This window comes from Alosa sapidissima, chromosome 7, assembly GCF_018492685.1.
Source record: "Alosa sapidissima isolate fAloSap1 chromosome 7, fAloSap1.pri, whole genome shotgun sequence".
Taxonomy (NCBI): Eukaryota; Metazoa; Chordata; class Actinopteri; order Clupeiformes; family Clupeidae; genus Alosa; species Alosa sapidissima.
Window position 1 is genome coordinate 1,065,084 of NC_055963.1, and position 60,948 is coordinate 1,126,031.

The 60,948-nt window shown below is 44.8% G+C and overlaps 2 protein-coding genes and 1 pseudogene across 2 annotated transcripts in view; all 3 read right to left on the reverse strand.

Moving 5' to 3' along the window:
* Window positions 1-8,225, reverse strand: part of LOC121714226 (acidic mammalian chitinase-like) — a 9,633-nt gene extending 1,408 nt beyond the window's left edge. Inside the window, exons 1-9 of the mRNA XM_042099497.1 lie at window positions 8,126-8,225; window positions 7,980-8,006; window positions 6,757-6,961; window positions 6,498-6,554; window positions 1,604-1,769; window positions 1,214-1,338; window positions 970-1,093; window positions 611-793; window positions 22-138 (exon numbers count right to left, since the gene is read on the reverse strand). Of these exons, the coding sequence (XP_041955431.1) occupies window positions 22-138; window positions 611-793; window positions 970-1,093; window positions 1,214-1,338; window positions 1,604-1,769; window positions 6,498-6,554; window positions 6,757-6,961; window positions 7,980-8,006; window positions 8,126-8,150 (1,029 nt within the window). The 5' untranslated portion in view covers window positions 8,151-8,225. The remainder of the gene's footprint in view (window positions 1-21; window positions 139-610; window positions 794-969; window positions 1,094-1,213; window positions 1,339-1,603; window positions 1,770-6,497; window positions 6,555-6,756; window positions 6,962-7,979; window positions 8,007-8,125) is intronic.
* A 6,421-nt stretch (window positions 8,226-14,646) lies between these two features.
* LOC121714231 lies at window positions 14,647-50,220 on the reverse strand (annotated as a pseudogene).
* Window positions 50,221-55,827: 5,607 nt separating this feature from the next.
* Window positions 55,828-60,335, reverse strand: LOC121714242 (neurofascin-like). The gene is made up of 4 exons (XM_042099528.1): window positions 60,165-60,335; window positions 59,764-59,833; window positions 58,777-58,812; window positions 55,828-57,400 (listed from the first exon to the last, which is right to left on the reverse strand). Exons 1-4 carry the CDS (start codon window positions 60,241-60,243, stop codon window positions 57,169-57,171), a joined length of 417 nt encoding a protein of 138 aa, XP_041955462.1. The 5' UTR covers window positions 60,244-60,335; the 3' UTR covers window positions 55,828-57,168.
* Between the last annotated feature and the right edge of the window lie 613 nt (window positions 60,336-60,948).

Consider the following 60,948-nt stretch of genomic DNA (forward strand, 5'->3'; position numbering starts at 1 on the left):
GTGCAGCAGTACACATGGCACCTTGGTCTCAAAGCTCTCTCGGTTGTCAAAGCCCACCCACTCGCTCCCTTTAACAGCGTAGGGAACTCTCTGATCTGCAATCCACTGGATGCTGGTGCCTTGGAGGAAAGTGCAAATCTGAAAGAGACATGTAGGAATGAGAAATGTTTACTTAGTCACAATGTTTATTTAGTCATCACTTACGGCATGGACATGTTTACTTAGTCATCACTTACGGTATGTGCAAACTGTACTATTTAGTCATCACTTACGGTATGTGCAACCTGTACTATTTAGTCATCACTTACGGTATGTGCAACCTGTACTATTTAGTCATCACTTACGGTATGTGCAACCTGTACGGCATGGACATGTTTATTTAGTCATCACTTACGGTATGTACAAACTGTACGGCATGGACATGTTTATTTAGTCATCACTTACGGTATGTACAAACTGTACGGCATGGACATGTTTATTTAGTCATCACTTACGGTATGTGCAACCTGTACGGCATGGACATGTTTATTTAGTCATCACTTACGGTATGTGCAACCTGTACGGCATGGCAAGTTGCATCTAACGTTTTCTTTACTGTTTACGCACACACCTCATAGTAGGACCAGAAGCCAGCTTCTCGGGTGTAGGTTCCAGAAGAAGCGGCTCCGCTGGCTGGCGCTCCGACCCCCGTGTCTGCGGATGAGAGGCGGAACGTTCGGCCGTAGGTGGGGAACCCCATCCTGAGCTTCTCCGCAGGTACACCCTGGTCCTTCCAGTACGTCATGCTGAAGTGCTAGACAACACAACAGAGGGGAACAATGTCGGACTTCCATTTTTTTTTAAGACCTGTCGACTCACAAAGACTTTACTAGTGTATGCTAGCAGACTAGGCTCTAGGCTCTGGATTCCTTTCCAGACTACAACTACATGTATGTCTTTTCTGGTCATATAATAGAAACGTTATTTTACCGTGTTGAAGTAGATGAGATTTCCAGTGTCCTTTGACCCCCTGAACAACGGGCTGTTATGTCCAGTGAAACTCTCCCATGTTCCATGGAAGTCATACGTCATCACACTAATGAAGTCCAGGTGCCTGTGACCCACACAACCATCAGTCATTTGTAATTAATAACAAATCTGTACATAATGGCTATAACTAAAACCAATAGATCTCACACATCTTCCAAGATTGACATTGACAAAAAATGCGTACTTAGAAATTTCAGCGATCTCATAGCCTGCATCGATCGTTTCCTTTCCAGCGGCCACTGCTGCGGTCAGCATCAGTCGTGGACGTCCAGTGTTTCTTCCCTCCGCTTCATAGGCTTCCAGGAGTTCCTAGCAACACACACACACACATACATACACACACACACACACACACACACACACACACACACACCGTGAGAAGCCCAGAAGAGTTCCTTTAACTAGGGCTTATTATTTGCCTTTAAAGCTCTTTGAGGATGCCACGTGCTGTTGCAAGTCATAAACCCAACGCCCCTACTTTACACAGCTGGGTAAACCCAACGTCCTTACATTACACAGCTGGGTAAACCCAATGTCCCTACTTTACACAGCTGGGTAAACCCAATGCCCCTACTTTACACAGCTGGGTGAATCTCTGCTTGTCCTCAGGTGGGCTGCCCCTGGACCCCGGGTACTCCCAGTCCAAATCCAGCCCATCAAAGACATGCCTCCGCAGGAAGGTGATGGAGGACTGGATGAATTTCTGCCTGTTGGCCGGTGTTGAGACCATACTGGAGAACCTGGGGAAAGATAAACGGCTTACATATGTCAATTATATTACAAGGGTCATTTTCCTTATTTTGAGGAAGCTTACTGATCCCAAGGGCCATTGTCCTTAAGGACACAATGGTGCAAGCCAGGAATTAGGAACTTTTCTGGCTACTGCATGCTAACCCAGCTCCTGAACCACTACGCTACTACTGCACGCTAGCCCAGCTCCTTAGCCACTACACTACTACTGCACGCTAGCCCAGCTCCTTAGCCACTACACCACTACTGCATGCTAGCCCAGCTCCCTAGCCACTACTGCATGCTAGCCCAGCTCCTTAGCCACTACAGTACTACTGCATGCTAGCCCAGCTCCTTAGCCACTACGCTACCACTGCATGCTAGCCCAGCTCCTTAAAGTTGCACAGTTTTGAAAATGAACGTTAAGGGTTGTTTTAAAGGTCTCATTCACCGAGAAACCGTTTAATACTTGTTCCTTTCGAAATACTATAGCTCACTCCAAGTTGCATATGCATGCTGCACGTGAAAATGATCTTCTACCCCCATTGCCCGCATTAGCCAATGAAAGAAAATACACGGAAAAACAAGCGAATCAGAAAAAGCCCTTCCCTGTGACGCCGCAGGGAAAACAATTATTCATGGCCTCGCCCACCTTGGCTTGTGACCGCCCACAGGAAGACAGGAAGATTTTGGCCAGGTGATTGTCTCTCTGCAGCTAGTAGGAGCTAACAGCAAGTTGCTAACATGGCGGAGCAAATTCGTGCCTGTGTTATTTGTGGCAATAACACATCAATGTTGCATGTCTTGCCTTAGAAAGAAGAGTTGAGGAAGAAATGGTTGGAATTTATCGTTGGAACACCACTACCGAAGTTTAGTGCAACATTAGTTCTGTGTTCCAATCATTTCGACCACTCTCACTGTGCCTGCCTACAGTTAGAAAGTGGTTTTGGATCTATGTTCTGAAAACCTGGACCTGTACGTCACGACGATCGACCACTAGCTCACAGGCTGTAAGTACAAACAAACTTTTCCACCTAACGACTGTTACAAAATAGCATGTTCATATTCTTCACTTTAGCATGCATGAAAAGGGCACAAGCTAGGCTTAGGCTAGCCTATATTACAGGAAGCTACACCAGGCACGTAACTGAAGTGTTCTGTTCGCGACGTGTAAAATCAGAATGTCTAATAGGAAGGGCTCTGGTAAAAATCCATTAGAGGAATGGTCTATTATTTTGAATGTAGCCTACAGGCCACACGCCAGGTGTAGCTACTTCCATTGATTAGGCCTATTGGAAGCTAATTGTTGCAGTACATACCGTGAACGGAATGCTTCAGTTACGTGCCTGGTGTAGCTACACTCATAAGAAACTGACCACACTACCCAGAGATTTAGCTTGTTGAACCTATAATCTTCTAACCTAAGCGTTAAACCACAAATAATAATATTGGCAACAATATCTTATGCTCAACTGGACTGGTATTGTTCTAGTCTAAACAGGAAAAATCAAAAACACAATACCCGTGCACTATTAGGCTAAGTTGCTATCACTAGAGCCCAGGTATTTACACTTCAGTCTAATTTATGTCTTCTTGCCATTATTACATTGGCCTTTGTAGGCCTACAATGATGTTTTGTTTGATTACTTGCTGTTTACTTAGTGTTTTGTATGTCTTCCAGAGCACATCCTCATATTGGGCTACACAGCTTTCTAGCCTACATTAGGTCATCACGTTAGAAGCAAAGGTTTGTGATCTAACTTTTATTGTTGTGCTAGTTAGTTTCTAGAAGTCTTTTTCTAGTAGGCTAATACAGGTTTTTATGTGCTCGTCAATGTTTGGGAAAGTCAATTCATGGGTTTCATCAGGTCACTTTTAACAGGTGTATAAAATCAAGCACCTCGATTATGAATGCAGACTGCATGGTGCTTGATTAATACACCTGCAAATGGACCTGATGAAACCCATGAATTGCATAACAGATAGAATTGATATCACTGAATGTCTTCTTGTGGGTGTGCCATAGAATTGATATCACTGAATGTCTTTTTGTGGTTGTGCTACTTAGTACATCATACACCTTACCACAGTCACTGAAATATTTTTTGTTTCCATTGTGCCAGTAGAGTTTTGTGTGAGATAGTGAATGCCCTGTGTACTATTAGTGTCTTGTAACTTGACAGTAATACACATTTATTTACTTTAGGTACCCAAACAGAATACTTCATGAAAAGTATGAGTATTGATACAAGCACTTCGGATACACCATGGACATGGGGGCCTGCTACCTCTACTCCCATCAAGCCTGTTCATCCAAGGCCAGCTAGAAGACCTCGGGTTGATCAAGAGGATACAAGGATACAAGGAAGTTTAGGAGGAGGAGGAGGATGAAAGTGACATCTCCTCAATAACACCTGATAGCTCCACCTATGGCCCAGCGCAATCAATGAGCAATGTAATAGAATCATCACAGCCAACGAATGTGTTTTGTGTTGTCCCTTCGGATACCCAGGACAACACAAGCCGAAACAACAACTCAGACCTTTTTAATCCCAGCACCATCTTACAAAGGATCTGTAGGCCAGATGTCTGCATCGTCTGGCAAAAAGAGGACATTGTTAATTCTGTGCATAGTTTGGATGTTCTTGTTTTGTCTTTGCATTATTTTAATATACTGCAATATTACTGTTTGTCAGTGTTTCTCAAACTTTTTCAGACCAAGGACCACTTAAACAATAATAATTTAAACAAAAAAAAAGATCACTGACCACCTAGCAAAAAAAAACAAAACAGTAGACCTACTTCAACAGTATATTACACAATAGGCCTTCTCACTAAACCATCTTGCTTATTGTCTTTGCACCATGCTTATGCTGTCAGAGGATTCATATGATTTAAACTGGCATACTGTAGGTTACATGAGTGTTGCAGAACTGTTTGGATTTACTGTACATACAAGTTGACTCAATATTGCAAACAACTCATCTATTATATTTTACCACATCTACTTGTGGAACACTTGAGAGAGCTTGCGGACCACACTTTGAGTACCACTGATGTATGTAAATATAATAAAGCTATTTATTGAAAATTGACCTGTTTTGTATATTAGTTTTAGGAGTTGCATCAGTTTTTGTCCCTTTTAGGCTAGAGGTTTACCTTACCTTTCATATCTTCTGTCTCACAGGGGGTCATAGTCGTCATAGTCGAATGTTTAGTGCATTTTGAAGGGAGTACATTATGTTAAGGCAGACTGGTTCTAATCCTGGGTACAGGGTCATACAGACAACAGAGGTACTGGTGTTGCCCATTTTTCTAACATGAGCAATCCCCTGATGAAAAAGTAGTATAGGAATCGTGTAGAATTTTGGGACAAAATATTATAGTAATCTTATAGGAATACATGTTTTGGGACATACTGTAGAAGTACTACTAATAACTATAATATCCTATAACTGCTATAGTTTTTCTATAGTAGTCTTTCACTATAAGATTCCTATAGTAGTTTTTCCTAAGGGTCATACGTGACTGAAAACAACTTGAGTAGGCTAACCTCTGCCAATGTAGGCTATCAAAGCCATAGTTTATAGTCATTACTGGAGAAGTCTTGCAGCACACGTTCTCTGCTTCTGTAGGCATTCTGGTGCAATTCCAGCGAAATATAGCTAGAAGTAGGTAAGTGTGTTTGCATTTAGATCTATATATATATATATATTGAGCTATAACCAAGTGGTCTTTCAATGATAGTATCATGGAATTCAAACCATAACTATCTATTCCGATAGCATACAATTAGCAGGCTAGGTCAGTGGCTGAACTGCATTTAGGGTGCTTATAACCTGTGTTGTGAAGTAAAATATCTAGGAAGATTGCAAAGACTTTTGACTGTGTAAAGAAATAGGTCTTTATTTTAAAACGTTTCCAACTGTTTATTACTTGAATGCAAGATGACGATTGCCACAAACGTTTACCTCTTTTAGGATAAATTTTAAGCTGACATGCAGTTGTTACCATTCTATTAAACCAACGTTCACCGACAAACGATCAGGAAGCGGTTCTTCTTCCTACTCGGATACTAGGATCAAACACATGAAGTTGTATCTCCGAAGACATTTTGTGAAACAGTTTTGACTCGAGTTTTAGCCAGGTTTTAACACTGTAAAGTTGAACATAGAGCATAGCACAGGCAGAATCGGATGAGGACGCACTGGAGGGAGAGTCACAGTACTGTTAGCCAATGAGAGGCGAGGTCATTAACATGTCATGAATATTCATGAGCAAGAGGCAAATCCTGTCGTTCCTCCCCTCCCACCTTCCCCACCAAACTAGAACAGCATGAAATAGACGCAGCAGAGCATTTTTTTTCACCAAAACCGGCTCACAGGGCATTCATTAATACTAGAGACCATGGCAAAATTAATGAAAAAACGATGAGATGAGACCTTTAAGGACATGTTTGTGCATGCCTGTAGGCAGCCACTCTGAAGCAGTAAAGGCGATTCAAAACAAGTCATAAAAGTCAAGATTTCGGTGTCCACCACTCTAGTTCATCCAAAACAAATCAGAAAAGGGAATCAAAGTGCTAAATTCCGGAATTTTCCTTTAACCACTACACTATCACCGCATATTCTCCATCTTGGGTTCCAATGATTTGTATGATACATTATTTTGAGGAAGATTATTGATCGCATTTCATTTGTGTAATCTACAAAAATCAGAAAAGAGGGACAAAAACTCACTTTGCTGTGCCAAAGTTCCATCCACCAACAGCTAGAAGTGTTTTCAAATTGGGATTCCTGTTTTTAGAAAAAAAATAAGTTTTATCGTTGTGGTTTCAGAGAATTTTTACCCTTTACAAAATATCATTATTTATTTTTTCCATTTAATTTTACTGTATGGTAGAATTCAAAAGTACAACAGATGCAGAGCATGGTGGCATTAGTGAGAGGATGGACACAGGCATATAAATGACTCCTTTTTGTGTGCAAGAAAACACACCTTGTTTTAAGTCCATTGAAAGACTGATAGAGGGTCTCATCATTCCACTCATAGGTGGCCAGCTCATTGGCATCATTGATGACAGAGAAGGCGTAGATCAAATGGGTGCAGAGGTTGGGGTCAACATCTGCTGGGAGGTACTTTCCTGGTGCTGGTCGGTACTGGGACCAGTTGGTGAAATAACACACCAGGTCAGTTGCACATCCTAATGGACAATAGTTTCACATCCGTCACACTGCAGTAAACATTAAGGCTAATAATGAATGATTACAGAAGAGTATTCTAGGTGAACCCAGACAAGCCGATTAGCACATTTGAATTTGCTCTGCAGGTCTGTCTGGAGACCTTCCCATTAAAACCCAATCATAGTCTTGCATTGGGGCTTCACATGATTACAGACAGAGTACAGTTAGCTGCTAGCCTGGCTAGCGCCACCACTTCTCAATGAGTTAGCTGCACAGTTCAACACAATCTATGGACTTGTAGTTTATTTGGAATTGAGCAAAACAACTGCATTTCAAACCTTTGTTTACAAGAAAGATGTAAAATCAGTAAATCGTAAATCAGGTTTATAGGCCAAGTATACTTGCGTATACAAGGAATTTGGTCTCTGCATTTATCCCATCCGTGATTAGTGAACACACAGAGCACACAGTGAACACAGTGAGGTGAAGCACACACTAGTCCGGAGCAGTGAGCTACAGTGGCGCTCGGGGACTCTTCAGCTGTGGATGTGGGCATGGGAGAGCAGTGCTCAAGCACTTCCCCTGCCCACATTTTTCCTACTGGTCGGGGATCAAACCGGCAACGCTTATTTGAACAAATCCCAACACAATATCTTGCAATAGGTAAATATAAAACAGCCATGCTGAAGTGCTTCATCAACAGAAAAGTAACAAGACAAGTTGAGCTGTGGGAGTGTTGTCATCAGAATTCAGATCAAGTGACTGTCAAGCATGACTTACTCTACCTCAGAGCTCACTGCACACCATTTCAAATTGGAACAGCAATCTTTCAAAGTTCAACTGAGAAATCCATCCATGCTGCTCAAAATCCAGCCACGGCTGCCCACAAACATCCCCTGTTTACTTGAACACTCATCCCCTGTTTACTTGTGTAACCAGTACAGTAGGTTTGCTGTACTTGCGTAAAAATGGGAAGTAAATTAAAGGTCCCCGTAGCCATAGAAACCCATTCTCAATCTCAGCTGAGGACAAACTTACCCAGATGACACAGCAGGAGCCCCAGCCCTGTAAAGAACAAACATTATTGATGTTAGCGCTGAGCTAACAGTGTGCAGCTAGACAGTGGAGCACTGGAGTTCAGAAAAACGTTTGTTTATTGGATCTGAGTTTAAAAAGTTATTTACCTGTCCAGATAGTGAGCTTGTCCATTGTGCTGTCACTTCTTCTGCAGACTGGATTCAGTTCCCTTGAGTCCTGCCTAAAAATGTTTACTGGTTTGAAAAAGGGAACTGTGATCTAGCCAATGACAGAGCAGGTACTGTACCATGACAATGATTAACACCCCCACACACATACACACCCTCCCACACATCTGACTGGATATAGAGATTTCTAAAATAGATATTTCTTCACCACTGTGTTGTAATGCTTAGGCCTACATACATACACACTTTCATATGATAATCACTCCTTTGTTCATGTGCTCTCTGCACTCACACTGTGATCTTGACTAATTCACGTCACACAGGCCCATAAAAGCACATGCGACCGAAGGAGACAAAAGAGCACAATCTACAGATGATCCCAAATAAATATGAGGCACAACTGCAGTGACTGCTTAGACACAAACTGCATTTCGTTGTCTCTGTACTTGTACATAATCCTGTGTTTAGTTATAGTAGGTAACCTACTGAAGGCAACTTAATAGAGTCCTAATCCTGAGTTTAGTTCTAGAAGTAGGTTAACCTAGGCAACTTAATAGAGTCATAATCCTGTGTTTAGTAGGTAACCTACTGAAGGCAGTGAGAACAGACCAACATCAGCGGGATCGAGGAACAGCCAGGGAGATAAGCAAGCGATGTAACCGTTTTAGTTTATGACATAATTCCATTAAAAGCAATATCAAGGGAGCCAGGTCGGGGAAGATGAAATGGGAGAGAACAGGCTGGAGAAAACCAGGGCAGAGGAGAGCAAAGAGACACTTTAAAGCTTTATGCCACAATAGCTTGGTCAAAAGATTACATCACAGTGGCAGCATTAGAATCTAGAGATGAGAATATGCCTGCAGTCAATATAGTGGACGTGAGTAAAGAAGACAGTGTAATAAGTTTTGTATTATGGATCTCATCAGTGGGAGTAAGCATTTAAAGGGTCTGTGCTCATGTCACATAACAGCATTTAAAGGGTCTGTGCTCATGTCACATAACAGCATTTAAAGGGTCTGTGCTCATGTCACATAACAGCATTTAAAGGGTGTCCCGTAAGAGGAAGAGGAGAAGGACTGGTTGGCCTTAAAGGGTTTGTGCTTGTGTTCCGTAAGAGGAGAAAGAGCTGGACTGGTTGGCCTTAAAGGGTTTGTGCTCGTGTTCCGTAAGAGGAGAAAGACTGGTGTGGCTGGAAGGACTGGTGTGGCTGGTCAGCTTGCCCACAGACTCACTTCAGGAAGCAACTAAAGAACAATCAGCTGACTGATGGGTTGGAACTTAAATGAGGCCTGTCAGGATGACACAGTGTCCAGATTCGAATGACAATATGTCTTTAGAAAATGCTCTGCATGTGTGGGTGGACAGATTCGAATGACAATAGGTCTTTAGAAAATGCTCTGCATGTGTGGGTGGACAGTAGAAAATGCTCTGCATGTGTGGGTGGGTGGACAGTTTTGACACAAAGAATGTGACCGTACAGAGGCAGGGGAACGATAAGGCACAGAGACCACAGCGATAGAGAGAGAGAGACCACAGCGATAGAGAGAGAGAGACCACAGCGATAGACACAAAGAGACCACAGCGATAGAGAGAGAGACCACAGCGATAGAGAGAGACCAGTTTTGACACAAAAGATTTGACAGTACAGAGGCAGGGGGAAGTTTGTGAGATAAGAGAGAGACAACAGAGATAAGCAGAAGATAAGGCACAGAGAGAGGATAACCAGAACCCTTACTGTAGAGTACGAGATCAGTCTTAAATGTCTATGGAGTGTTGAATTCACTAGCTTTTCCCTTACACTTGTGAGTTTGAAAAGGACTTTTTCCTACTAAAGTGTTCTAAACTAGAACATGGAGACCCAGCACATATCCTACTAAAGTGTTCTAAACTAGAACATGGAGACCCAGCACATATCGTACTAAAGTGTTCTAAACTAGAACATGGAGCCCCACTAAAGTGTTCTAAACTAGAACATGGAGACCCACCACATATCCTACTAAAGTGTTCTAAACTAGAACATGGAGACCCAAACCCAGGTACACACCTGGAGCTGCCTTGCATGGGCCTGTTGTTGTTGTTGTTGGACAGCTAGTCTCTTCTTGTTTAGAACATGGAACATGGAGACCCAGCACATATCGTACTAAAGTGTTCTAAACTAGAACATGGAGCCCCACTAAAGTGTTCTAAACTAGAACATGGAGACCCAGCACATATCCTACTAAAGTGTTCTAGACTAGAACATGGAGACCCAGCACATGTCCTACTAAAGTGTTCTAAACTAGAACATGGAGACCCAAACCCAGGCACACACCTGGAGCTGCCTTGCATGGGCCTGTTGTTGTTGTTGGACAGCTAGTCTCTCCTTGTTTCCATGATCAGATAAACAAATAAACAATGGACAATGTGGGAAACTGGTGTTGTTGCGGTGTCTCTGATGATGTTTGAAAATTGTTGAGAAAAGCTGTGGGTTTGTGAAATATTTCATCACAAATGGAAATACAAGGAAGTTACTGGCACAGCCTCAAGTTTAGCAATCAGTGACTTGGATGAAAAGTTGGGTTGAGAGTGGAGTGGTGGAGGAAGTGCTGAGCCAGTATGCTGGTAGTTAATTGTATATGTTTCATCGCCGCATGCACCGAGGGCTGTCTGTGTTGTAGGATATACCCTGCCTGTCTTGTGCTGCGTGTCTGTGTTGTAGGGTACACCCTGCCTGTCTAAAGTTGAAGCCAATTACTACACACACACACACACACACACACTCGTTTGTGGGTTCCTCCCAACTGCTGCTGGATGAGCAAACACTGTCTGTAATGTCTAACGTGGTCTTGCAACACTCAACACCATGGCAACACTCAACACCATGGCAACACTCAACACAATGGCAACACTTAACACAATGGCAACACAACAATGGTCTCTAAACACGATGGCTGAGGGGTCGCAACACGATGGCTGGGAGGTGTCTGTTCTCAGCCTGGGATTACCAGACGCACCACCTTTCCTTTCCCCAGTCAAGTTCCTTTCCCCAGTTCCCACCAGACAAGACCAACCATACGTGGGCCTTAAAGAACTATCAATGTTCATTAAACTACTGTATGTGTTAGCCTGGGTTTCCCCATGCTGCCTTACGTGTGCGATTTTATTCACGCGGCTAGGCAGCCTGGATTCCATGGACTTCGTTTTCACCTCAACGAAGGAACCAATCACAGAACGGAGGGAGGACAGCAAGACGATGACGACACACCGAAGCCGTTATGAGCTATGTACAGACGCATTTGATAGACATTCGTAGCGCCCAATCAACGGCTCTGGGCATTCGTAAACCACGTTTCAAATACGAGAAAATGAATGTCTAGTTCCCAGACCCCATCTCAATGAGATGAGGTCTGACGTTAGCCAGGCTATGTATGTGTATCAACATCCAGTAAAAATATTTAAACTATCAGTATATCTTATACTGTTTATGCACCACTTGCGTATATCACATTGCACATTGCTGCTTTTTTGCACTTCTGGTTAGATGCAAATTGCATTTCATTGTCTTTGTTCTTGTAATCTGCACAATGACAATAAAATTGGTCTCTTTGTCATATTTGTCAATATCTCATAGCTTACCTAGTGAGAGGGCCCTGGTGAGCTTTTTCTAGCAGCGTCACAGCAGCTTTGACGCAGGATAGCTAAATAGTGCACATGTTCCCACGGTGATCACATGATTGCATGAACACTCATGGGTAGCCTATGTGTTATTTTATAAATTAATAGAAAGCATCTTTTCTACGTTCTGTTTATGTACGTCTGTTGGATATTTTTAATTTTTGGAAGAGGAAAGAAAATGCTTTAGATTCCCGACCCCCTGCAGTACGCCCACATTGCCCCCGTTGAAGATCACTGTATCTATCTATCTATCTATATATCAAACAGCCTTGCAGGAGGTCGGCCCTGTATGGGCATATAAAGCTCTTGTAGAGATGGGCTCTTATTTTGGTTTCTGATAATGACTTGATGTACGGTAGCATCTGTGACACAGAGTTACCTGATGTGTTCTCTCCCTCCAATCTCTATTCATCTCTATTGTGCTTACCTACCAAGGACCCAGGATGCAGAGAAGAATAAGGCTGTGACTATGCGGTATGACTGGACTCCGATAAGGTCTTTTATCTGTGTTTTAGGTCCTCACTAAGGGGCCGGCCCTTACACAAAGGGAGGTGTTTTGACCCAGCCTTCAGCCTCTCAAACACCTCTCCTAACACTCCTTGCTTAGCATCTCCATCACCTCTCCTAACACTCCTGGCTTCAACTAAACATGATGCATCCTCCATTGAATCACTCTGAAGTAGTGATAATTGCAGGCCTTTTAATGTTGTATAGCCTGTTGTGGTTCCTGTTGTGCCTGCAGTAAATCAGATTAGTATTTTCCATTTAGTTTCATTTCCCTAGACACCCCTTGTAGAGATACTGTGATAATTGCACAGTACATGGAGAGCTACGCATGCCTCTCACCTGTCTTCTTTGTTGCTAGCACACGTTCACACACACTTGTTAGCAGACATTGGAAACTGACATCTTTTATATTTTTATATTCCATTTTCCCAAGACCAAAATACAAAATGGAAAAGTAGACTTGAAAACAAGAGCATCTTTACTGACAAACTAGGAGATACAAAAGAACAAGAATACATACACCAAAGCACAGAGTCAACATGAGGGTTTCAATACAGTGGGCCGATACACCAAAGCACAGAGTCAACATGAGGGTTTCAATACAGTGGGCCGATACACCAAAGCACAGAGTCAACATGAGGCTTTCAATACAGTGGGCCGATACACCAAAGCACAGAGTCAACATGAGGGTTTCAATACAGTGGGCCGATACACCAAAGCACAGAGTCAACATGAGGGTTTCAATACAGTGGGCCGATACACCAAAGCACAGAGTCAACATGAGGGTTTCAATACAGTGGGCCGATACACCAAAGCACAGAGTCAACATGAGGGTTTCAATACAGTGGGCCGATACACCAAAGCACAGAGTCAACATGAGGCTTTCAATACAGTGGGCCGATACACCAAAGCACAGAGTCAACATGAGGCTTTCAATACAGTGGGCCGATACACCAAAGCACAGAGTCAACATGAGGCTTTCAATACAGTGGGACAAACTAGGAAACAGGAAACGGGTGAAAACAATAAACAGGGACCAGAACTACCCTGCTGACAAAACCCCGCTAGAAACTGGCTTATGCTGGTAGCTGTTTTTAGCTGGTCTTTGCTGGTTTTCTTCCAGCTCTTGCTGGCCTTTGCTGGTGTAGCTGGTTGGGCCACTGGCTGGATATGCTGGTGTGACCATCTGAGGAAGCTGGTCATGCTGGTGTGACCAGCCTGTCATGTGGGATACAGCTGGTGTAAGATGGTCATGCTGGTGACCAGCCTGTCAAGCTTGACATTGTTGGTGTAAGATGGTCATGCTGGTTTGCCAGAATGACCAACATAAGCTGGCATGGCCAGCAGAGAACGCTTTGATTTTGGAGATAGAACTTATCAGCCTACGGTGGGAGGGCAACCATGCACATATCAAATCTAATTATTAGTCATTCATTATCATTGTTTATGCTACTATTTGTGTGTGACTGTTTATGCTTACCTCATGCTATCATCTGAATTTGCAAACATCCATTCACAATAGCTGCATCCTCCACCGAGATAAGTAATTAAATAATCAGCTAGATATTTATACCGGGTTAGACCCACTAGTTTGACATTTACTGTTCTTCACAATAAACTAGCCTAACTAAACCATACTTATATACACAAGACTGGACCATAGCGAGGTCACCTGCACTCTGGTAACTCCAGGTTATGGTTAAGGTTGGGTTGGGGTTAGGGTTAACTCCAGGTTATGGTTAAGGTTGGGTTAGGCTTGGGGTTAGGGGTGGTGTTACCATAAAATCTTGCATTATGTATTTCATAAGATTATCTTTATATCCAGTACACAGTGCATTCTTATTTCAACTCTTTGTAGGTAAACATGAAACATGAGAAATGAGCTCATAGAGGCCAATGTTAATGGGCTCATAGATGGCAATGTTAATAGTAATGGGTTCATAGAGGGCAATGGTAATGTTAATGGGCTCATAGAGGGCAATGTTAATGGGATCATTGAGGGCATCGTTAATGGGATCATTGAGGGCAGTGTTAATGGGCTCATAGAGGGCAATGTTAATGGGCAGAGGATGACTTTGTTGCCGTTGTACTTGTACTCTGCACAATGACAATAAAGTTGAATCTAATCTAATGATGGCAGATTCATGCCTCATGCCCAGTCACAGCATGTGCATCTGTCATTGTAAACAAGACCCGCCGGACATCCCAGGACAAATGAATGACCCATGAAGCACTGGTAGAACAGATTGGGATTTCCACTGTTGGGGTACAAGCCATCCGCCTTCCCAGAGCAGAAGCCACTTCCTGGGGCATGGGTGGTGGTGGTGGTGGTGGTGGGGCGGGTGGTTGTAGCAGCAGGGCTGGCTGTGGGTTTTGTAGGCTCCTCAGGGAAGGTGGTTGGAGGGAGAGGAGGCAAGTCTGAGGGGAACAAAAAGATTTCATATTTGTTTAGTCTCAGGAAGTAAGGAGTGCCACTGCAACTTGATATTTGTTTTGTCTCAGGAAGTAAGGAGTGCCACTGCAACTTGATATTTCAGTATGTCAGGTTTTTTCCTTCAGTCATCTCAAATGTGACAGAACTACATTTGTGATCAACTAATAAGGACATTTATGATCAATCAACAAAATGGATCTTTAATAAAGACCAAATGGATCCTTGATGAAGACATTTGTTGTTATTGCAGCTTGTTGGGTCACCTGAGAGGAGCTGTGAGCGCAGGTGGTTAATGAGAGGGTAGTCGCCCTGTCTGCAGAACTGCCCCTGAGAGGAGCTGTGAGCGCAGGTGGTTAATGAGAGGGTAGTCGCAAAGTCATCCAGGTCCAGCGCCCAGGCGAACGCTCCTCCGTATCCGTTGGCCTTGAGGTATTCAACCTGCAGATGCAAAAAGCAAGATAGGCTTGTTGTGTAATCCTGAAATATATAGAAATATTGAAGTGAATCAAACCAACACATTTTCAGCTATGTGAGTGGACACAAACACACACATAGATCATACACACACACATTCACACACACACACACACACACACACACACACACATAGATCACACACAATGATCACAGTACCCTCTGCTCCCCTCTGGGACACACACACACTGTACACTCTTAAAACGAATGTGTTGAAAGTAACACAACTTGCATTGTTTTTTAACACATCTCTGTGTCCAGATAGGGGAACCACTCGTTTTAAGAGTGTACCCTCTGCTTCCCTCTGGGAAAGCCAGCCAATCGGGAGTACCTTAGTTATGATGCTCTCCTGGTTGTCAAAACCCACCCACTCGTTTCCTTTGACAGCGTAGGGCACCTTCTGATCATCAATCCACTGGGTGCTAGTCTCCTTGAGGAAGGTGCAGAGGAAGGTGCAGAGGAAATAAATAGAAAGTAAGCCTGAGGAAAGTCCATGGATACGATGTGGAATGTGCGGCCATAAGTGGCTATTCCCAACAGCAGCTTCTCCGCCAGAGCTCCGGCGTCCCTCCAGTACCTCATGGCAAAGTCCTGCAGAGCACAGAGCGGGTGGTGTCTATACAGCAGAGTGTGTGGTGTCTATAGAGTGTGTGGTGTCTATAGAGCGTGTGGTGTCTATAGAGCAGAGTGTGTGGTGTCTATAGAGTGTGTGGTGTCTATAGAGCAGAGCGGATGGTGTCTATAGAGCGTGTGGTGTCTATAGAGTGTGTGGTGTCTATAGAGCAGAGCGGGTGGTGTCTATAGAGTGTGTGGTGTCTATAGAGCAGAGCGGGTGGTGTCTATAGAGCGTGTGGTGTCTATAGAGTGTGTGGTGTCTATAGAGCGTGTGGTGTCTATAGAGTGTGTTGTGTCTATAGAGCGTGTGGTGTCTATAGAGTGTGTGGTGTCTATAGAGCAGAGTGTGTGGTGTCTATAGAGCACAGAGTGTGTGGTGTCTATAGAGCGTGTGGTGTCTATAGTGTGTGGTGTCTATAGAGTAGAGTGTGTGATATCTATAGAGTGAGTGGTGTCTATAGAGTGTGTGGTGTCTATAGAGCAGAGCGTGTGGTGTCTATAGAGCGTGTGGTGTCTATAGAGCAGAGTGTGTGGTGTCTATAGAGCAGAGAGTGTGTGGTGTCTATAGAGTGTGTGGTGTCTATAGAGCACAGAGTGTGTGGTGTCTATAGAGCGTGTGGTGTCTATAGAGTGTGTGGTGTCTATAGAGTGTGTGGTGTCTATAGAGCAGAGTGTGTGGTGTCTATAGAGCGTGTGGTGTCTATAGAGTGTGTGGTGTCTATAGAGCAGAGCGTGTGGTGTCTATAGAGTGTGTGGTGTCTATAGAGTGTGTGGTGTCTATAGAGCAGAGCGTGTGGTGTCTATAGAGCGTGTGGTGTCTATAGAGTGTGTGGTGTCTATAGAGTGTGTGGTGTCTATAGAGCAGAGTGTGTGGTGTCTATAGAATGTGTGGTGTCTATAGAGTGTGTCGTGTCTATAGAGCAGAGCGTGTGGTGTCTATAGAGTGTGTGGTGTCTATAGAGTGTGTGGTGTCTATAGAGCAGAGCGGGTGGTGTCTATAGAGCAGAGCGTGTGGTGTCTATAGAGTGTGTGGTGTCTATAGAGTGTGTGGTGTCTATAGAGCAGAGTGTGTGGTGTCTATAGAGCGTGTGGTGTCTATAGAGTGTGTGGTGTCTATAGAGCAGAGCGTGTGGTGTCTATAGAGTGTGTGGTGTCTATAGAGCAGAGCGTGTGGTGTCTATAGAGTGTGTGGTGTCTATAGAGCAGAGTGTGTGGTGTCTATAGAGTGTGTGGTGTCTATAGAGCAGAGCGTGTGGTGTCTATAGAGCGTGTGGTGTCTATAGAGTGTGTGGTGTCTATAGAGTGTGTGGTGTCTATAGAGCAGAGTGTGTGGTGTCTATAGAGTGTGTGGTGTCTATAGAGCAGAGTGTGTGGTGTCTATAGAATGTGTGGTGTCTATAGAGTGTGTCGTGTCTATAGAGCAGAGCGTGTGGTGTCTATAGAGTGTGTGGTGTCTATAGAGTGTGTGGTGTCTATAGAGCAGAGCGGGTGGTGTCTATAGAGCAGAGCGTGTGGTGTCTATAGAGTGTGTGGTGTCTATAGGGTGTGTGGTGTCTATAGAGCAGAGTGTGTGGTGTCTATAGAGCGTGTGGTGTCTATAGAGTGTGTGGTGTCTATAGAGCAGAGCGTGTGGTGTCTATAGAGTGTGTGGTGTCTATAGAGCAGAGCGTGTGGTGTCTATAGAGTGTGTGGTGTCTATAGAGCAGAGTGTGTGGTGTCTATAGAGTGTGTGGTGTCTATAGAGTGTGTGGTGTCTATAGAGCAGAGCGTGTGGTGTCTATAGAGTGTGTGGTGTCTATAGAGTGTGTGGTGTCTATAGAGCAGAGTGTGTGGTGTCTATAGAGTGTGTGGTGTCTATAGAGTGTGTGGTGTCTATAGAGTGTGTGGTGTCTATAGAGCAGAGCGGGTGGTGTCTATAGAGCAGAGCGTGTGGTGTCTATAGAGTGTGTGGTGTCTATAGAGCAGAGTGTGTGGTGTCTATAGAGTGTGTGGTGTCTATAGAGCAGAGCGGATGGTGTCTATAGAGTGTGTGGTGTCTATAGAGTGTGTGGTGTCTATAGAGCAGAGTGTGTGGTGTCTATAGAGCGGGTGGTGTCTATAGAGCAGAGCGGGTGGTGTCTATAGAGCAGAGCGAGTGGTGTCTATAGAGTGTGTGGTGTCTATAGAGCAGAGCGAGTGGTGTCTATAGAGCAGAGAGTGTGTGGTGTCTATAGAGTGTGTGGTGTCTATAGAGCAGAGAGTGTGTGGTGTCTATAGAGTGTGTGGTGTCTATAGAGCAGAGCGTGTGGTGTCTATAGAGCGTGTGGTGTCTATAGAGCAGAGTGTGTGGTGTCTATAGAGCAGAGCGAGTGGTGTCTATAGAGCACAGAGTGTGTGGTGTCTATAGAGTGTGTGGTAGAGCAGGTTAAATCCTGGTTGCTGTGTGCCCATTTTTCTTTGGTTTTTGTTGTGTCATCCGTTTCGCCCCACGTCCATTTTTCTTGGACACTATTGGACGTCGGGTGCACTTTTTATAATAAACATCCTGCACTTAAGTGCTGCTGTGGCGGAGCCAATTCATTTCTCTCTAAAGAACCCAACCTGAGCTGTGCTACTTCGTGACAGAGTGTGTGGTGTCTATAAAGTGTGTGGTTTCTATAGAGCAGAGTGTGTGTTGTCTATAGAGTGTGTGGTGTCTATAGAGCAGAGTGTGTGGTGTCTATAGAGCACAGAGTGTGTGGTGTCTATAGAGTGTGTGGTGTCTATAGAGTGTGTGGTGTCTATAGAGTAGAGTGTGTGATATCTATAGAGTGAGTGGTGTCTATAGAGTGTGTGGTGTCTATAGAGCAGAGCGTGTGGTGTCTATAGAGCGTGTGGTGTCTATAGAGCAGAGTGTGTGGTGTCTATAGAGCAGAGAGTGTGTGGTGTCTATAGAGTGTGTGGTGTCTATAGAGCACAGAGTGTGTGGTGTCTATAGAGCGTGTGGTGTCTATAGAGTGTGTGGTGTCTATAGAGTGTGTGGTGTCTATAGAGCAGAGTGTGTGGTGTCTATAGAGCGTGTGGTGTCTATAGAGTGCGTGGTGTCTATAGAGCAGAGCGTGTGGTGTCTATAGAGTGTGTGGTGTCTATAGAGTGTGTGGTGTCTATAGAGCAGAGCGTGTGGTGTCTATAGAGCGTGTGGTGTCTATAGAGTGTGTGGTGTCTATAGAGTGTGTGGTGTCTATAGAGCAGAGTGTGTGGTGTCTATAGAGTGTGTGGTGTCTATAGAGTGTGTGGTGTCTATAGAGCAGAGCGTGTGATATCTATAGAGTGAGTGGTGTCTATAGAGTGTGTGGTGTCTATAGAGCAGAGCGTGTGGTGTCTATAGAGCGTGTGGTGTCTATAGAGCAGAGTGTGTGGTGTCTATAGAGCAGAGAGTGTGTGGTGTCTATAGAGTGTGTGGTGTCTATAGAGCACAGAGTGTGTGGTGTCTATAGAGCGTGTGGTGTCTATAGAGTGTGTGGTGTCTATAGACTGTGTGGTGTCTATAGAGCAGAGTGTGTGGTGTCTATAGAGCGTGTGGTGTCTATAGAGTGTGTGGTGTCTATAGAGCAGAGCGTGTGGTGTCTATAGAGTGTGTGGTGTCTATAGAGTGTGTGGTGTCTATAGAGCAGAGCGTGTGGTGTCTATAGAGCGTGTGGTGTCTATAGAGTGTGTGGTGTCTATAGAGTGTGTGGTGTCTATAGAGCAGAGTGTGTGGTGTCTATAGAGTGTGTGGTGTCTATAGAGTGTGTGGTGTCTATAGAGCAGAGCGTGTGGTGTCTATAGAGTGTGTGGTGTCTATAGAGTGTGTGGTGTCTATAGAGCAGAGCGGGTGGTGTCTATAGAGCAGAGCGTGTGGTGTCTATAGAGTGTGTGGTGTCTATAGAGTGTGTGGTGTCTATAGAGCAGAGTGTGTGGTGTCTATAGAGCGTGTGGTGTCTATAGAGTGTGTGGTGTCTATAGAGCAGAGCGTGTGGTGTCTATAGAGTGTGTGGTGTCTATAGAGCAGAGCGTGTGGTGTCTATAGAGTGTGTGGTGTCTATAGAGCAGAGTGTGTGGTGTCTATAGAGTGTGTGGTGTCTATAGAGCAGAGCGTGTGGTGTCTATAGAGCGTGTGGTGTCTATAGAGTGTGTGGTGTCTATAGAGTGTGTGGTGTCTATAGAGCAGAGTGTGTGGTGTCTATAGAGTGTGTGGTGTCTATAGAGCAGAGCGTGTGGTGTCTATAGAGTGTGTGGTGTCTATAGAGTGTGTGGTGTCTATAGAGCAGAGCGGGTGGTGTCTATAGAGCAGAGCGTGTGGTGTCTATAGAGTGTGTGGTGTCTATAGAGTGTGTGGTGTCTATAGAGCAGAGTGTGTGGTGTCTATAGAGCGTGTGGTGTCTATAGAGTGTGTGGTGTCTATAGAGCAGAGCGTGTGGTGTCTATAGAGTGTGTGGTGTCTATAGAGCAGAGCGTGTGGTGTCTATAGAGTGTGTGGTGTCTATAGAGCAGAGTGTGTGGTGTCTATAGAGTGTGTGGTGTCTATAGAGCAGAGCGTGTGGTGTCTATAGATCGTGTGGTGTCTATAGAGTGTGTGGTGTCTATAGAGTGTGTGGTGTCTATAGAGCAGAGTGTGTGGTGTCTATAGAGTGTGTGGTGTCTATAGAGCAGAGCGGGTGGTGTCTATAGAGCAGAGCGTGTGGTGTCTATAGAGTGTGTGGTGTCTATAGAGCAGAGTGTGTGGTGTCTATAGAGTGTGTGGTGTCTATAGAGCAGAGCGGATGGTGTCTATAGAGTGTGTGGTGTCTATAGAGTGTGTGGTGTCTATAGAGCAGAGTGTGTGGTGTCTATAGAGCGGGTGGTGTCTATAGAGCAGAGCGGGTGGTGTCTATAGAGCAGAGCGAGTGGTGTCTATAGAGTGTGTGGTGTCTATAGAGCAGAGCGAGTGGTGTCTATAGAGCAGAGAGTGTGTGGTGTCTATAGAGTGTGTGGTGTCTATAGAGCAGAGAGTGTGTGGTGTCTATAGAGTGTGTGGTGTCTATAGAGCAGAGCGAGTGGTGTCTATAGAGTGTGTGGTGTCTATAGAGCAGAGCGAGTGGTGTCTATAGAATGTGTGATGTCTATAGAGCAGAGCGAGTGGTGTCTATACAGCACAGAGTGTGTGGTGTCTATAGAGCAGGGTGTGTGGTGTCTATAGAGTGTGTGGTGTCTATAGAGCAGAGTGTGTGGTGTCTATAGAGCAGAGCGTGTGGTGTCTATAGAGTGTGTGGTGTCTATAGAGCAGAGCGAGTGGTGTCTACAGAGCACAGAGTGTGTGGTGTCTACAGAGTGTGTGGTGTCTATAGAGCAGAGTGTGTGGTGTCTATAGAGCAAAGTGTGTGGTGTCTATAGAGCAGAGCGTGTGGTGTCTATAGAGCACAGAGTGTGTGGTGTCTACAGAGTGTGTGGTGTCTATAGAGCAGAGTGTGTGGTGTCTATAGAGCAGAGAGTGTGGTGTCTACAGAGTGTGTGGTGTCTATAGAGCAGAGTGTGTGGTGTCTATAGAGCAGAGAGTGTGGTGTCTATAGAGCAGAGTGTGTGGTGTCTATAGAGTGTGTGGTGTCTATAGAGTGTGTGGTAGAGCAGGTTAAATCCTGGTTGCTGTGTGCCCATTTTTCTTTGGTTTTTGTTGTGTCATCCGTTTCGCCCCACGTTTTAAGTCCATTTTTCTTGGACACTATTGGACGTCGGGTGCACTTTTTACAATAAACATCCTGCACTTAAGTGCTGCTGTGGCGGAGCCAATTCATTTCTCTCTAAAGAACCCAACCCAACCTGAGCTGTGCTACTTCGTGACAGAGTGTGTGGTGTCTATAAAGTGTGTGGTGTCTATAGAGCAGTGTGTGTTGTCTATAGAGTGTGTGGTGTCTATAGAGCAGAGCGTTTGGTGTCTATAGAGTGTGTGGTGTCTATAGAGCAGAGTGTGTGGTGTCTATAGAGCGTGTGGTGTCTATAGAGTGTGTGGTGTCTATAGAGCAGAGCGGATGGTGTCTATAGAGCGTGTGGTGTCTATAGAGTGTGTGGTGTCTATAGAGCGTGTGGTGTCTATAGAGCGTGTGGTGTTTATAGAGCAGAGTGTGTGGTGTCTATAGAGTGTGTGGTGTCTATAGAGCGTGTGGTGTCTATAGAGTGTATGGTATCTATAGAGTAAGTGGTGTCTATAGAGCATGTGGTGTCTATAGAGCAGAGCGGATGGTGTCTATAGAGCGTGTGGTGTTTATAGAGCAGAGTGTGTGGTGTCTATAGAGTGTGTGGTGTATATAGAGTGTGTGGTATCTATAGAGTGGGTGGTGTCTATAGAGCATGTGGTGTCTATAGAGCAGAGCGGATGGTGTCTATAGAGCGTGTGGTGTTTATAGAGCAGAGTGTGTGGTGTCTATAGAGTGGGTGGTGTCTATAGAGTGTGTGGTGTCTATAGAGTAGAGTGTGTGATATCTATAGAGTGAGTGGTGTCTATAGAGTGTGTGGTGTCTATAGAGCAGAGCGTGTGGTGTCTATAGAGCGTGTGGTGTCTATAGAGCAGAGTGTGTGGTGTCTATAGAGCAGAGCGAGTGGTGTCTATAGAGCACAGAGTGTGTGGTGTCTATAGAGTGTGTGGTAGAGCAGGTTAAATCCTGGTTGCTGTGTGCCCATTTTTCTTTGGTTTTTGTTGTGTCATCCGTTTCGCCCCACGTCCATTTTTCTTGGACACTATTGGACGTCGGGTGCACTTTTTATAATAAACATCCTGCACTTAAGTGCTGCTGTGGCGGAGCCAATTCATTTCTCTCTAAAGAACCCAACCTGAGCTGTGCTACTTCGTGACAGAGTGTGTGGTGTCTATAAAGTGTGTGGTGTCTATAGAGCAGAGTGTGTGTTGTCTATAGAGTGTGTGGTGTCTATAGAGCAGAGTGTGTGGTGTCTATACAGCACAGAGTGTGTGGTGTCTATAGAGTGTGTGGTGTCTATAGAGTGTGTGGTGTCTATAGAGTGTGTGGTGTCTATAGAGCACAGAGTGTGTGGTGTCTATAGAGCGTGTGGTGTCTATAGAGCGTGTGGTGTCTATAGAGTGTGTGGTGTCTATAGAGTAGAGTGTGTGATATCTATAGAGTGAGTGGTGTCTATAGAGTGTGTGGTGTCTATAGAGCAGAGCGTGTGGTGTCTATAGAGCGTGTGGTGTCTATAGAGCAGAGTGTGTGGTGTCTATAGAGCAGAGAGTGTGTGGTGTCTATAGAGTGTGTGGTGTCTATAGAGCACAGAGTGTGTGGTGTCTATAGAGCGTGTGGTGTCTATAGAGTGTGTGGTGTCTATAGAGTGTGTGGTGTCTATAGAGCAGAGTGTGTGGTGTCTATAGAGCGTGTGGTGTCTATAGAGTGCGTGGTGTCTATAGAGCAGAGCGTGTGGTGTCTATAGAGTGTGTGGTGTCTATAGAGTGTGTGGTGTCTATAGAGCAGAGCGTGTGGTGTCTATAGAGCGTGTGGTGTCTATAGAGTGTGTGGTGTCTATAGAGTGTGTGGTGTCTATAGAGCAGAGTGTGTGGTGTCTATAGAGTGTGTGGTGTCTATAGAGTGTGTGGTGTCTATAGAGCAGAGCGTGTGATATCTATAGAGTGAGTGGTGTCTATAGAGTGTGTGGTGTCTATAGAGCAGAGCGTGTGGTGTCTATAGAGCGTGTGGTGTCTATAGAGCAGAGTGTGTGGTGTCTATAGAGCAGAGAGTGTGTGGTGTCTATAGAGTGTGTGGTGTCTATAGAGCACAGAGTGTGTGGTGTCTATAGAGCGTGTGGTGTCTATAGAGTGTGTGGTGTCTATAGAGTGTGTGGTGTCTATTGAGCAGAGTGTGTGGTGTCTATAGAGCGTGTGGTGTCTATAGAGTGTGTGGTGTCTATAGAGCAGAGCGTGTGGTGTCTATAGAGTGTGTGGTGTCTATAGAGTGTGTGGTGTCTATAGAGCAGAGCGTGTGGTGTCTATAGAGCGTGTGGTGTCTATAGAGTGTGTTGTGTCTATAGAGTGTGTGGTGTCTATAGAGCAGAGTGTGTGGTGTCTATAGAGTGTGTGGTGTCTATAGAGTGTGTGGTGTCTATAGAGCAGAGCGTGTGGTGTCTATAGAGTGTGTGGTGTCTATAGAGTGTGTGGTGTCTATAGAGCAGAGCGGGTGGTGTCTATAGAGCAGAGCGTGTGGTGTCTATAGAGTGTGTGGTGTCTATAGAGTGTGTGGTGTCTATAGAGCAGAGTGTGTGGTGTCTATAGAGCGTGTGGTGTCTATAGAGTGTGTGGTGTCTATAGAGCAGAGCGTGTGGTGTCTATAGAGTGTGTGGTGTCTATAGAGCAGAGCGTGTGGTGTCTATAGAGTGTGTGGTGTCTATAGAGCAGAGTGTGTGGTGTCTATAGAGTGTGTGGTGTCTATAGAGCAGAGCGTGTGGTGTCTATAGAGCGTGTGGTGTCTATAGAGTGTGTGGTGTCTATAGAGTGTGTGGTGTCTATAGAGCAGAGTGTGTGGTGTCTATAGAGTGTGTGGTGTCTATAGAGCAGAGCGTGTGGTGTCTATAGAGTGTGTGGTGTCTATAGAGTGTGTGGTGTCTATAGAGCAGAGCGGGTGGTGTCTATAGAGCAGAGCGTGTGGTGTCTATAGAGTGTGTGGTGTCTATAGAGCAGAGCGTGTGGTGTCTATAGAGTGTGTGGTGTCTATAGAGCAGAGTGTGTGGTGTCTATAGAGTGTGTGGTGTCTATAGAGTGTGTGGTGTCTATAGAGCAGAGCGTGTGGTGTCTATAGAGCGTGTGGTGTCTATAGAGTGTGTGGTGTCTATAGAGTGTGTGGTGTCTATAGAGCAGAGTGTGTGGTGTCTATAGAGTGTGTGGTGTCTATAGAGTGTGTGGTGTCTATAGAGCAGAGCGGGTGGTGTCTATAGAGCAGAGCGTGTGGTGTCTATAGAGTGTGTGGTGTCTATAGAGCAGAGTGTGTGGTGTCTATAGAGTGTGTGGTGTCTATAGAGCAGAGCGGATGGTGTCTATAGAGTGTGTGGTGTCTATAGAGTGTGTGGTGTCTATAGAGCAGAGTGTGTGGTGTCTATAGAGCGGGTGGTGTCTATAGAGAGAGCGGGTGGTGTCTATAGAGCAGAGCGAGTGGTGTCTATAGAGTGTGTGGTGTCTATAGAGCAGAGCGAGTGGTGTCTATAGAGCAGAGAGTGTGTGGTGTCTATAGAGTGTGTGGTGTCTATAGAGCAGAGAGTGTGTGGTGTCTATAGAGTGTGTGGTGTCTATAGAGCAGAGCGAGTGGTGTCTATAGAGTGTGTGGTGTCTATAGAGCAGAGCGAGTGGTGTCTATAGAATGTGTGGTGTCTATAGAGCAGAGCGAGTGGTGTCTATACAGCACAGAGTGTGTGGTGTCTATAGAGCAGGGTGTGTGGTGTCTATAGAGTGTGTGGTGTCTATAGAGCAGAGTGTGTGGTGTCTATAGAGCAGAGCGTGTGGTGTCTATAGAGTGTGTGGTGTCTATAGAGCAGAGCGAGTGGTGTCTATAGAGCACAGAGTGTGTGGTGTCTACAGAGTGTGTGGTGTCTATAGAGCAGAGTGTGTGGTGTCTATAGAGCAGAGCGTGTGGTGTCTATAGAGCAGAGTGTGTGGTGTCTATAGAGCAGAGTGTGTGGTGTCTATAGAGCAGAGCAAGTGGTGTCTATAGAGCAGAGTGTGTGGTGTCTATAGAGCAAAGTGTGTGGTGTCTATAGAGCAGAGCGTGTGGTGTCTATAGAGCACAGAGTGTGTGGTGTCTACAGAGTGTGTGGTGTCTATAGAGCAGAGTGTGTGGTGTCTATAGAGCAGAGAGTGTGGTGTCTACAGAGTGTGTGGTGTCTATAGAGCAGAGTGTGTGGTGTCTATAGAGCAGAGAGTGTGGTGTCTATAGAGCAGAGTGTGTGGTGTCTATAGAGTGTGTGGTGTCTATAGAGTGTGTGGTAGAGCAGGTTAAATCCTGGTTGCTGTGTGCCCATTTTTCTTTGGTTTTTGTTGTGTCATCCGTTTCGCCCCACGTTTTAAGTCCATTTTTCTTGGACACTATTGGACGTCGGGTGCACTTTTTACAATAAACATCCTGCACTTAAGTGCTGCTGTGGCGGAGCCAATTCATTTCTCTCTAAAGAACCCAACCCAACCTGAGCTGTGCTACTTCGTGACAGAGTGTGTGGTGTCTATAAAGTGTGTGGTGTCTATAGAGCAGTGTGTGTTGTCTATAGAGTGTGTGGTGTCTATAGAGCAGAGCGTGTGGTGTCTATAGAGTGTGTGGTGTCTATAGAGCAGAGTGTGTGGTGTCTATAGAGCGTGTGGTGTCTATAGAGTGTGTGGTGTCTATAGAGCAGAGCGGATGGTGTCTATAGAGCGTGTGGTGTCTATAGAGTGTGTGGTGTCTATAGAGCGTGTGGTGTCTATAGAGCGTGTGGTGTTTATAGAGCAGAGTGTGTGGTGTCTATAGAGCAGAGTGTGTGGTGTCTATAGAGTGTGTGGTGTCTATAGAGCGTGTGGTGTCTATAGAGTGTATGGTATCTATAGAGTAAGTGGTGTCTATAGAGCATGTGGTGTCTATAGAGCAGAGCGGATGGTGTCTATAGAGCGTGTGGTGTTTATAGAGCAGAGTGTGTGGTGTCTATAGAGTGTGTGGTGTATATAGAGTGTGTGGTATCTATAGAGTGGGTGGTGTCTATAGAGCATGTGGTGTCTATAGAGCAGAGCGGATGGTGTCTATAGAGCGTGTGGTGTTTATAGAGCAGAGTGTGTGGTGTCTATAGAGTGGGTGGTGTCTATAGAGTGTGTGGTGTCTATAGAGTAGAGTGTGTGATATCTATAGAGTGAGTGGTGTCTATAGAGTGTGTGGTGTCTATAGAGTGTGTGGTGTCTATAGAGCAGAGCGTGTGGTGTCTATAGAGCGTGTGGTGTCTATAGAGCAGAGTGTGTGGTGTCTATAGAGCAGAGCGAGTGGTGTCTATAGAGCACAGAGTGTGTGGTGTCTATAGAGTGTGTGGTAGAGCAGGTTAAATCCTGGTTGCTGTGTGCCCATTTTTCTTTGGTTTTTGTTGTGTCATCCGTTTCGCCCCACGTCCATTTTTCTTGGACACTATTGGACGTCGGGTGCACTTTTTATAATAAACATCCTGCACTTAAGTGCTGCTGTGGCGGAGCCAATTCATTTCTCTCTAAAGAACCCAACCCAACCTGAGCTGTGCTACTTCGTGACAGAGTGTGTGGTGTCTATAAAGTGTGTGGTGTCTATAGAGCAGTGTGTGTTGTCTATAGAGTGTGTGGTGTCTATAGAGCAGAGCGTGTGGTGTCTATAGAGTGTGTGGTGTCTATAGAGCAGAGTGTGTGGTGTCTATAGAGCGTGTGGTGTCTATAGAGTGTGTGGTGTCTATAGAGCAGAGCGGATGGTGTCTATAGAGCGTGTGGTGTCTATAGAGTGTGTGGTGTCTATAGAGCGTGTGGTGTCTATAGAGCGTGTGGTTTTTATAGAGCAGAGTGTGTGGTGTCTATAGAGCAGAGTGTGTGGTGTCTATAGAGTGTGTGGTGTCTATAGAGCGTGTGGTGTCTATAGAGTGTATGGTATCTATAGAGTAAGTGGTGTCTATAGAGCATGTGGTGTCTATAGAGCAGAGCGGATGGTGTCTATAGAGCGTGTGGTGTTTATAGAGTGTGTGGTGTATATAGAGTGTGTGGTATCTATAGAGTGGGTGGTGTCTATAGAGCATGTGGTGTCTATAGAGCGTGTGGTGTTTATAGAGCAGAGTGTGTGGTGTCTATAGAGTGGGTGGTGTCTATAGAGTGTGTGGTGTCTATAGAGTAGAGTGTGTGATATCTATAGAGTGAGTGGTGTCTATAGAGTGTGTGGTGTCTATAGAGTGTGTGGTGTCTATAGAGCAGAGCGTGTGGTGTCTATAGAGCGTGTGGTGTCTATAGAGCAGAGTGTGTGGTGTCTATAGAGCAGAGCGAGTGGTGTCTATAGAGCACAGAGTGTGTGGTGTCTATAGAGTGTGTGGTAGAGCAGGTTAAATCCTGGTTGCTGTGTGCCCATTTTTCTTTGGTTTTTGTTGTGTCATCCGTTTCGCCCCACGTTTTAAGTCCATTTTTCTTGGACACTATTGGACGTCGGGTGCACTTTTTACAATAAACATCCTGCACTTAAGTGCTGCTGTGGCGGAGCCAATTCATTTCTCTCTAAAGAACCCAACCTGAGCTGTGCTACTTCGTGACAGAGTGTGTGGTGTCTATAAAGTGTGTGGTGTCTATAGAGCAGAGTGTGTGTTGTCTATAGAGCAGAGAGTGTGGTTTCTATAGAGCAGAGTGTGTGGTGTCTATAGAGTGTGTGGTGTCTATAGAGTGTGTGGTAGAGCAGGTTAAATCCTGGTTGCTGTGTGCCCATTTTTCTTTGGTTTTTGTTGTGTCATCCGTTTCGCCCCACGTTTTAAGTCCATTTTTCTTGGACACTATTGGACGTCGGGTGCACTTTTTACAATAAACATCCTGCACTTAAGTGCTGCTGTGGCGGAGCCAATTCATTTCTCTCTAAAGAACCCAACCCAACCTGAGCTGTGCTACTTCGTGACAGAGTGTGTGGTGTCTATAAAGTGTGTGGTGTCTATAGAGCAGTGTGTGTTGTCTATAGAGTGTGTGGTGTCTATAGAGCAGAGCGTGTGGTGTCTATAGAGTGTGTGGTGTCTATAGAGCGTGTGGTGTCTATAGAGTGTGTGGTGTCTATAGAGCAGAGCGGATGGTGTCTATAGAGCGTGTGGTGTCTATAGAGTGTGTGGTGTCTATAGAGCGTGTGGTGTCTATAGAGCGTGTGGTGTTTATAGAGCAGAGTGTGTGGTGTCTATAGAGCAGAGTGTGTGGTGTCTATAGAGTGTGTGGTGTCTATAGAGCGTGTGGTGTCTATAGAGTGTATGGTATCTATAGAGTAAGTGGTGTCTATAGAGCATGTGGTGTCTATAGAGCAGAGCGGATGGTGTCTATAGAGCGTGTGGTGTTTATAGAGCAGAGTGTGTGGTGTCTATAAAGTGTGTGGTGTCTATAGAGCAGTGTGTGTTGTCTATAGAGTGTGTGGTGTCTATAGAGCAGAGCGTGTGGTGTCTATAGAGTGTGTGGTGTCTATAGAGCAGAGTGTGTGGTGTCTATAGAGCGTGTGGTGTCTATAGAGTGTGTGGTGTCTATAGAGCAGAGCGGATGGTGTCTATAGAGCGTGTGGTGTCTATAGAGTGTGTGGTGTCTATAGAGCGTGTGGTGTCTATAGAGCGTGTGGTGTTTATAGAGCAGAGTGTGTGGTGTCTATAGAGCAGAGTGTGTGGTGTCTATAGAGTGTGTGGTGTCTATAGAGCGTGTGGTGTCTATAGAGTGTATGGTATCTATAGAGTAAGTGGTGTCTATAGAGCATGTGGTGTCTATAGAGCAGAGCGGATGGTGTCTATAGAGCGTGTGGTGTTTATAGAGCAGAGTGTGTGGTGTCTATAGAGTGTGTGGTGTATATAGAGTGTGTGGTATCTATAGAGTGGGTGGTGTCTATAGAGCATGTGGTGTCTATAGAGCAGAGCGGATGGTGTCTATAGAGCGTGTGGTGTTTATAGAGCAGAGTGTGTGGTGTCTATAGAGTGGGTGGTGTCTATAGAGTGTGTGGTGTCTATAGAGTAGAGTGTGTGATATCTATAGAGTGAGTGGTGTCTATAGAGTGTGTGGTGTCTATAGAGTGTGTGGTGTCTATAGAGCAGAGTGTGTGGTGTCTATAGAGTGTGTGGTGTCTATAGAGCAGAGCGTGTGGTGTCTATAGAGTGTGTGGTGTCTATAGAGCAGAGTGTGTGGTGTCTATAGAGTGTGTGGTGTCTATAGAGCAGAGCGTGTGGTGTCTATAGAGCGTGTGGTGTCTATAGAGTGTGTGGTGTCTATAGAGTGTGTGGTGTCTATAGAGCAGAGTGTGTGGTGTCTATAGAGTGTGTGGTGTCTATAGAGCAGAGCGTGTGGTGTCTATAGAGTGTGTGGTGTCTATAGAGCAGAGCGGGTGGTGTCTATAGAGCAGAGCGTGTGGTGTCTATAGAGTGTGTGGTGTCTATAGAGCAGAGCGTGTGGTGTCTATAGAGTGTGTGGTGTCTATAGAGCAGAGTGTGTGGTGTCTATAGAGTGTGTGGTGTCTATAGAGTGTGTGGTGTCTATAGAGCAGAGCGTGTGGTGTCTATAGAGCGTGTGGTGTCTATAGAGTGTGTGGTGTCTATAGAGTGTGTGGTGTCTATAGAGCAGAGTGTGTGGTGTCTATAGAGTGTGTGGTGTCTATAGAGTGTGTGGTGTCTATAGAGCAGAGCGGATGGTGTCTATAGAGTGTGTGGTGTCTATAGAGTGTGTGGTGTCTATAGAGCAGAGTGTGTGGTGTCTATAGAGCGGGTGGTGTCTATAGAGAGAGCGGGTGGTGTCTATAGAGCAGAGCGAGTGGTGTCTATAGAGTGTGTGGTGTCTATAGAGCAGAGCGAGTGGTGTCTATAGAGCAGAGAGTGTGTGGTGTCTATAGAGTGTGTGGTGTCTATAGAGCAGAGAGTGTGTGGTGTCTATAGAGTGTGTGGTGTCTATAGAGCAGAGCGAGTGGTGTCTATAGAGTGTGTGGTGTCTATAGAGCAGAGCGAGTGGTGTCTATAGAATGTGTGGTGTCTATAGAGCAGAGCGAGTGGTGTCTATACAGCACAGAGTGTGTGGTGTCTATAGAGCAGGGTGTGTGGTGTCTATAGAGTGTGTGGTGTCTATAGAGCAGAGTGTGTGGTGTCTATAGAGCAGAGCGTGTGGTGTCTATAGAGTGTGTGGTGTCTATAGAGCAGAGCGAGTGGTGTCTATAGAGCACAGAGTGTGTGGTGTCTACAGAGTGTGTGGTGTCTATAGAGCAGAGTGTGTGGTGTCTATAGAGCAGAGCGTGTGGTGTCTATAGAGCAGAGTGTGTGGTGTCTATAGAGCAGAGTGTGTGGTGTCTATAGAGCAGAGCAAGTGGTGTCTATAGAGCAGAGTGTGTGGTGTCTATAGAGCAAAGTGTGTGGTGTCTATAGAGCAGAGCGTGTGGTGTCTATAGAGCACAGAGTGTGTGGTGTCTACAGAGTGTGTGGTGTCTATAGAGCAGAGTGTGTGGTGTCTATAGAGCAGAGAGTGTGGTGTCTACAGAGTGTGTGGTGTCTATAGAGCAGAGTGTGTGGTGTCTATAGAGCAGAGAGTGTGGTGTCTATAGAGCAGAGTGTGTGGTGTCTATAGAGTGTGTGGTGTCTATAGAGTGTGTGGTAGAGCAGGTTAAATCCTGGTTGCTGTGTGCCCATTTTTCTTTGGTTTTTGTTGTGTCATCCGTTTCGCCCCACGTTTTAAGTCCATTTTTCTTGGACACTATTGGACGTCGGGTGCACTTTTTACAATAAACATCCTGCACTTAAGTGCTGCTGTGGCGGAGCCAATTCATTTCTCTCTAAAGAACCCAACCCAACCTGAGCTGTGCTACTTCGTGACAGAGTGTGTGGTGTCTATAAAGTGTGTGGTGTCTATAGAGCAGTGTGTGTTGTCTATAGAGTGTGTGGTGTCTATAGAGCAGAGCGTGTGGTGTCTATAGAGTGTGTGGTGTCTATAGAGCAGAGTGTGTGGTGTCTATAGAGCGTGTGGTGTCTATAGAGTGTGTGGTGTCTATAGAGCAGAGCGGATGGTGTCTATAGAGCGTGTGGTGTCTATAGAGTGTGTGGTGTCTATAGAGCGTGTGGTGTCTATAGAGCGTGTGGTGTTTATAGAGCAGAGTGTGTGGTGTCTATAGAGCAGAGTGTGTGGTGTCTATAGAGTGTGTGGTGTCTATAGAGCGTGTGGTGTCTATAGAGTGTATGGTATCTATAGAGTAAGTGGTGTCTATAGAGCATGTGGTGTCTATAGAGCAGAGCGGATGGTGTCTATAGAGCGTGTGGTGTTTATAGAGCAGAGTGTGTGGTGTCTATAGAGTGTGTGGTGTATATAGAGTGTGTGGTATCTATAGAGTGGGTGGTGTCTATAGAGCATGTGGTGTCTATAGAGCAGAGCGGATGGTGTCTATAGAGCGTGTGGTGTTTATAGAGCAGAGTGTGTGGTGTCTATAGAGTGGGTGGTGTCTATAGAGTGTGTGGTGTCTATAGAGTAGAGTGTGTGATATCTATAGAGTGAGTGGTGTCTATAGAGTGTGTGGTGTCTATAGAGTGTGTGGTGTCTATAGAGCAGAGCGTGTGGTGTCTATAGAGCGTGTGGTGTCTATAGAGCAGAGTGTGTGGTGTCTATAGAGCAGAGCGAGTGGTGTCTATAGAGCACAGAGTGTGTGGTGTCTATAGAGTGTGTGGTAGAGCAGGTTAAATCCTGGTTGCTGTGTGCCCATTTTTCTTTGGTTTTTGTTGTGTCATCCGTTTCGCCCCACGTCCATTTTTCTTGGACACTATTGGACGTCGGGTGCACTTTTTATAATAAACATCCTGCACTTAAGTGCTGCTGTGGCGGAGCCAATTCATTTCTCTCTAAAGAACCCAACCCAACCTGAGCTGTGCTACTTCGTGACAGAGTGTGTGGTGTCTATAAAGTGTGTGGTGTCTATAGAGCAGTGTGTGTTGTCTATAGAGTGTGTGGTGTCTATAGAGCAGAGCGTGTGGTGTCTATAGAGTGTGTGGTGTCTATAGAGCAGAGTGTGTGGTGTCTATAGAGCGTGTGGTGTCTATAGAGTGTGTGGTGTCTATAGAGCAGAGCGGATGGTGTCTATAGAGCGTGTGGTGTCTATAGAGTGTGTGGTGTCTATAGAGCGTGTGGTGTCTATAGAGCGTGTGGTTTTTATAGAGCAGAGTGTGTGGTGTCTATAGAGCAGAGTGTGTGGTGTCTATAGAGTGTGTGGTGTCTATAGAGCGTGTGGTGTCTATAGAGTGTATGGTATCTATAGAGTAAGTGGTGTCTATAGAGCATGTGGTGTCTATAGAGCAGAGCGGATGGTGTCTATAGAGCGTGTGGTGTTTATAGAGTGTGTGGTGTATATAGAGTGTGTGGTATCTATAGAGTGGGTGGTGTCTATAGAGCGTGTGGTGTTTATAGAGCAGAGTGTGTGGTGTCTATAGAGTGGGTGGTGTCTATAGAGTGTGTGGTGTCTATAGAGTAGAGTGTGTGATATCTATAGAGTGAGTGGTGTCTATAGAGTGTGTGGTGTCTATAGAGTGTGTGGTGTCTATAGAGCAGAGCGTGTGGTGTCTATAGAGCGTGTGGTGTCTATAGAGCAGAGTGTGTGGTGTCTATAGAGCAGAGCGAGTGGTGTCTATAGAGCACAGAGTGTGTGGTGTCTATAGAGTGTGTGGTAGAGCAGGTTAAATCCTGGTTGCTGTGTGCCCATTTTTCTTTGGTTTTTGTTGTGTCATCCGTTTCGCCCCACGTTTTAAGTCCATTTTTCTTGGACACTATTGGACGTCGGGTGCACTTTTTACAATAAACATCCTGCACTTAAGTGCTGCTGTGGCGGAGCCAATTCATTTCTCTCTAAAGAACCCAACCTGAGCTGTGCTACTTCGTGACAGAGTGTGTGGTGTCTATAAAGTGTGTGGTGTCTATAGAGCAGAGTGTGTGTTGTCTATAGAGCAGAGAGTGTGGTTTCTATAGAGCAGAGTGTGTGGTGTCTATAGAGTGTGTGGTGTCTATAGAGTGTGTGGTAGAGCAGGTTAAATCCTGGTTGCTGTGTGCCCATTTTTCTTTGGTTTTTGTTGTGTCATCCGTTTCGCCCCACGTTTTAAGTCCATTTTTCTTGGACACTATTGGACGTCGGGTGCACTTTTTACAATAAACATCCTGCACTTAAGTGCTGCTGTGGCGGAGCCAATTCATTTCTCTCTAAAGAACCCAACCCAACCTGAGCTGTGCTACTTCGTGACAGAGTGTGTGGTGTCTATAAAGTGTGTGGTGTCTATAGAGCAGTGTGTGTTGTCTATAGAGTGTGTGGTGTCTATAGAGCAGAGCGTGTGGTGTCTATAGAGTGTGTGGTGTCTATAGAGCGTGTGGTGTCTATAGAGTGTGTGGTGTCTATAGAGCAGAGCGGATGGTGTCTATAGAGCGTGTGGTGTCTATAGAGTGTGTGGTGTCTATAGAGCGTGTGGTGTCTATAGAGCGTGTGGTGTTTATAGAGCAGAGTGTGTGGTGTCTATAGAGCAGAGTGTGTGGTGTCTATAGAGTGTGTGGTGTCTATAGAGCGTGTGGTGTCTATAGAGTGTATGGTATCTATAGAGTAAGTGGTGTCTATAGAGCATGTGGTGTCTATAGAGCAGAGCGGATGGTGTCTATAGAGCGTGTGGTGTTTATAGAGCAGAGTGTGTGGTGTCTATAGAGTGTGTGGTGTATATAGAGTGTGTGGTATCTATAGAGTGGGTGGTGTCTATAGAGCATGTGGTGTCTATAGAGCAGAGCGGATGGTGTCTATAGAGCGTGTGGTGTTTATAGAGCAGAGTGTGTGGTGTCTATAGAGTGGGTGGTGTCTATAGAGTGTGTGGTGTCTATAGAGTAGAGTGTGTGATATCTATAGAGTGAGTGGTGTCTATAGAGTGTGTGGTGTCTATAGAGTGTGTGGTGTCTATAGAGCAGAGTGTGTGGTGTCTATAGAGCGTGTGGTGTCTATAGAGCAGAGCGAGTGGTGTCTATAGAGCACAGAGTGTGTGGTGTCTATAGAGTGTGTGGTAGAGCAGGTTAAATCCTGGTTGCTGTGTGCCCATTTTTCTTTGGTTTTTGTTGTGTCATCCGTTTCGCCCCACGTCCATTTTTCTTGGACACTATTGGACGTCGGGTGCACTTTTTATAATAAACATCCTGCACTTAAGTGCTGCTGTGGCGGAGCCAATTCATTTCTCTCTAAAGAACCCAACCTGAGCTGTGCTACTTCGTGACAGAGTGTGTGGTGTCTATAAAGTGTGTGGTGTCTATAGAGCAGAGTGTGTGTTGTCTATAGAGCAGAGAGTGTGGTTTCTATAGAGCAGAGTGTGTGGTGTCTATAGAGTGTGTGGTGTCTATAGAGTGTGTGGTAGAGCAGGTTAAATCCTGGTTGCTGTGTGCCCATTTTTCTTTGGTTTTTGTTGTGTCATCCGTTTCGCCCCACGTTTTAAGTCCATTTTTCTTGGACACTATTGGACGTCGGGTGCACTTTTTACAATAAACATCCTGCACTTAAGTGCTGCTGTGGCAGAGCCAATTCATTTCTCTCTAAAGAACCCAACCCAACCTGAGCTGTGCTACTTCGTGACAGAGTGTGTGGTGTCTATAAAGTGTGTGGTGTCTATAGAGCAGTGTGTGTTGTCTATAGAGTGTGTGGTGTCTATAGAGCAGAGCGTGTGGTGTCTATAGAGTGTGTGGTGTCTATAGAGCGTGTGGTGTCTATAGAGTGTGTGGTGTCTATAGAGCAGAGCGGATGGTGTCTATAGAGCGTGTGGTGTCTATAGAGTGTGTGGTGTCTATAGAGCGTGTGGTGTCTATAGAGCGTGTGGTGTTTATAGAGCAGAGTGTGTGGTGTCTATAGAGCAGAGTGTGTGGTGTCTATAGAGTGTGTGGTGTCTATAGAGCGTGTGGTGTCTATAGAGTGTATGGTATCTATAGAGTAAGTGGTGTCTATAGAGCATGTGGTGTCTATAGAGCAGAGCGGATGGTGTCTATAGAGCGTGTGGTGTTTATAGAGCAGAGTGTGTGGTGTCTATAGAGTGGGTGGTGTCTATAGAGTGTGTGGTGTCTATAGAGTAGAGTGTGTGATATCTATAGAGTGAGTGGTGTCTATAGAGTGTGTGGTGTCTATAGAGTGTGTGGTGTCTATAGAGCAGAGTGTGTGGTGTCTATAGAGCGTGTGGTGTCTATAGAGCAGAGTGTGTGGTGTCTATAGAGCAGAGCGAGTGGTGTCTATAGAGCACAGAGTGTGTGGTGTCTATAGAGTGTGTGGTAGAGCAGGTTAAATCCTGGTTGCTGTGTGCCCATTTTTCTTTGGTTTTTGTTGTGTCATCCGTTTCGCCCCACGTCCATTTTTCTTGGACACTATTGGACGTCGGGTGCACTTTTTATAATAAACATCCTGCACTTAAGTGCTGCTGTGGCGGAGCCAATTCATTTCTCTCTAAAGAACCCAACCTGAGCTGTGCTACTTCGTGACAGAGTGTGTGGTGTCTATAAAGTGTGTGGTGTCTATAGAGCAGAGTGTGTGTTGTCTATAGAGTGTGTGGTGTCTATAGAGCAGAGTGTGTGGTGTCTATAGAGTGTGTGGTGTCTATAGAGCGTGTGGTGTCTATAGAGTGTGTGGTGTCTATAGAGTAAGTGGTGTCTATAGAGTGTGTGGTGTCTATAGAGCAGAGCGTGTGGTGTCTATAGAGTGTGTGGTGTCTATAGAGCAGAGTGTGTGGTGTTTATAGAGCAGAGTGTGTGGTGTCTATAGAGTGTGTGGTGTCTATAGAGCAGAGTGTGTGGTGTCTATAGAGTGTGTGGTGTCTATAGAGCGTGTGGTGTTTATAGAGCAGAGTGTGTGGTGTCTATAGAGCAGTGTGTGTGGTGTCTATAGAGCAGAGTGTGTGGTGTCTATAGAGTGTGTGGTGTCTATAGAGCAGAGTGTGTGGTATCTATAGAGTAAGTGGTATCTATAGAGTGTGTGGTGTCTATAGAGTGTGTGGTGTCTATAGAGCAGAGCGTGTGGTGTCTATAGAGTGTGTGGTGTCTATAGAGCAGAGTGTGTGGTGTTTATAGAGCAGAGTGTGTGGTGTCTATAGAGTGTGTGGTGTCTATAGAGCAGAGTGTGTGGTGTCTATAGAGTGTGTGGTGTCAATAGAGCGTGTGGTGTTTATAGAGCAGAGTGTGTGGTGTCTATAGAGCAGTGTGTGTGGTGTCTATAGAGTGTGTGGTGTCTATAGAGCAGAGTGTGTGGTATCTATAGAGTAAGTGGTATCTATAGAGTGTGTGGTGTCTATAGAGCAGAGTGTGTGGTGTCTATAGAGCAGAGTGTGTGGTATCTATAGAGTAAGTGGTATCTATAGAGTAAGTGGTGTCTATAGAGTGTGTGGTGTCTATAGAGCAGAGCGTGTGGTGTCTATAGAGTGTGTGGTGTCTATAGAGCAGAGTGTGTGGTGTTTATAGAGCAGAGTGTGTGGTGTCTATAGAGTGTGTGGTGTCTATAGAGCAGAGTGTGTGGTGTCTATAGAGTGTGTGGTGTCTATAGAGCGTGTGGTGTTTATAGAGCAGAGTGTGTGGTGTCTATAGAGCAGTGTGTGTGGTGTCTATAGAGCAGAGTGTGTGGTGTCTATAGAGTGTGTGGTGTCTATAGAGCAGAGTGTGTGGTGTCTATAGAGTAAGTGGTATCTATAGAGTGTGTGGTGTCTATAGAGTGTGTGGTGTCTATAGAGCAGAGTGTGTGGTGTCTATAGAGCAGAGCGAGTGGTGTCTATAGAGCACAGAGTGTGTGGTGTCTATAGAGTGTGTGGTAGAGCAGGTTAAATCCTGGTTGCTGTGTGCCCATTTTTCTTTGGTTTTTGTTGTGTCATCCGTTTCGCCCCACGTCCATTTTTCTTGGACACTATTGGACGTCGGGTGCACTTTTTATAATAAACATCCTGCACTTAAGTGCTGCTGTGGCGGAGCCAATTCATTTCTCTCTAAAGAACCCAACCCAACCTGAGCTGTGCTACTTCGTGACAGAGTGTGTGGTGTCTATAAAGTGTGTGGTGTCTATAGAGCAGTGTGTGTTGTCTATAGAGTGTGTGGTGTCTATAGAGCAGAGCGTGTGGTGTCTATAGAGTGTGTGGTGTCTATAGAGCAGAGTGTGTGGTGTCTATAGAGCGTGTGGTGTCTATAGAGTGTGTGGTGTCTATAGAGCAGAGCGGATGGTGTCTATAGAGCGTGTGGTGTCTATAGAGTGTGTGGTGTCTATAGAGCGTGTGGTGTCTATAGAGCGTGTGGTTTTTATAGAGCAGAGTGTGTGGTGTCTATAGAGCAGAGTGTGTGGTGTCTATAGAGTGTGTGGTGTCTATAGAGCGTGTGGTGTCTATAGAGTGTATGGTATCTATAGAGTAAGTGGTGTCTATAGAGCATGTGGTGTCTATAGAGCAGAGCGGATGGTGTCTATAGAGCGTGTGGTGTTTATAGAGTGTGTGGTGTATATAGAGTGTGTGGTATCTATAGAGTGGGTGGTGTCTATAGAGCATGTGGTGTCTATAGAGCGTGTGGTGTTTATAGAGCAGAGTGTGTGGTGTCTATAGAGTGGGTGGTGTCTATAGAGTGTGTGGTGTCTATAGAGTAGAGTGTGTGATATCTATAGAGTGAGTGGTGTCTATAGAGTGTGTGGTGTCTATAGAGTGTGTGGTGTCTATAGAGCAGAGCGTGTGGTGTCTATAGAGCGTGTGGTGTCTATAGAGCAGAGTGTGTGGTGTCTATAGAGCAGAGCGAGTGGTGTCTATAGAGCACATAGTGTGTGGTGTCTATAGAGTGTGTGGTAGAGCAGGTTAAATCCTGGTTGCTGTGTGCCCATTTTTCTTTGGTTTTTGTTGTGTCATCCGTTTCGCCCCACGTTTTAAGTCCATTTATCTTGGACACTATTGGACGTCGGGTGCACTTTTTACAATAAACATCCTGCACTTAAGTGCTGCTGTGGCGGAGCCAATTCATTTCTCTCTAAAGAACCCAACCTGAGCTGTGCTACTTCGTGACAGAGTGTGTGGTGTCTATAAAGTGTGTGGTGTCTATAGAGCAGAGTGTGTGTTGTCTATAGAGCAGAGAGTGTGGTTTCTATAGAGCAGAGTGTGTGGTGTCTATAGAGTGTGTGGTGTCTATAGAGTGTGTGGTAGAGCAGGTTAAATCCTGGTTGCTGTGTGCCCATTTTTCTTTGGTTTTTGTTGTGTCATCCGTTTCGCCCCACGTTTTAAGTCCATTTTTCTTGGACACTATTGGACGTCGGGTGCACTTTTTACAATAAACATCCTGCACTTAAGTGCTGCTGTGGCGGAGCCAATTCATTTCTCTCTAAAGAACCCAACCCAACCTGAGCTGTGCTACTTCGTGACAGAGTGTGTGGTGTCTATAAAGTGTGTGGTGTCTATAGAGCAGTGTGTGTTGTCTATAGAGTGTGTGGTGTCTATAGAGCAGAGCGTGTGGTGTCTATAGAGTGTGTGGTGTCTATAGAGCAGAGCGGATGGTGTCTATAGAGCGTGTGGTGTCTATAGAGTGTGTGGTGTCTATAGAGCGTGTGGTGTCTATAGAGCGTGTGGTGTTTATAGAGCAGAGTGTGTGGTGTCTATAGAGCAGAGTGTGTGGTGTCTATAGAGTGTGTGGTGTCTATAGAGCGTGTGGTGTCTATAGAGTGTATGGTATCTATAGAGTAAGTGGTGTCTATAGAGCATGTGGTGTCTATAGAGCAGAGCGGATGGTGTCTATAGAGCGTGTGGTGTTTATAGAGCAGGGTGTGTGGTGTCTATAGAGTGTGTGGTGTATATAGAGTGTGTGGTATCTATAGAGTGGGTGGTGTCTATAGAGCATGTGGTGTCTATAGAGCAGAGCGGATGGTGTCTATAGAGCGTGTGGTGTTTATAGAGCAGAGTGTGTGGTGTCTATAGAGTGGGTGGTGTCTATAGAGTGTGTGGTGTCTATAGAGTAGAGTGTGTGATATCTATAGAGTGAGTGGTGTCTATAGAGTGTGTGGTGTCTATAGAGTGTGTGGTGTCTATAGAGCAGAGTGTGTGGTGTCTATAGAGCGTGTGGTGTCTATAGAGCAGAGTGTGTGGTGTCTATAGAGCAGAGCGAGTGGTGTCTATAGAGCACAGAGTGTGTGGTGTCTATAGAGTGTGTGGTAGAGCAGGTTAAATCCTGGTTGCTGTGTGCCCATTTTTCTTTGGTTTTTGTTGTGTCATCCGTTTCGCCCCACGTCCATTTTTCTTGGACACTATTGGACGTCGGGTGCACTTTTTATAATAAACATCCTGCACTTAAGTGCTGCTGTGGCGGAGCCAATTCATTTCTCTCTAAAGAACCCAACCTGTGCTGTGCTACTTCGTGACAGAGTGTGTGGTGTCTATAAAGTGTGTGGTGTCTATAGAGCAGAGTGTGTGTTGTCTATAGAGCAGAGAGTGTGGTTTCTATAGAGCAGAGTGTGTGGTGTCTATAGAGTGTGTGGTGTCTATAGAGTGTGTGGTAGAGCAGGTTAAATCCTGGTTGCTGTGTGCCCATTTTTCTTTGGTTTTTGTTGTGTCATCCGTTTCGCCCCACGTTTTAAGTCCATTTTTCTTGGACACTATTGGACGTCGGGTGCACTTTTTACAATAAACATCCTGCACTTAAGTGCTGCTGTGGCGGAGCCAATTCATTTCTCTCTAAAGAACCCAACCCAACCTGAGCTGTGCTACTTCGTGACAGAGTGTGTGGTGTCTATAAAGTGTGTGGTGTCTATAGAGCAGTGTGTGTTGTCTATAGAGTGTGTGGTGTCTATAGAGCAGAGCGTGTGGTGTCTATAGAGTGTGTGGTGTCTATAGAGCGTGTGGTGTCTATGGAGTGTGTGGTGTCTATAGAGCAGAGCGGATGGTGTCTATAGAGCGTGTGGTGTCTATAGAGTGTGTGGTGTCTATAGAGCGTGTGGTGTCTATAGAGCGTGTGGTGTTTATAGAGCAGAGTGTGTGGTGTCTATAGAGCAGAGTGTGTGGTGTCTATAGAGTGTGTGGTGTCTATAGAGCGTGTGGTGTCTATAGAGTGTATGGTATCTATAGAGTAAGTGGTGTCTATAGAGCATGTGGTGTCTATAGAGCAGAGCGGATGGTGTCTATAGAGCGTGTGGTGTTTATAGAGCAGAGTGTGTGGTGTCTATAGAGTGTGTGGTGTATATAGAGTGTGTGGTATCTATAGAGTGGGTGGTGTCTATAGAGCATGTGGTGTCTATAGAGCAGAGCGGATGGTGTCTATAGAGCGTGTGGTGTTTATAGAGCAGAGTGTGTGGTGTCTATAGAGTGGGTGGTGTCTATAGAGTGTGTGGTGTCTATAGAGTAGAGTGTGTGATATCTATAGAGTGAGTGGTGTCTATAGAGTGTGTGGTGTCTATAGAGTGTGTGGTGTCTATAGAGCAGAGTGTGTGGTGTCTATAGAGCGTGTGGTGTCTATAGAGCAGAGTGTGTGGTGTCTATAGAGCAGAGCGAGTGGTGTCTATAGAGCACAGAGTGTGTGGTGTCTATAGAGTGTGTGGTAGAGCAGGTTAAATCCTGGTTGCTGTGTGCCCATTTTTCTTTGGTTTTTGTTGTGTCATCCGTTTCGCCCCACGTCCATTTTTCTTGGACACTATTGGACGTCGGGTGCACTTTTTATAATAAACATCCTGCACTTAAGTGCTGCTGTGGCGGAGCCAATTCATTTCTCTCTAAAGAACCCAACCTGAGCTGTGCTACTTCGTGACAGAGTGTGTGGTGTCTATAAAGTGTGTGGTGTCTATAGAGCAGAGTGTGTGTTGTCTATAGAGTGTGTGGTGTCTATAGAGCAGAGTGTGTGGTGTCTATAGAGTGTGTGGTGTCTATAGAGCGTGTGGTGTCTATAGAGTGTGTGGTATCTATAGAGTAAGTGGTGTCTATAGAGTGTGTGGTGTCTATAGAGCAGAGCGTGTGGTGTCTATAGAGTGTGTGGTGTCTATAGAGCAGAGTGTGTGGTGTTTATAGAGCAGAGTGTGTGGTGTCTATAGAGTGTGTGGTGTCTATAGAGCAGAGTGTGTGGTGTCTATAGAGTGTGTGGTGTCTATAGAGCGTGTGGTGTTTATAGAGCAGAGTGTGTGGTGTCTATAGAGCAGTGTGTGTGGTGTCTATAGAGCAGAGTGTGTGGTGTCTATAGAGTGTGTGGTGTCTATAGAGCAGAGTGTGTGGTATCTATAGAGTAAGTGGTATCTATAGAGTGTGTGGTGTCTATAGAGTGTGTGGTGTCTATAGAGCAGAGCGTGTGGTGTCTATAGAGTGTGTGGTGTCTATAGAGTGTGTGGTGTCTATAGAGCAGAGCGTGTGGTGTCTATAGAGTGTGTGGTGTCTATAGAGCAGAGTGTGTGGTGTTTATAGAGCAGAGTGTGTGGTGTCTATAGAGTGTGTGGTGTCTATAGAGCAGAGTGTGTGGTGTCTATAGAGTGTGTGGTGTCAATAGAGCGTGTGGTGTTTATAGAGCAGAGTGTGTGGTGTCTATAGAGCAGTGTGTGTGGTGTCTATAGAGTGTGTGGTGTCTATAGAGCAGAGTGTGTGGTATCTATAGAGTAAGTGGTATCTATAGAGTGTGTGGTGTCTATAGAGTGTGTGGTGTCTATAGAGCAGAGTGTGTGGTGTCTATAGAGTAAGTGGTATCTATAGAGTAAGTGGTGTCTATAGAGTGTGTGGTGTCTATAGAGCAGAGCGTGTGGTGTCTATAGAGTGTGTGGTGTCTATAGAGCAGAGTGTGTGGTGTTTATAGAGCAGAGTGTGTGGTGTCTATAGAGTGTGTGGTGTCTATAGAGCAGAGTGTGTGGTGTCTATAGAGTGTGTGGTGTCTATAGAGCGTGTGGTGTTTATAGAGCAGAGTGTGTGGTGTCTATAGAGCAGTGTGTGTGGTGTCTATAGAGCAGAGTGTGTGGTGTCTATAGAGTGTGTGGTGTCTATAGAGCAGAGTGTGTGGTATCTATAGAGTAAGTGGTATCTATAGAGTGTGTGGTGTCTATAGAGTGTGTGGTGTCTATAGAGCAGAGTGTGTGGTGTCTATAGAGCAGAGTGTGTGGTATCTATAGAGTAAGTGGTGTCTATAGAGTGTGTGGTGTCTATAGAGTGTGTGGTGTCTATAGAGCAGAGTGTGTGGTGTCTATAGAGCGTGTGGTGTCTATAGAGTGTGTGGTGTCTATAGAGCAGAGTGTGTGGTGTCTATAGAGTGTGTGGTGTCTATAGAGCAGAGTGTGTGGTGTCTATAGAGCAGAGTGTGTGGTATCTATAGAGTAAGTGGTGTCTATAGAGTGTGTGGTGTCTATAGAGTGTGTGGTGTCTATAGAGCAGAGTGTGTGGTGTCTATAGAGTGTGTGGTGTCTATAGAGCGTGTGGTGTCTATAGAGTGTGTGGTGTCTATAGAGCAGAGTGTGTGGTGTCTATAGAGTGTGTGGTATCTATAGAGTAAGTGGTGTCTATAGAGTGTGTGGTGTCTATAGAGCAGAGCGTGTGGTGTCTATAGAGTGGGTGGTGTCTATAGAGTGTGTGGTGTCTATAGAGCAGAGCGGATGGTGTCTATAGAGCGTGTGGTGTCTATAGAGCAGAGTGGATGGTGTCTATAGAGCGTGTGGTGTCTATAGAGTAGAGTGTGTGGTATCTATAGAGTGAGTGGTGTCTATAGAGCAGAGTGTGTGGTGTCTATAGAGTGTTTGGTGTCTATAGAGCAGAGTGTGTGGTGTCTATAGAGCAGAGTGTGTGGTGTCTACAGAGTGTGTGGTGTCTATAGAGCAGAGTGTGTGGTGTCTATAGAGTGTGTGGTGTCTATAGAGCGGGTGGTGTCTATAGAGTGTGTGGTGTCTATAGAGTGTGTGGTGTCTATACGCGGGTTTCCCGTTTACCAACAAAACTAGATGCGCGCGCAGCCGTGAGGCAGAAGACGCTTGGTGGCCGTCCACAACGTTATAAACTTAACCTAAATAGTCGGCTGCTGTAAGCTACAATCAGATTTTATTGTATACCCCTGTTGTCTCAATGATAATAACATCTCATTTCAGACTATATTTCAAAGTTTGCCGTTCATTTGCATTATTAATATAACATCGTATTTTGTCATTTTTGGCGAAGACATGCATTCCGTTAGGGATATTGAACATATTTAACATTCTCTAACCATCGTGATTTTGAATTGGTGCAGTTTTCAGCACAAAAACTCATTTTATTCTTTTGCTCTTTTGCATTGCTCTATGCTGTTCTATGGTGCTTTCTGCCTCTGGTTGCGCACGTATGTTTTCGTGACGTTGCATAGAAATCCATGTATAGAGCAGAGTGTGTGGTGTATATAGAGCAGAGTGTGTGGTGTCTATAGAGTGTGTGGTGTCTATAGAGCAGAGAGTGTGGTGTCTATAGAGTGTGTGGTGTCTATAGAGTGTGTGGTGTCTATAGAGCAGAGCGTGTGGTGTCTATAGAGCGTGTGGTGTCTATAGAGCAGAGTGTGCGGTGTCTATAGAGCGTGTGGTGTCTATAGAGTGTGTGGTGTCTATAGAGTGTGTGGTGTCTATAGAGCAGAGTGTGTGGTGTCTATAGAGCAGAGTGTGCGGTGTCTATAGAGCGTGTGGTGTCTATAGAGTGTGTGGTGTCTATAGAGCAGAGTGTGTGGTGTCTATAGAGTGTGTGGTGTCTATAGAGCAGAGCGTGTGGTGTCTATAGAGCAGAGCGTGTGGTGTCTATAGAGTGTGTGGTATTAATATCAAAATATATTGATAAACATGAACATTTGTTTATGGTTGTAGCCACTCAACATTTGTAGTTGTTACAAAAAAACCCTTTCTCTGTAGTTATAAGTAGATTTTTGTTATAGCTAGCTCCACAATGTATAATAGTGTTTATTGCGTTTTAAACCTTAAGTTGTTTAGGGATTTAACCATACCTTTTACTGGCAGTAGATTTGGGATTTATTTGGCATACAATCCTTCCCTGTACACTATTCATTTGTGAGTGTACAAGACTATTAGGCTAATAATATTCTAATCGAACAGACCATGTTGTAGTAGACGTTGTCTCCCATATCAGTGGCACTGCTGTAGAGTGGACTGTTGTGGCCAGTGAACGGGTCCCACGCCGCATGGTAGTCGTAGGTCATGACATTGATGAAGTCCAGGTACCTGAGGGATCGATGTAAAACGATGTCATGTCCCAGTACGCCATCACACCATCATAACACACAAAGTTATCTTTTTACGGCCGCTCTCTTACATTGATACTTTGGCAATTTCATAACCGTTGTCAATGTTTCCCTTGCCTCCGGTCACGGCTGCGGTGAGCAGCAGTCTGGGACGCTTGGTGTCCATGGCTTCCTGCTCAAATGCCTCAAGCAGTTCCTTGAACCCAAAGTGTGTTTATTATACATCAAGAAACAAATAAAGCAAGCTCACAGCTCATACGAGATATACGGTAACTTTTCATCTTTCACAGCTCATACGAGATATAGACGGTAACTTTTTCATCATCTTTCATAGCCCGTATGAGATATACAGTAACCTTTTCTTCTTTCACAGCTCATACAAGATATACAGTAACTTTTTTATCTTTCATAGCCCATATGAGATATACGGTAACTTTGTCATCAGGGATGCATAGGATGTGGTTGGGTTAACTCACCTGGCAGAGCATTGTGAATCTCTGCTTGTCCTGCGGGGGGCTCCCTCGAGCACCAGGGTACTCCCAGTCCAGGTCCAAACCATCAAACCCATTGATCCGCAAGAAGCTGATGGACGACTGGATGAACTTCTGTCGGTTAGCTGCAGTGGATACCATGATGGAGAACCTGTGGGATTGGGGTTACGAGCACAGATTGGGTTACGAGCACAGGGATTGGGTTACGAGCACAGATTGGGTTACGAGCACAGATTGGGTTACGAGCACAGATTGGGTTACGAGCACAGATTGAGATTGGGTTACGAGCACAGATTGGGGTTACGAGCACAGATTGGGTTACGAGCACAGGGATTGGGTTACGAGCACAGATTGGGTTACGAGCACAGGGATTGGGGTTACGAGCACAGATTGAGTTACGAGCACAGGGATTGGGTTACGAGCACAGATTGGGTTACGAGCACAGGGATTGGGGTTACGAGCACAGATTGGGTTACGAGCACAGATTGGGTTACGAGCACAGATTGGGTTACGAGCACAGATTGAGATTGGGTTACGAGCACAGATTGGGTTACGAGCACAGGGATTGGGTTACGAGCACAGATTGGGTTACGAGCACAGGGATTGGGTTACGAGCACAGGGATTGGGGTTACGAGCACAGATTGAGTTACGAGCACAGGGATTGGGTTACGAGCACAGATTGGGTTACGAGCACAGGGATTGGGGTTACGAGCACAGATTGGGTTACGAGCACAGATTGGGTTACGAGCACAGATTGGGTTACGAGCACAGATTGAGATTGGGTTACGAGCACAGATTGGGTTACGAGCACAGATTGGGTTACGAGCACAGGGATTGGGTTACGAGCACAGATTGGGTTACGAGCACAGGGATTGGGTTACAAGCATAGATTGGGTTACGAGCACAGGGATTGGGTTACGAGCACAGGGATTGGGTTACGAGCACAGGGATTGGGTTACGAGCACAGATTGGGTTACGAGCACAGGCTAAGGAGTCAGATCCATAGATGAATAGGCGTGTGCTGTGCATGTGATGAACAGGCCTCAGACAGGCGTCTAGACGCCGGGGGAGATCATGTAGAAGTACAAACACTTAAACACACTCACTGGGATGTTCCAAAGTTTCAACCTCCAACAGCAAGCAGAGTCTTGAAAGCCGGATTCCTGTCATAGACAAATAAAGACCATGCATCATATCTCAACTATAAGACCATGCATCATATCTCAACTATAAGAACATGCATCATATCTCAACTATAAGAACATGCATCATATCTCAACTATAAGAACATGCATCATATCTCAACTATAAGAACATGCATGTACTGTATCTCTACTAAGAGAAACGTCACAAAGGCAGAACGTGATGTTGAAGACAGTACATGGCTCAATAGGCCCCCTCATGAATACCAACCATTTCCCCACTTACTCCTAACTTACACTAGGAGCAGCTACTGCACACGTACCTGCTCTTACACTACTGCACACATACCTGCCCTTACACTACTGCACACATACCTGCCCTTACACTACTGCACACGTACCTGCCCTTACACTACTGCACACATACCTGCTCTTACACTACTGCACACGTACCTGCTCTTACACTAGGAGCAGCTACTGCACACGTACCTGCTCTTACACTAGGAGCAGCTACTGCACACGTACCTGCCCTTACACTACTGCACACATACCTGCTCTTACACTAGGAGCAGCTACTGCACACGTACCTGCTCTTACACTAGGAGCAGCTACTGCACACGTACCTGCCCTTACACTACTGCACACATACCTGCTCTTACACTACTGCACACATACCTGCTCTTACACTACTGCACACGTACCTGCCCTTACACTACTGCACACATACCTGCTCTTACACTACTGCACACATACCTGCCCTTACACTACTGCACACGTACCTGCCCTTACACTAGGAGCAGCTACTGCACACATACCTGCTCTTACACTAGGAGCAGCTACTGCACACATACCTGTTCTTACACTAGGAGCAGCTACTGCACACATACTGTACCTGATCTTACACTAGGAGCAGCTACTGCACACATACCTGCTCTTACACTAGGAGCAGCTACTGCACACATACCTGCTCTTACACTAGGAGCAGCTACTGCACACATACCTGCTCTTACACTACTGCACACATACCTGCCCTTACACTAGGAGCAGCTACTGCACACATACCTGCTCTTACACTAGGAGCAGCTACTGCACACATACCTGCTCTTACACTAGGAGCAGCTACTGCACACATACCTGTTCTTACACTACTGCACACATACCTGCTCTTACACTACTGCACACGTACCTGCTCTTACACTACTGCACACATACCTGCCCTTACACTACTGCACACGTACCTGCTCTTACACTACTGCACACATACCTGCTCTTACACTACTGCACACATACCTGCTCTTACACTAGGAGCAGCTACTGCACACATACCTGCTCTTACACTAGGAGCAGCTACTGCACACATACCTGCCCTTACACTAGGAGCAGCTACTGCACACATACCTGCCCTTACACTACTGCACACGTACCTGCTCTTACATTAAGAGCAGCTACTGCACACATACCTGCCCTTACACTACTGCACACGTACCTGCTCTTACACTAGGAGCAGCTACTGCACACATACCTGCTCTTACACTACTGCACACGTACCTGCTCTTACACTAGGAGCAGCTACTGCACACGTACCTGCTCTTACACTAGGAGCAGCTACTGCACACGTACCTGCTCTTACACTACTGCACACGTACCTGCTCTTACACTACTGCACACATACCTGCCCTTACACTACTGCACACGTACCTGCTCTTACACTAGGAGCAGCTACTGCACACGTACCTGCTCTTACACTACTGCACACGTACCTGCTCTTACACTACTGCACACGTACCTGCTCTTACACTAGGAGCAGCTACTGCACACATACCTGCTCTTACACTAGGAGCAGCTACTGCACACATACCTGCTCTTACACTAGGAGCAGCCACTGCACACATACTGTACCTGATGTTACACTAGGAGCAGCTACTGCACACGTACCTGCTCTTACACTAGGAGCAGCTACTGCACACATACCTGCTCTTACACTACTGCACACGTACCTGCTCTTACACTACTGCACACATACCTGCTCTTACACTACTGCACACGTACCTGCTCTTACACTACTGCACACATACCTGCTCTTACACTAGGAGCAGCTACTGCACACATACCTGCCCTTACACTACTGCACACATACCTGCCCTTACACTAGGAGCAGCTACTGCACACATACCTGCTCTTACACTACTGCACACATACCTGCTCTTACACTAGGAGCAGCTACTGCACACATACCTGCCCTTACACTACTGCACACATACCTGCCCTTACACTAGGAGCAGCTACTGCACACATACCTGCTCTTACACTAGGAGCAGCTACTGCACACGTACCTGCTCTTACACTAGGAGCAGCCACTGCACACATACTGTACCTGATGTTACACTAGGAGCTGCCACTGCACACATACTGTACCTGATGTTACACTAGGAGCAGCTACTGCACACATACCTGCTCTTACACTAGGAGCAGCCACTGTATTATTGTCTTTGGCTGCACACATACTGTACCTGCTCTTCAGGCCATTGAACGAGCTGTACAGGGTCTCATCATTCCACTCAGAGGTGGCCAGTTGGTTGGAGTGGTTTATGATGGAAAAGGCGTAGATCAGATGGGTGCAAAGGTTTGGGTCCACATTTGCTGGCAGGAACCTGCCCGATCCAGGTCTATATTGGGACCAGTTGGTGAAGTAGCAGACCAGTTTGGTTGACGACACTGTGGAGTACATGTGCACAGTTAGGTATTGGCAGTTAGTATTGGCATGGTGCCAGACCAGGCTAGTTCTTCACCAGATCAGGCTAGTGTATAAGTATAAGTATACGTATACGTATATACTCTTTTGATCCCGTGAAGGAAATTTTGTCTCTGCATTTATCCCAATCCATGAATTAGTGAAACACACTCAGCACACAGTGAGGTGAAGCATTAAAACATTAAAACGCAGTGAGCTTAAGATCAAGGTCAAGATAACTTTATTGTCCCTGAGGGGCTATTAATTTCACAGCCAGCAGACAGACATAAGGACAAGACACACAACAATACATACATAAAAAAAACATAACAAAAACATAAATACCCTACAGGATCTAATACAGTAATGAATCAAAATAAATATAGTTAAAACAGTTCTGGCAGATTGTTTAAAATGGAAATGGAAGTCGGGATAAAAGAGTTTCTGAGTCTATTGGACCTGCATCTGGGCCTGGAGTACCTACGGCCTGAGGGGAGTAGCTTAAACTGGCAGGACAAGGGATGGCGGGGGTCAGCTATATAGATTGGGCCTTCTTTGCCACTCTTTTAGTGTAGGCGGCGCTCTGGGAGCAGTGAGGGGTTAGGTGCCTTGCTCAAGGGCACTTCAGCCGTTCCTACTGGTCAGGGTTTGAACTGGCAACCCTCCTGTTACAAGTCCGAAGCGCTAACCAGTAGGCCATGGCTGCCCCTCAACCAGTAGGCCACAGTGCTTCACCAGACCAGGCTAGTACTTCACCAGACCAGGCTAGTACTTCAGTCAGACTAAGATCAGACAATTAGACCGGTGTCTCCAGTGACACGTCTCTGAGTTTTCACCGCTAAAACATTAAGGAAACTTGATTGACCTATGTCCAGACCACTGATTTGTATTGATAGTTGGTGTTAGAAAGGGTTAATACAGTTTGTCCCTCAAAGGCCACTTACCCACATTAAGCCAAAAGGGTCAAACCTGACGGGGAGAAAGCTCATACTGCTTATTGCCATAGGATCCAGATATGGTCATGAGAATGTTTTAATGTATTTTTAATAAAGCAAAGATTCATTCTAAATGTTGTTTTGATTTAGTATCAGGACTTACCAGCGATGAGTGTCAGCCTGGCCATAATGTTTTGGGAGCTGCTTCTCCTTGCCGAGCCCACTACTGGCAGAGAATGTCTTGTCCTTTCTCTTACCTATAGGCCCTAGAGCAGTGGTGGACATGACATCACTTATACATGTCTGATAGGATGGGCAGGGGCCAACCAAAGGGGGGATGCAACATGATGCAACAGAAATCACTGCATTGGACCTGATAACTCAGATACAGCACAGCGTGCAGGAGCAGTGTGTGTGTGCAGGTGTCCCACTCAAGGTGAGCTGCAGAGAGCAGTGTGTGTGTGCAGGTGTTCCGTGTTTCAGCCCAAAGTGAGGAGTGTGGATGTTTATCTGTACTGCATGACTCTATAATCATCCAGCTGATCACTATGTTCTGTTCTATATCATCTTAAGCTTCTGCTTTGATGAACACCTTGAAAAATGTGAAAAATGAATGAATGCCCATTAATGCCCACTTGAAAACTCTAGATGCAGCCCTGTTCCTTTATAATCATTCTTCTTCATTAAGGTCCATACGTGTTTTAGGGTATTGATTCAAAATTAAGGTCCAGAAGTGTTTTCAGAGTCTAGATTAAAATCCAAGTGTGACCATTTTGGCCCCTCATGGAGGATGATATATAATGAATATTATTTATTATTATAATTATATATAATGAATTATTCATTTATTTTATTAGTATTTCTGTGACACCCATTGTCCTCTAGGCCAGGTTAAGCAACAAATAAATACATTTGAAAAGTTTAAAAGATACCTATTACTATGAGGGTTGTTATACAATGCCATTATAATAATGTGACGCATATCTGAACATATTTCCCATGATAATGACTGGGAATAATAGTAGAGTGATGGCTCTCATATAGCAGAAAGCCCCAAATACAATTTCTACACACTGTATGCTCCATCGCGAAGTGCTTGTGGCTAAAATAATTATTAGGATTAGCTTAATGTATTTTTACATTTGCCGTAGTATTGTGGATGGGTTTAATAACACATCAAGGGGTCCTTGGCCAGAACCTAGTGGTATTTGGGGGGCCTTGTCGTGGAAAAGTTCGGGAACTCCTGCTCTATAGCATCATCTCTATCAAAACATATCTATGTTTTAAATATTGAAATATTTAATATCTTTCTATCTATCTTTCACTATATTTAATGGCAAATAATAACGATTAGTTGCTCCATAGTGAGCACTTGAGAAGGACTCCACCAGGCCACAGTAAGCACTAGGAAAGAGTTGAATAATAAAAGCCTGGCTGTTGCGTAACATCAAATATGATAAACTAAGTGTATATTGGCTGTATGATAAGATTAAACATGATTAAACATGTACTGTAAGTCCTTTTCAGTATTATCAAAGGTAATTTTATTATAAAAGATGATTAAGAATACATAATTTATAGCTAAATATAATTTACTTCATTATTTGAGGGTAATGCATTTGTCTATGTAGGTACACATATTAGGTATATATTTCAAAGGTTTTCTACAGAAAGTTGCTTTACATGCAATAAATAGTTTTAGTGAATACACAGGAGTCAATTGCATTGCACCTTGGTGGGTGGATGTTGCAACAGTATTTGTGTTTCAGTGTACACAGCACCTTGGTGGGTGGATGTTGCAACAGTATTTGTCAGTATTTGTCATATTGTTTCTCAGCTGTTCACAAGAAGACAAATGATGAAAGCAAGTGTTGTTTTAGACATGTGGGATCTTGCAACATTATCAGACTTCAATGCAGACGGAACGACTTTCACAAACTCATGGTCTTATGGTCCACACACACACACACACACACACACACACACACACACACAAAACAAGTCTGTCTGTCTCAACCAGCTGTTGTGAAGAGCAAGTCTGATTTTTTAGGAGGCCAAAAAACATGACATGTGTCCGATGGAAAGCATATTGAACTAAGAATAAAATAATAATAAAACAGTAATCCGTAGGGGACATTGGTTCATTGGTTGCATTCAAAGTAAACAGCTGAAATGTCTGTGGACAGAGATGACTGTTGTGAGCTGCGTATTGCGTCACAGCCTACAGACCAAGCACAAGCAAGCACAGGAAGAGGCGGGGCCCGTCAGCTGTCTGTCTCAATTCAACAACATTGCGTGATCTGAGCAGCCTGAGAGGTAGAGGTTGTGGCCCTCTGCCCCTGCCCTCTGTGAGATGCCCCCTGCCCCAGGGAAACAGGGCAGAGAGAAAGACAGATGCCCCCTGCCCCAGGGAAACAGGGCAGAGGCTCAGCCACTCTAAGGCCACATCAATTACACCATTACACACTACAAAAACGGCTTATCTAATAAAATCTAACCAAGTGTTATTAATATTATATAAAGATTAAAACAATCTAGTTAGTATTGTTTTCAGTATAAAGAGACTTACTTAGCGCTTTCTCATAAAATCATTTGACTTAACTTAAAACAAGCCAATTTGCCTGCAAGTGCATTGAGCAAATTTGTCTTGATAAGACTCCTTAAAATAAGTCTAAGGACTCTATCTTGCATACCAGCGCAATTGACTTTGTATACTCACGCTTTTGTCTTTCCTATTTTGCAGTCAGCGCATATTGGAATTTTCCCTCCACAGGTACATGTGCGCCCACGGGGGCGTTTCAGCGAAAAGAGGGGGCATGTTCCGGCGCAAACGGTCCCTGTTGATATTTTTGCAGTTTCAGAAAACAATTCCGCCACAGACCAGGAACCTCCTGGTCTAAAGTCAGTGGCGCAAATTCAGATGCTATTTTAGGGGCGCATGCATGGCCACAGGCCTTCAGAAAGCACAGACGGAAACATTCAAAGCCTTGATAATATTTGTCCGTTACCCGGTTTTGTTTGTGCATTGGTCAACTAAAATGTAGTAGCCTATATATTACATCTACATGCAATATCTTTACAACAACGCCTAATTACAACCTATTGATTTGGACAACTTTATACAGCCCTATAAAGGCTAAAGTTACCTTTATTTTTGTTCCAATTTACCGTTGTGTATGGCTTTAAACATTGTGTGCGCTTTAACATCAGTCTATATGCATTATTCCAGCTGCGCTAAGGTTTTGACAAGCACCAAAATTTTGCCTACCTTGTTGTAGCCCATCTGAAATAACTCAAAACTTTGCTATGTTCCCTCCATCTTTTCGTTGTTTTCAAAAAACGTTTTATATCCATGATGGCCTTGAAGTCTTGAGTTTGTGAATTCGCTTAAATAAGCTTATTATGTGCTGTTAACCAGCAACCATAGACAGTAAAAGAAAGCAGCAAGTAGCCTTGGCTACAATTTCTGTAGATGCTGCGTCCATTCATTGTTATTCTCTCTCCTGCTCAAACAAAAGTTGTGCGTGCATTAAGTTGATGATAACGTGTTTAAAAACTCTACTGTACATAAAATATTGTAAATAGCTTACTGTCATAGCCTGGCGGGCCATCCTATATCATTGAAATGTATAGTCTGGAATCGACCCATTCACCTCGCTTAATCCAAGGGGCCGGCAGAGAATTGTCTTTCAAACTGCCTAGGTATGCAATAGGCCAGCGCTACGACCATATCCGTATCCGGTCGGCAAAACGACAAATACATCCTTCTTCGAAAGGAATGACTTAAGTGCATTGTGTTGCTCAACTTTCAAAGAAAAGCACAAGTCCAACTCCTCCAAAGCTGACGCCAACACCGATTCAAACAACCGCTCTTCGTTCGCCATAGCCACCTTCCTTGTTGTTCACCATCGCAGGACTGTCGTCATCCTGTTAAGCCCGCCTTAAGACTCTCTAACAAAATAGAGCGCTGATGACTTCCACGGCGTCAGCCAATAGAAATCCCTATGGTTTGCTACTAGACGTACAGGCTGAGCAAATTAATTTGTCTAGATTTCTAGGCTACTACTGTCATGCAGTTAATGGGATACTGTGCAGAGTTGGAAAGTTAGGTCAACTTGGAAACTGTTTCTAGTTGTTGAGTTGCCTGTTGGTAAGGTACAGCCGTAGCTTACACCTGCAGGAGCGCTTGCTTGGGCGCCTGTGTTGCGCAATACACTTTGCTCCTCTCATCTATAAGACGCAGTTCCCATTTCTCCAAACCATACATAATTACAAGGACAAATATTGTTACACGAGGGAAATCAGTGTGGTGTCCGATGTGAAAAAACAGGTATAAATCTAGCGAACACATTTCCACGAATCACGGATGTGTTGATGACATAAATTAGGAAATATTAGAGGAATGAGACGTTGAACTGCATGCCGATGCCATTTAACCCAAATGCCCCAGCAGCAGCACGGGAGAGGAGAGCTTATCTGACAGATCTGCATTGTCTATAGTGAGGTAATGTTAGATTACATTGCAAAAATATCACCATGCATTCATAACCTCGTGATTCAGTGAGAGTGATCCAAAAACATCGGAAAGTGACATTTCTGTATTACATTTTGTCAAGAGGAAAAATCAATAGCAAACTGTTTCCAACTGACTATAGTGCTGTGAACCGTTCCTGGCTGTGCCTGGCAAATCCGCCATCATAATAGCAATCCGCTATGGAACAAGCGTGTCTGTTGTTAAAGGGAATGTGAGATGACGCTCTGATTGGTTTATTGCACGTTACGCCCAAACCACACCCATGATTAATGTAGCTACTACAGACCACCCCATTTTAGATTTGCGTCGGGCACCTAACCCTAACCCTAACCCTAACCCTAACAGTCATGATCCCGCCGGTAAAATAGAAATAGCGCCCAAGATCCGCCCACAAAGCGATTTGTGCAAGGTCAATTGTGCTAAAGTGCAAGATAGAGCCCTAAGTCTCCTTAAAGCAACACCAAAGAGTTTTTGTACCTTAAAATAATGTTTCCAAAATCGTTTCAGTGGTTCATCAACTCGTAACAGGGTAAGCGGCACTTCTGCATTCGCTTCGCGGCCCTCTATCGGCTATAACCGCACTATGTAAGTTTGCCAGATCGGGTAGCGGATCTGTAGTTCGATGTAATGAGACATAAGAAACTACAAATTTGACTTGCATCTAATGTCGCAATACATCGTACTTTCATAAAATCATGCAACATATTCTACCTTGTCTGTGGACATCGTTATTTCCAAAGCCGGTGCTGGATAAACAAAAAGTGCGTGCGGCAGAGGAAAAGTTCTTTGGTGTTGCTTTAAATGAAGTCACAATGATCTTTTGAGAGAGCACTCGGTAAGTCTCTTCATACTAAAAACAATATCAAATAGATGTTTTGATCTCCATATAAGATGAGTGAACCTTGGTTAGTTCAGTGTGCTGTAACACATGTGGTCAGTTCCGTTTGCTGTCACACTTGTGGCCTGGCAGAGCACATGCAGGGTGCGGTGTGCACATGGGGGTCACATTTCTGTCTTTTTGCACCTGAGTGTCTGAGGGCTAAAACACCTCCGCACGCAACCGTGACACCGCGGACAGACTTCCAGACCACATTTGGTAAATAGCTACAGAGTTTCTGACGACGAAACATACCAGGTCTGTAAAATTACCTTGTAATGACGCCACCCATGATCCACAGCTCATGGTGAATTGTAGGTATGGTCATCTTTCATGTGCATTATAGACAGATAGATAGATACTTTATTTATTTATTGGGGAAATTCAAGCAAAATATTGCCATCACCCATTTCCTATAGCATTAGGTAACTACCTACAGTACTTGAAAAACTGATATCAATTGAGGATTAACAGGTTTATTGCCACATTTATTATTTAGCAAATTAGTTTACAAATGATCAGAGTAAAATTGTTCTAAAGTGCACATACTGTACAAAACCAATGTAATATATCCAAGTGTAACATACAAAAGCTTGCTAAACTGCATGAGGAAATATCCACCAGTCAAGAGACGGTTAAAAGCATCTGACCCACACAGCTGCAAAAACCTCATGAACATGAAGTGCTTCAGTGTTATTGCTTTATTATTTACTTTATTAAACGCTTCCTTCCTCTATTAGTGCATCCTTTTGTCACCGGCTATCAGTGGAATCAACAATACAGGAACTCCTACACAGAGCATCAGAGATTCTAATGTCTCATGAAGTTGTTATAACCACAAGGAGAACAAAACAATGATACGAGAAACAGAGTATGGGAAATGAAACAGGTAGCGTTGATATGGTATGAGGAGATCTTTTGTTCATGACCAGGAGGAGGTGTCGGGTGGGTATTACTTTAGAGGTTAATGTGCAGAATAGGAATCACACTAGGCTGCATCCTCTTTCTCTTCCACATTTGAGATGAGAAGGATCTTATTTCATTCTCCTCATGCTTGTAATATAAGAAAACATCTTAAACACACTAGGGGCTCCACCAGCCAATTTCATCTTGCATTTGGGCCTTATGAGTTTGAACTTTAAACATCACTGATATTGGTATAGCCCGTTAAAAACTGAAGAATGTGCAGAGATTGTGTGTACTATAGTTTTGTAAGCTTTAAAACACTAGTGTTCTTATATGAGGGCAGAATGAGGGCAGTTTGATCAAAAGGCAGACCAGTCGTTAATGGGCAGAGAAAAACACCCAGAGATGGTCAAGAGGTCAGAGGTCATGGGCTAAAAAAAACAACAAAAAAAACAGAATAAATAGCTTTTGCTGAGCCGCAACACAGCACATCAAATACCGCCACCATAGCAACCGCCACCATAGCAACACCATCATTCTCCTCAGTCTCTTAGTCTTTATCAACATGATAAAACACTCCTCCCCACGGCTGTTACATAACCTCTTTATGCCCTTTCGTTTGAAAAGATTAAAAACAGGACAGGATCATGTTGGTAAATTATCTGCATAAAGGGAGCAGCCTTCTCCTGTAAAACGACCTTGTGTTATTTCCCAAACTGAGCTACGGCCTTGACAAAAGAACCACGTTAAGTCCAGTGTTCTCTCCTCGTGTGCAGCGGAATCTATGTCCTCTGTGTGACTGACCCGAGGTGAGAAACCCTCTCAGGTGAACGCAGCAGTGTGTGGGCAGCTGTTGTGAAGTCCGCAGTGGCGCTCTGCTGCCCACAGGGGGGGCTGAACTAGGCCAGTGTGTATATGGTGTTGGCCGGCGAGGTGGCCTCTGAGCTGTCGTGGTACTCTCTATCTGACCGCTCGCGCTTGCTGACGCCTGTGTACTGGCCGATGAACGAGCCGTCCTCGTTGAACTCGATCTCCCCTCCGTCGCCGTAGTCCACCAGGCTGTCGTCGCTCTCCGTCCTCCCGATGATGCCGTCCACTGAGTCCGCTCTCCTCTGCCTGATGTCCTCCTCCCTGGGGACAGAGCGCCGGTCACCACACGCACGCTCACATGCATTACACCACACGGCTGCCCACATGCTCATAGCTGTTGCCTATGTGCTCACATGCTCATAGCTGTTGCCTACTGTATGTGCTCACATGCTCATAGCTGTTGCCTATGTGCTCACATGCTCATAGCTGTTGCCTATGTGCTCACATGCTCATAGCTGTTGCCTACTGTATGTGCTCACATGCTCATAGCTGTTGCCTATGTGCTCACATGCTCATAGCTGTTGCCTATGTGCTCACATGCTCATAGCTGTTGCCTACTGTATGTACTCACATGCTCATAGCTGTTGCCTATGTGCTCACATGCTCATAGCTGTTGCCTACTGTATGTACTCACATGCTCATAGCTGTTGCCTATGTGCTCACATGCTCATAGCTGTTGCCTATGTGCTCACATGCTCATAGCTGTTGCCTACTGTATGTGCTCACATGCTCATAGCTGTTGCCTATGTGCTCACATGCTCATAGCTGTTGCCTACTGTATGTACTCACATGCTCATAGCTGTTGCCTATGTGCTCACATGCTCATAGCTGTTGCCTATGTGCTCACATGCTCATAGCTGTTGCCTACTGTATGTACTCACATGCTCATAGCTGTTGCCTATGTGCTCACATGCTCATAGCTGTTGCCTATGTGCTCACATGCTCATAGCTGTTGCCTACTGTATGTGCTCACATGCTCATAGCTGTTGCCTATGTGCTCACATGCTCATAGCTGTTGCCTATGTGCTCACATGCTCATAGCTGTTGCCTATGGACTCTGTTGTTTAACCAGTGGTCTCTGTTGAAGTGGTACAACATATTAAAGGTTGTATCAGCGATGGTGGGGTAACGTCACATCTGTTGACGTTCCAACAAAACAGAGAGCTAGCTCGCTACTCCCTCCCCCTCCCTCCTGTGCAATTGAAACTCTCCTAAACACGCATCTCGTCGGTTATTGGTTGGAACACTTTATTTTGCCTTTGAGTGGTTGGCAACACTTGTTGGTAGCAATTGTTTTTGTGTGCAGATCTCAGAGCCTAGGCTGCCTACAGAGACATGTTTTTTTTGACAGCCTGCTTATGGGGTGGATCGTTAGGAAAGATTAGATGAATGTGATCATTTATGTTTGGGCCTGCAATCGCTGATACAACCTTTAAGATACAACCCACTCCATCCAGCACCTTGTTTTGGTTTGACTGTTTGTAAACTCAGGGCATTGGTGTAAAAGAGCTTAATGCCGTCAATTTCCCCTGTTGATGATGTATTTAGCAAACCTTTCTCTAAACATGAGAAGAAAACTGTCTAACCACAGAAATAGTGATGGGAGTTTTATTATGGTATGACAGTAGCCTACGTACCGTCTGGTGTAGGGAAGAGTAGGAACACGAGTTATCCTGCAACATGTGAAGAGTGAAAACAGCTTTAGTGTTTATCAAACACAATTATGGAACCGTAGCAGAATCACAGAGTCACACAGCAGCCTTGAAACAATGCAGAAAAAATCTCAAGAATCAGTATTGTATAACCACTAACACACACAAAGACACAAACCAAAGCAAACTGAGTGTTAGAACATTGTGTTGTGGGTTAATCTGGCCACACGTTGCCATGGTAATGACAGTCAGTGCACACACAGCTTCTCATACCCTTCGAGAGACCTGCAGTGGCACGACGAGAAAAGAAAAAAATGCAAAACAAAGTTTACAAATTCAGAAAAGTAGAAAATAGAAAGTTAACCAGAGTTTATAAAAATAATCTGGGGTGTGATGTAGGTGATGACTTGTCCAATCTCATCTTTGTTTAACAAAATAAAATCATGTCAGCGCCTCAAAATACCCTTCCTTTTATGTGTCGCCATGAGTACTACCCACTGAAGGAATCTAGTTAAATATAAAAGAACTTTAAACTGCAGTTAAAATAGCTAGATAATCAGTTACAAGAGGAAACAAACTTGATTTGCAGACAAGCAAAAAATGCTAATATGATAAAATGTAATCTTTGGTCTTTCACCATGTCCCACAATCTAAGCCCTTTTAGAACATATCAGCAGTTCTATGGCACTTTAGAACAGATCAGCAGTTCTAGGGCACTTTAGAACCGATCAGCAGTTCTAGGCTACTTTAGAACAGATCTGCAGTTCTAGGGCACTTTAGAACATATCTGCAATTCTAGGGCACTCTAGAACAGATCTGCAATTCTAGGGCACTTTAGAACAGATCTGCAGTTCTAGGGCACTTTAGAACATATCTGCAATTCTAGGGCACTCTAGAACAGATCTGCAGTTCTAGGGCACTTTTGAACAGATCTGCAGTTCTAGGGCACTGTCCAATGAGACATTAACTCACCGATAGTCAAACGTTCCCTCCTGGTCTTTGTCATCCAGTGGTTCCAAGCAAAAGTCCTTTTTATCCCTCACTTGCAAGATACAAAGACAGAAACCGCTTTTTCAATAAATACTTATCATATTATTAAATAAATACTTATCATATTATTTGACATAATTAGCATATTATGAACATCATATCATCAGTGCATTCATTATATATAATAAATGGATGTTATGGACAACAGTACATTGCTAAAAAAGTGTATGTAAAATAGGGCCTGTGCATTAGGTCTCTATACAATAGGGCCTGTTCATTAGGTATAAAATAGGGCCTGTTCATTAGGTCTTTATAAAATAGGTCCTGTTCATTAGGTCTTTAGTGCAACTGATGGTAGATCACCTGGATATTTGCCCCCTCACCTGGATATTTGCCCCCTCGGCTTCTCTTAATGAAGAACACAACGAGCATGATGATCACCAGGAGGGCAATAGCGCACATCAAACCAATGAACCAGCCCTGTGTGGCCAAGTCCACCTGATCTGTGGAGTAAGCTGTAGAACACACACACACACACACACACACACACACACACACACGCAAGATAGATTAGCACATGATGCTCATAGAACTCTCCGATGCCGGCCTGCGTTTGGGCGGCTACAGAGAACTTGTAGCGTGTGTAGCGGTCAAACCGCTGGACGGAGAAGTACGTCCTGTTTGGAGGTAACTGCTCCTCACGGATCTTCTCCCCTCTGCTTGCGTTCACTTGGAGCACAATGCACAGTTCAGTTACGACAAAGAATCAGAATCTGTCTAAAGGCATGATGTGATATTTGAACACAAATCAGTCTAAACTCTAAAGGCATGATGTGATATTTGAACACAAATCAGTCTAAACTTTAAAGGCATGATGTGATATTTGAACACAAATCAACAGTACTCTGCTCTCTCTCTGGCAAATACACACTTTTCTTAGGATGACATGGTAATAGATAGCATAAAGTAGAAAGATATTGGATATGATCTTGACGATGAAATGTTTAGTCAGTGAATTGTTTAGAGGAGTTCCATGTCCACATTAGTCCACTTACACAGCTGGTATCCTGTTAGAATGTCCACATTAATCCACTTACACACCTGGTATCCTGTTAGAATGTCCACATTAGTCCACTCACACAGCTAGTGTCTCAGCACATACCCTGT

Bases quoted from the DNA above. Each gene is read 5' to 3' on its own strand.
- LOC121714242 (XM_042099528.1), bottom strand. From the start codon at position 60,243: ATGTGCGCTATTGCCCTCCTGGTGATCATCATGCTCGTTGTGTTCTTC. The intron at 59,834-60,164 runs GTGAGGGGGCAA...GTATCTTGCAAG, and splicing joins CCGAGGGGGCAAATATCCAG to TGAGGGATAAAAAGGACTTT. The intron at 58,813-59,763 runs GTGAGTTAATGT...CACATGTTGCAG, and splicing joins GAGGGAACGTTTGACTATCG to GATAACTCGTGTTCCTACTC.